This window comes from Adiantum capillus-veneris, chromosome 22 (genome assembly GCF_014529385.1).
Source record: "Adiantum capillus-veneris isolate H3 chromosome 22, ASM1452938v2, whole genome shotgun sequence".
Classification (NCBI taxonomy): Eukaryota; Viridiplantae; Streptophyta; class Polypodiopsida; order Polypodiales; family Pteridaceae; genus Adiantum; species Adiantum capillus-veneris.
The window spans coordinates 55,689,484-55,761,572 of record NC_140952.1 but is presented as its reverse complement, the minus strand read 5'-3'; positions in this window follow the sequence as shown (position 1 = coordinate 55,761,572).

Below are 72,089 nucleotides of genomic sequence, written 5' to 3'. Positions count from 1 at the left end.
GGCATTAGTGAGTCTTTCTTTTGTTTCTACTTGTTCCTCTAAAGTTGATTGGATAGGGGTTGGAGCTGGTGCCTCATGCCAATTTGCAGGTTTACCCAGAGGGTCTTCCATCAATGATTGAGTTGTTTCAATCATCTTTTTACACATTTCCAACCTATGTTTTTCTATTTCCGCATATGGATACGTCATCCACCTTTGCTCCTGGGTTTGGTTCTTTTTGAGTCTAACTTCATAAGCTTTTAGAAGCGCATCCAACTGCTCATTTATCTTGTCTGCCAGTACAGATCCTCCTGATCCTGCACTTTTGGGCTCTGCTATTTCCTTGGGTGCTATGGTTGCCGTGGTGTGTGAACTTAAGCTAGCTAGATCCTTTAACCGCTCTAATCTATCCGTTGTATGTTTCAACTCCTCGGATAGAGCTGTTTGCTCTCGTTCTTTCCTGGCTTTCATACGCGCCTTTCTAGCTTTCCAAGTGCTTCTCTGATTTTTTGTTTCTGAACTTTGGGCATCGGTTTTTGGTTCTTCAACTATGGGTTCGTTCGTCATTCTTTGAGCTTGGGCTCGTGTCACCGCCTGAATAGGTATGATTGTTTCATTTTCTGACCCTCCACTGGAAGGTACTGTTTCTAGCATGTTCAAGGTGGTTTTTGCTCCTTTGCTCGGGTTTTTAGGACAATCGGGAATCAAATGAGTAACTCCACACTTGGTGCAATATGCGTTGACTCTAATGATTTTATCATGAGGACAGTCTCTTAGCCAATGGTCTCCACCACACTTGTAGCAGGGTCCCTTGGGTTGTTGAGGTGCTCCTTGAGCTCCCCTTTGTTGGTATGCATGTCTTTGTCCGCCCATGGCTCCGTTGGCTATGAACAATAATGTTCGTTCATCTAAGCTATATCTTCCTTCTCCTGCAACTTGTGCAGCTGTTGGTGGTCCTGTACTTCCTATCATGCTCCATGGTTCTGCTGTCGAGGGTTCTTCCGGTGGATAATAGACAGAGTTTGCCGCATATCCATTGGGATCTTCATAATATGCATGCATAGGCACCAAAGCCTTATCCTCTGATTCGGTTACGGTTGGTGTGTATCTTATACCGACTGGTCGTAATCCTGGTAGGGGTGGTTGTTGCCCCAACACTGGTTGTGGTCTTTCTACACCTATAGGTTTTGGTACGTTGCCTGCTTGATACCTAGGCATCGATGGAACTTGAGGAGAAGCTACCGGAGCTTGGGGAGCGTAAGGTCTCTCTCTCGCATATCCCTTGTTATAATAACATTCCTCGGTCCCATGGTTTGTCCATTTTTGTTCAATAGCACACCACTTGGGCTGTTTAGCCTGGGGTTTGGCGTACAAGTTAATCTTTTTTAGCACTTCATCTACAAACTGCTCTTGGTTTACAGCTACTTCTCCTTTCGGTGTTGTCTTAGAAGACTTGCTTCCACTTTGTTGTGAAGATGAATCGTCGTCAAGGTCCTTGAACTCCCCCTCTTTGTAGATTGCACAATTATCCACAAGGTAAAGAGCCTCCTTGGTCAATTCATTCAACGTCGTGCTTCTCTTCATATGTAAGTCTTTTTGGAGATCCGCATTCCTTAGTCCTTGGATAAATATAAGCATAAGTCTGGACTGAGTGGGCAGTTCTTCCATAGGACAGAACTTAACATATCTTTTTAGTCTTAGGGCTGCCTTTCGTACAGATTCCCCATCTTTCTGTTTGAATTTATGGATTTGTGAGACGGTATTATGAGTTATCCCCCTTTGTGAGAATTCCTTAATAAATTCGTCAAACACTTCCTCCATAGACTCAAAGTCTCTACGCTCTACAGAGTCAAACCAAGTAGCAGCGTCATCCTCTAGGGTTAGTCCAAACCTTGCAAATTGGGTAGGGAAGTCTAACACCTCTTAGCTCTAATTACACGCACAAAGACTGCTACATGATCTCTTGGGTCTTTGTTTCTTGTGTATTTCTTGCTCACCCATTTTTGCACTTGAGAAGGTCTAATTCTACGATGGTCTACAAACCTCATCATTGGATCTCCACGTCCTAATCGATATACCTACTCAGGTCTTCTGTAGTAGGCTGGTTCCTCTCCCAGTGGTGCTCCTAAGCCATAATTTCTAACAGTTCTCACCAGAGATGGTTCATCTCTTCGAACTCGTTCTATGGGTGACCCTCCCGGCTCTGTTGACCCTTGAGTCTTTGGCTTACTCTCTCCTTGATACCTTGAATAGAGTGGTGGTTCTTGCAAATCCCTTAGCCCTCGTGCGGCTTGATAACCATCTCCGCTTCGGTCTTGTTCCAATGTTGCACTCTGTCAAAGACATGCCTGCAATGATGGCTGGTTTGCTGGTTGGTTTTGGTTGTTGAATGCCTGCAGTCGGGTAGAATGTGAGGTGGCATCATAATCTTCTGAAAAAGGATTCGTCGACTTGCTTGGGGTGTAGGTGGCTCTTGGCACTTCCTCAGGGGCATATGCTGATGCTCCTGGACCTGTTGCCCTTTCTACCTCCTCTAGGAGAATACGTTGGTATTCTCGCCCGTATCTATCAACAAAAACTATACCCTTCCCCATAGCAGTTTCATAAGAGAATAAGTAAAGAACCTTGTCTTTGCTTAATTCGTTTAAGTATGGTTCTTTGCTGCGAAAGTAAGCGACTATACCCTCACTCTCATGCTTGTAGATTCCCACGTCCTCATTATAAGTTGGAACCCTGGTTGTTTTCTTATCATACATGAAAATAGCTCCGGGCCGATCAATGTTTGGTGGCGATTATTGAGCTTCTGGAACCATTTTCCCTTTCGCCACATTATCTCCATACCTGTTGTAATCTTCAGGGTTACTGACTATTAGATAGTGGTTCCCCTTTTCGTCTCGGAATCTATCTCCATCATCATAGACTCGAATTATCTCCAATCTTTGAGCCGGCCTCTCTTCGATACAAATGCACTTGCGTCCTTGATAGTCAGAGTAGATTAGGGCTCCCCTCGAGTTTGTTCCCTCTAAGAAGATCACAGTGAGCTTGGAATCATTCAAAGGATTTAGGGAGGTGCTTCCTCCTGGCATTGGTCCGTCATAGGTGAAACCTCCTGGCTGTTGACTACCCATCATGAAGAAAGATTTTTCTGACGAAGTGTCAGTATCACTACCTTCCTCAATAATCGGTGCTAGTGGATCTAGCCTTGCCTAAGTTACACTCTCCTCGATGGACACGAAGCTACCTTGGTCACCTGCCACCTTCTGGTCTCTAAAAATGTATCTTCCTGATCTTAAATTCATCAAACTTATCAATGCAATTTACCACAAATCCAACCACTCACCTGGCAAGGGATCTGTCTCCGCACAACTTCTTGCTTTGCTGCTGAATATACTTGTACACAAGCGTTTAATTTTGGCAATCGAATCAAAGCATTTATCTGGTAGAGGTTATCTTAGTAATGATTGGTATAATTAGAGAGTTAATCTCAACCACTACTATATTTTATACACTGGTGATGTTCTGGATTAGGTCTGCTATTCTAGAACTGTACTTCCCTCGAATGTTGGTCAATTTACGTGCAAAAGTCTGAATTCAGTCTTTGCTCCGTCAAATGGACAAACAAGGTCCAAATTCACTTCCGAAAGAAGTTCTGGAACCCTTAAGCCAAATGGAATCTCACTGTCTAAGCCCAGTCAAATTTTCTCTTCAGTAGGCCCCAGTCGACATCCTACACGTAGGATGTCTCCTACTTTGTTTTGCCTGGATTTTTGCACTATGGATTCCCCTTGATGTGCTGAGTCCACAACTGTTTTTACTTTTTGATTTGGACACCTATAAGCTGGTCAATGGGTCAAAAATCCGCTCTGGCCGCCTGTTGCTGATCTTGATCAGTCTAATCAACTCCAATGTGGACCAAAATTGACCAGGAGGCTTGCCTCAGGCTATACAACACCTTGCTATGCCCACTGTTAGTATCTGGCTTCAATTTCTTGCTTTAGACATCCTATGCGTAGGATATCTTTTTCATCATAATGGCTTCAAATTCAAAACACAGGCTCCCCTTGAGTTGCTGATCACTTTGGTATGCTCAAAATTAGGTTTGGAGTGTAAAATCACACAGAAGACATCCTACGCGTAGGATGTCTTTTTGGTCTGTTTGACCCAGACTTGACCCACAGCTTCCCCTTGATGTCAGCAACCCAGTGGTATGCTTAGATTTTCGTTTGGATTTCAAAGTCCCCAATTTTAGCTGTTCTTGCCTTTTTTAGTCAAAAGTGCTAAAGTCCGCTTTGAACCCAAATTTTCTCACCCAAATGAGATGAAACCCCTCTCAGTCACTCAATATATCATGCAAGTCATGCTCATGCAGCCATCTTATGGTTTTGGTCTTAAAATAATGCTTTGGCACAATTTGAGTAGGATGTCTTGCAATTTCAGTCTACCTAGCCTTATCTTGTCAAGATATGGTCAAGTTTCCACTTTCCAGTTGAAAATAGGGTAAACTCTTGACAGGTCAACCTTTCAACAACACTTCCACAAAGATTCCATGAAGATTCCTCAAAGATTCCATATGAATATGTTGATGAAGTGATGAAGATGACGATGGATGTTGTAACGTGAAGATACAAGCTCATGGACATCATCGAATATCCCGTTATGATCATTTTGAGCCATTACGGTCACTTTTGTAATGTTTACAGGAAATTCATATTTTAAGTCGGCAATTGTATTTTGGCCACAGATGCTTGTTGGATGAGCAAAGCCAGCTCACGGTGTTGTAATTAAGCTCTATAGAAGCCTAGGGACAAATCAGGTCATTTTGGCCGGACATTAGGTTTTCTAAGGTTTAGTTTTGGTTTAGTATATAAACCAAAACCTAAAGCTTTGTAAGAAGACTTCTAATAATCTGATCTACTGTCTGTGAGTGAGCGTACTGTGTACGAGAGAGAGAGTGAGAGCTTCTTCTTGACACTACGCGCATATCAGTGGTCAGAATCGGGTGCGGAGAAGTGTAGCATGTTGCCCCCGACAAGAGCTACGCGCCAATACCTACATTGCGCGCATACGGTCTGGTTTTGCGAGCTCCATCTACGAGCTTCATCTGGTGATTCGGTGAGCATCCGCTGCCCGTTTCTACATTTGAGCATATCCACGCGTTTGCATTGAGTAGAAATACACATTAGGCACTTTAGTTTTCGAAAACGACGACCTGCAAATTTCGGCCAGACATCCTATGCGATTTTGCACCGGGTGTTTTGGGTTGAGATTTTGGTTCATGGACCTTAGGGAGAGCGGCCTATTGGTGTTAGTAGGGTCTCCTTCAAGTTCTGTGGCGTTTCGAGACTGTTTGATGGGTGTTTGGCTCTTGTAAGCGTTGTAGGAAATCTCTTCTTAAGCACTCTTGAAGGCTGTAGGAAATCTCTTCTTAAGCACTCTTAAGCACTCTTTAGTGTAGATTGACACCCTATGCTTGCTTCCACGCGCCTGGGGGTCGAGCTTTGTCCTTAGTTGACATTATATGTTAGGTGAGTTCTCGCTATGCTGACGTCCATCACGGCGTATCCGTCCAACATTGGCGCCGCTGCCGGGGACAAGGGCCCTAAGTAGGTGACTGAGACTAATCCTTGAGGATAGAGGTCCCTCTGGCTTGCCAGAGTACTGTTTTGCATTTAGATAGGATCAAAGGGTGGTGTACTCTCTAGGTCTTAGGAGGAGTCTAGGGAGCGTGTGTCTAGCCTAGATCTTCCATCTTAGGTAGTAGTAGGTTGTGGTGTAGAGAGTAGGAGTTGGAGTGGTAGATGTGGTGGTAGGTTGACTTGAGAGTCTGTGTGAGGCTAGGAAGCAACCAAGACATCAAAATCACCATCTCACATGATGAGTAGGAGTAGGGTAAGTAGGATATCTTGATTGCTGATCTAGAGTACTTTATGCATGTCTTATTTGCTGCTAGGCTCATTAGAGAAGTGGAAAACGCTAAGTAGGAAAGACGGTAATTTGTGTTTGGAAGCTGATTTGAAGTCCAAAAGTTTCTGTGATTATTGCTGAGAGCTCTATAGAGCATAGGGAGTACTACTACCAAAAAAAAATTGCATTTTAAGACAGTAGACATCCTATGCGTAGGATGTCTCCAGGACACTTTTGACAGGGAATTTGGAGAAACTGAGGTTACTAGTGGGTTCAGAGGGTAGGTTTTACCCTAGTAACATATTGACTTGTGTTTTTCCCTATTTTTGTTGACCAAAAGCCAAAAGGCGGAGTCAGAAAACGTAAAATTTCAGAAAAGGGTTAAATTGAGTGATTTTTGCATTTTTTTGCAAATGTGAAGCATACTTGCACTTGCTGAGAGCATAAGGAAGCATCAGAGACACTTCAGTCAAAAAAAAAAAAAGCAGTAGACATCCTACGCGTAGGATGTCTATAGGGTGATCTGGGCACTTTTTGGAAAAACTGAGGTTACCAGTGTGTTTAGAAGAGGTAGGTTCTACCCTATTTTCACCTGGAAAGTGGAAATTTGACCAAATTTTGACACATTAAAGCCAAAAGATGAGAATTGCCAGACATCCTACCCAAAGTGTGTCCAAGGCCTAATTTTGAGACCAAACCATAGGATGACTCCATAGGCATGTTCTAAATGTTGTATTGAGTGCATGTGATAAATTTCATCTCATTTGGGTTAGTGAAGGTGAAGATTGAATAGACTTTAGCGTTTTTGGACAGACAAAAGGCAAGAATAGCTAGTCTTGACCTATTGACATCCAAACTCAAATCTAAGCATACTAGTGGGTTGCTGAAGATCAGGGGAATCTTTGGTCCAAGTTTGGGTTCATTCTGGGCAAAAAGACATCCTACGCGTAGGATGTCTACTGCATGATTCTGAGACCAAAATTCTCTTGTGACCATACCATGCTGTCATATAGCCTTAGATAAGCCTCCTAGGCAAATTTGGTCCAATTTGGAGTTGATTTGACTTGGGAATTCATCAGAACAGACATCAAGCTTTTGGAAAATATTCTTGATCATTTGACCAACCTATAGGTGTCAGAATCAAAAAGTAAAAATAGCTGTGAGTTTAGCACATCAAGGAGAAGCTATAGTGCAAGTTTGAGCTGAAATAGTAGGATGTCTCCAGGGTCATAAAGTGGTCAAAATTCTATTGTAGCCATATAGGGAGGTTCTAAGTGTCTCAAGGATTCCATATCTTTTTTCAAAAGTGAATTTGGACTTTGTTTGGCCTATTTACCAAGCAAAGACAAGAATTGTCAGACATCCTACTCTTGGAGTGCACTAGAAGCTTATGCAGCCCAAATCTTGACCTATTGGCATCCAATTCAATTCTAAGCATACCATTGGGTTACTGAGCACTAGGAGAATCTTGGGATCAAGTTTGGACAAAATCTAAGCAGTTAGACATCCTACGCGTAGGATGTCTCCAGCTTGATTTAGGGCTCCAAACCAACCTATGAGCACACCACTGTGATCAGCACATCAAGGAGAAGCTGGGGTGAAAATTTCCAGTCATTTTGAGCAAAAAGACATCCTACGCGTAGGATGTCTTAAGGCTATTTTTAGGTCCAAATGAAATTATGATCATACCATTGTGTTGCTGGACTTAAGAGGAGTCTCTGGACCAAATTTTGTTAAATTTTGAGCATATAGACATCCTACGCGTAGGATGTCTCTAGGCCAGTTTTAGGGTCCATCTGTAATTTTGACCATACATGAGTGTTCACAGTGTCACAGAGATCCCAAATCTTCTTTTAAAATTGAATTTGGACTCATTTTGACCATTCTAAACTGCATTTCACTATTTTGTCCATAACTTTCACAAACGGTATCGGATCGGAAAAGTTTTTATATCAAAACGTAGCCTGAGAGCGACTCTACAGATCTTAGAGCAAAACATGACCTAAATGTATGCCCATGGCAACCATTTAGGTCAATTTTGAAAAAAAAAACATCGTTTAAGGCCTCAAAATGCATCCGGAAGTCAGGAGTGTCTAAAATCGATAATTCAAAAGAATTGTGAGAAAACGGTCACGGTATTGAAGACTGCTAAGTTAGCAGATTGAAATTATCCTTGGGAAAACCATTGGTCACCCGCGGAAAGGTGTAAAAGTAACTACGGCCTAGTGTACGTCCATACACAAATCTAGTAGCAGTAAGACCATACACAAGGACTCTTGGTTTTGCAACAACAGTCACAAGTTTTGGAGAACTTTAACACAAGATTTTTGCTAGCAAATCACTGCAACTTGTGCATAATTCTCTTGTGCTAGCTTAAGTTTAGTTCAACTAAAAGCGAACTTGAAAGTCACTTCCGAGCCCACGGAACAAGTGTGGCCGTCAAAGGCACATCAAGAATTTTTGCTCCATTGTGAAAAAGTTTGCTAGCTAAATAGAATTTTGCAGATTGTGTGCTAAAGTGAACACAGGTTAGCTCGAACCAAGAATCACTACGAAGGGAGCAGTCGTTGCAGTATAGTGGTAAGTTGCATAACTTATCACAGTGCTTCCAATAGATCGAGGCTTGCTAAAAAACTCTAGGCAAAGCAAGCAGCCAGACAAGACAGTATCAGCCTTGGCAAGCAAGGGAGCTAAAAAGTTCAAGCAAAGCCCAGTTCAGAAAACTCAGAGATTAAGGCATCCACAAAAGCTGAAGGACCTCAAGCGAAAAAGACCGACACAAGGGTGCTAATAATTTTTATTAGCTTTGAGGAAAGCTATAAGAGTTATCACTGAACAGGTATAACAAGGGAGTCAAGACGAAAGAAATGGCGTCTCAAAGGAATAAGACGAGCCGAGACGAAGCTTCAAGTACATCCACAGAAATTACAAGAGAGCAAAGTGGGCTCCATTTAATTGGCCATTACAAAGGATTGCCATGCTATGAGGATATAAATCGGAATTTGTACATCAAGACAAAGAAAGATACAGAGGAAACTCGGACATCTCAATATGTGGAAGTTGAAACAGCGAAGAATTTACTACACCCACATCCAGATTTCATGGAAGACTGTCTGGGATCAATTTACATGAGGCACGGAAAATACATCAACAATGAGATAGAAATGTTGTACAAGGATCAACTTACAGAACTCTATACATATCCTCCAAGTATTTTTCTGTACAAAGCTCAAGATGGGAAACGGAAAATCGGTACCCTTTATGTAGATGAAGACGGTCGCTACTACAAAGCTGCCACAAATCATGAAGTTCCTGCAGAGAGTAACCAATATTTTGCAGTTGAAATATTTGGATCAAGAGGGGAAGACTACAAATCTGAAGGTGGTAATGTTTATCATCTAGTCATGGCTTTACCTCTTGATACGCAGCTAGAAGAGTTAACAACTACAGTTGTCACTGCACAAATGGGTGGCACAACACAAGGCACAACATGGAAAGACACCGCACAAGTCTTGTGCACCGCACCAGCACAAGACAAAGCACAAACACACCAAATTGCACAAACAGGGAATACACCGGAAGTAGCAGCTATGAATATAGCACAACTTCAAAAAGAGCTAGCTCGGTCTCAAGAGCTACGTAATAGAGCACAACAAGTCATATCATTAGGCATTGAAAAGATGCCAACATCAGATATGGAACCCTCTCGGATGGGGGGAGTTCAAACTCAACAAAGAGACCCTATATCTTCAAGAGTGGGATTAAGAAGTTCAGCTTTACAAGAAGCAGTGTCCTTTTCAGGAACCCAAGTGGAATTTCAAGAAGCATTGGAAGATGTCGAGCCGGAGGAGAAACCACCGGAAATTCACAATGCCCAATGTAGAAGGTCATGTCAAGATGTCATTGTGGTCGACAAATATGATAGGCACTATGAAATAACCGATGAGAAAAATATGGATGAGTTTAGCATTTGTGGGCAACATGTAAGTCACATACTTGGACCCCGTCCAAAAGCACCATCCAGGGAAACGAAAAACAAAGATTCGGTTCGATCTTCACCCTCGGTGCAAACCTCGCCAAAATCAACTCGGAAACATAGCCCTAAGGCTATGCAGAAGCCCCACGACAAAGACCATATACTGATGGAAGAATTAGCATTACAACTACTAGAAAGCATGGATAGTGATTTGATCTTGTATGCAAGCAATAATGGAAGCTATTTTCAGCTTCTCAAGGACAAGACGATGAAGGATAAAGAGACGAAGCCAGTGGATACACCTAAGTCAGTCGTAATCTACAGGTTCATGCATGCAAAGAAGAGGTCATATTTGTATCTAGATACCACAGGAAACCATTATCAGCAGTATTATGGAGAGCTGCCTCGTCCAAAGGGTGCACATGTTGAGATAGCGACATATTGCAACCAATGTTCCATTGGTCATTTAGTGAAGGACTGCTCAACAAAGCTCTACATGGAAAAGAAGAAGCAACAAGCCAAAAGCAAAGTTCAGACAGTGACAACAAGGGAACGAAAGCAAGAATCCCCAATGAGATCCCTTGAAAAGAAGCAGATCTTGTCGCAGAGCACAAAAGATAGGCTCAAGACACAGTTGCTTGAAGTCAAGGGTGTCAACGACATTATCATAGAGAATCAGGCTTTCAAAAAAGGTCAATTAAATTAGCTAATTCAAGATCGCTTAAAGAACCTCAGTGAGGACAAGTCAAAGCATCCACGAGGTGATGAAGATGAAGCTCACAGTTCAAGGGTCGAGAGCAAAAGAAGCCAAGATTCTGACGATAGTGAGCCAACACAAGAAGAGGTGGCAGTGGTAACAAAAAATTTTAGTGCCACGTCACAAGTGGAAGACATGCAAATAGAATCAATGGATGAAGCTGAACGTCAACCAAATAAATTCTCTACTGTGGACTCTTCATTGGTGATTGAACAAATCAAAGAGTATGAGAAGCTAAAAGAAGATGTAACTAAAGACATAGAATGCACAAAAGAACAGGAAATGATTGAGTCCAAGATTGACTACCAAGGACAAGCAATACAGGATATGAATGAATATTTTCGAGAAGAGACTCTACAAAAACCCATGGAACAATGGAAACCAAAGGCCATGGCGACCATTGCATCAGAAGAAGAGAGTCAACCTCAACATCCTGCTACACAAGCTTCAAAAGATTTCCAAGAAGAAAAGTCACCATTGAATGGCCTTCAAGTGCTAGAAGAAGTAAATAGTGACAGAGAGCTTCTGAAATCAAGAATCAAGGCGTCACAGTCAGAAACTAGCACCATCGACCAACAAGCAGCTCAGGCTATAGACCTTATCCAAAGCTATAGATTAGAAGATAGTAAGCACTTGGGACATGCTACAACCAGTCAAATGACAAAGAAGTTCAACATACAAGAGGATGACAAAGCTTCCAAGGCACAAAAGTCCAAGACAAGTACCAAAAGCAAAGAGGACATCAGTTACTTGGTAGCCAACAAGAAGATTAAATTCTCATTGGACGTGCATGAGAAAATGCAGTCCAATTTCACAGCAGAGATAGATTCCACTGCCATGACGAATGTCATGTTTTATGGGCTATGGTTACTTCTAGATAAGCCGGAGTTGTATGAAATTCAGGTAAAGGTTTCCATATCACATGGAATCGAGGTCACAAGTTTGGGGATTGCAGAAGCCACCCTTAAACTACGATCAAAGGTCATTAAAGACAAATTCATAGTGGTGGATTCATCGAAAATGAGAACACATTTGATTTTGTCCAAGAAATGGGCAAAGACAGTTGAAGAAGAACTTGGATTTTCAACAATGGTCATCACAACTAGCTCTCCAGAAAGCCAGCCTACGACCGCTCCAAGATTATCGGCTGCTGACAAAGGAAAAGCTAAAGTTAGCACACAAATGTCCTACCAACACACGCATCCTCTTCAATCAAAGTCTTCAGTCCAACCCACTCAGGTTCAAGATAATGCTTCTACATCAACGGTCAATATGCTTCCACACCCAAGGCAGACTCCAAAGAAAATTTTTCAACCAAAATACCCTACACTGCGAGATCATTGTCGACAAAAATCTTCAAAGGTCTACATCAAAGCTGAAGAAATCAAAGTCAAGGACCCAACATGGGTAGATGATCGTAGCCAACACATGGAAGGTACACACATAGGTTGGATAGCCTCCCAATACAGACTGGAAGAGCAAGGCTATTATGAAGGTCACAAGGAAATTTGGTTACCAAAACCAAAAATCTCAGCTTATGCAGTAAATAAAGGCTTCAAAAAGCGATCGCAACATCAACAAGGCTCATATTCCTCTCACCAAAGGAGACCAACCAACAAGGCCTGTCACAAGTACATATGAAATTTCAAATCAAACTGGCCTTCACAACATCATCAGACTTCATCAGTACAAAATCCCACAAATGACACTCTTGTACATCTCAAGACGACATCACAAAAATCATGGGAAGTGCCATATACAGTTCTTCAAGCACAAGGTTACTATCAAGGAAATCGGAGAATCTGGCTACCAAAGATGCCAGGTAAACATTCTTTAATCAGACGACTTCAGCTTGAAAATAATCGCAATTTCACGGAAGGCAAAATCAAGGACAATGTCACAGTCAAGGCAAAGGATATCTGCAAAGACACGCTAATCACAGGATGCAGATACAAATGGGTGCCAAAAGAACAACACATACTGAAGAAGATTGAAGTCATCTCTAGCTCTCAAGAGATGTCAAGACATGATGGACAAAGTGTTACGGAGAATGGAGCGAGCCAATTTTCTCAACCAAGGGACCAACAACAACAAAAACAAATTTTGACAACCAAGGTCACCCAAGTATGGCAAAAGAAACCAATATTGCCAGTATGGTCCTTTACAAATCCTCTCTTCGAGGATGGGAGTTTTGAGTTTCAAAACCTATTCTTGGTCGAAAGCTTCCAAGAAGTAAGTCAAGTCGCCATAAAAATCATGGCATAAGAGTCAAGAGTCGGGCAACTGAGCCACTAAATGAGCAAGCGTCAGACCCTAGCTTCATGTCTTAATATTTTTTGTGGTCTATGAGTCTAGATATATAGATTATAGCTCAAGCTGGAAGAGTTGAGCATATGTAAGTCATGTCGCTCATGCTAGATAGGTGAGCATAAGAGTCGAAGTCTAATTATTTTAATCGGTGGAGTGGCGGAGTAGTCCAAAAAACACTCACGTACATGTACATAGTGAGGAGAGTGAAAAAAAACCTTGAGCATCAACAGCCCTTCTTGTGAGTAACGGCAGCTCTTGAAGTCAAATATATTTTTGCTTCTATAGCTACGTTCACTCCTGGAAGTACCCATTCAAACTCTTCTCACACAACATATTGTTTCCCATGCATCTATCTGTGCAAGCATATATAATGTCCCATCATTGGACATTTGCATTTGACACGATTTGTGTTCCACCCATGCACTTACACAACAAAATGACGATGACGAAGTGGTAACAGGTTTCATAAGCATTTGCTCAACAACAACGACTCTGACTTCAAGCTACTAACACTTATCCAATGTATATCCAGTCAATAATAGTAGCAATACGGCCATAAGTACTTTAACTCAACAAAACTCGGTTACATCAAAACATAAGTACATATAGCCTCACATTTAATTGTGACTAAAGGCATTTTTTCCCACTGGGTTTTTCCCTTTAATCCTATCCAAGTATCCAAGAACTTCATTTTGTAATATACGCCACATTTTATTTTTTATATAAACACACAAAAGCAGACCAACGACATCCCCAAACAACAACATGATCATCAACTAGAAAATCAAAGGGGAACGGCCCAGAAAAAATTCAAAAAGGCTTCAAGTTTACAGGTACACGTGCAAGATGACACCCAAAGAACAAACATACAGAGCTGCCAAGATAAAGACTTGCTGCAACAACAAACCTCACTTGACTTATTCACGATACAACACCCAATCGGAGGGGGAGAGCTATGGCTTCAACTACACTACATGTCCAAGAAAAAGGTAACTCTACAACATACAAAGCATCGAGTAGAAGCAACTGCAACAACAAAAGCTTCAACCAACACCAAAACATGAAGCACTCGTCAAGGCCACTGCAAACATAGGGTCTTGTCGGGGACGACAAGAATTCGGAGGGGGAGAGTGTTGACAGGTCAACCTTTCAACAACACTTCCACAAAGATTCCATGAAGATTCCTCAAAGATTCTCTAAAGATTCCATATGAAGATGCTGATGAAGTGATGAAGATGACGATGTATGCTGTAATGTGAAGATACAAGCTCATGGACATCATCGAATATCCCGTTATTATCATTTTGAGCCATTACGACCACTTTTGTAATGTTTACAGGAACTTCATATTTTAAGTCGACAATTGTATTTTGGACACAGATGCTTGTTGGATGAGCAAAGCCAGCTCACGTTGTTGTAATTAAGCTCTATAGAAGCCTAGGGACAAATCAGGTCATTTTGGCCGGACATTAGGTTTTCTAACGTTTAGTATATAAACCAAAACCTAAAGCTTTGTAAGAAGACTTCTAATAATCTGATCTACTGTCTGTGAGTGAGCGTACTATGTACGAGAGAAAGTGAGAGCTTCTTCTTGACGCTACACGCGTACCGGTGGTCGGAATCCAGTGCGGAGAAGTGTAGCGTGTTGCCCCCTACGAGAGCTACGCGCCAATACCTACATTGCGCGCGTACGGTCCGTTTTTGCGAGCTCCATCTACGAGCTTCATTTGCGTAGATCTCGTCAGAGGCAACATGCTACACTTCTCCGCACTCGATTCCGACCACCGGTGCACACATAGCATCAAGATGGAGCTCACACTCTCTCTCGTACACAATACGCTCACTCACAGACTTCAAAACTTGTTTTTAAAAATGACAAAAGGTTTTTTCATTAAGGTCAAAAAGTGGTATAAATGCCTTACAATTTCTCAAACCCTAAAGTTCCAAATCAACCATCTACTCCATCTAACTATCAAAACTGGGATACAATCTGGAAACTTTTGTAAGTCCCAATATTTACAAGGTGAAAAATCAGGTTTCCTCAATAAATGAATAATTACAAAAATGATAATCTTCCGAGTAGGTAGTTGCCGTGGGGTGTGTCCAACTTCTAACAGCTGGCTTGACAATTCTTGAGTGAGTATAGATTCAGTTTATGTCCAGTTTGTTATACATTTCCAATTCCCTATTATTGGCATCGAATAGAGTCAATGCTATAGAAGAGTGAACTAACTTCAAAATCGGGAAGATCAAAAGCCTTAAGCTTGTTGCTTATGTGTGAGCTTAAGAAGCATTTCACACACATAAAGACAATTTAGCTTTGCAAAGAATCTTGTAATCGAGCAACCTGGATAGCAGCAAGAGCATCATTTTTCAAATCTGAAGAGTAGCATTGTAAAAGCAAAGTTTTTTGAAGAGTTAGTGTGTGAGCATGCACGCACACACATACACACACACACACATCTCCATGGGCAAAAAAAATTATAATTAGTGCCCATTCTCTTAGACATATAGACTTGCTTCCCTCTCCCTTGCAACCTCATACCCTTCTCTCACTGAGACGTAGCTTTAGGCCGGTTTCCTTCTCCGCGTAGGCTCATGCCTACTGCCTGCCTCACATATTCTTTAGAATAGACTCTCTTAACATTGATGCATATAAACCTCAAGTCTTGCTGACACATATACCCCTCACATCTTGCATGCATGCCCACATGGCTTCTCCTTCACTTACTCTAGCTCATGGCATCTCTAGAGATGGCATTTGTTGTAAAGATGGCGTATGGTATACACCTCCCATCCTGTGCACTTGATCCTACACACAAACACAAACACACACACACACACACACACACACATTCTTACATGCATGTGTAGAGCATTAAGATTCTTTTAAAGAAAAAACTAACTTGCACATACTATTGATAAGATAACGTTTAATTTTCTTCGCATGCCGACCAAAACAATAAAGCTCTACTCTCTTGAGTCTAAAAGTGCAAAGAAAGGACATAAGCTTGCAAGTTTCTTCATCAAATTTTGTCTCTCCCTCTCTTTTATGCTCTCTCTCTCTCTCTCTCTCTCTCTCTCTCTCTCTCTCTCTCTCTCTCTCTCTCTCTCTCTCTCTCTCTAGCAACCTCATAACCGTCTCTCTCACTCTTCATGCTCTTGCAAGATTCTAGCTCCTTCTCACCTTCCCTATGTGATCGTGTGCATCCACACACACATGCGTGCACACGCGCACGCGCGCGCGCGCACACACACACACACACACACACACACACACACACACACACACACACACACACACACACACACACACACCCTATCACATGAACCCACCTATGGCAACATTTCTTTTCTCTTCAAAAGAAGGGTAACTCTACCTTCTGGGATCAACAACATTTGGATGGCAAGCATTAGTGCCATACATGAAAGTTCTTTTCACTTGGCCACCTTTCCCTCTATGATCTTCAACATTTAAAGGACAAGAATCAGAATCTACTCTCCAGGTTGCTCCTTTGCCATGTCCAAATCGGTATACACGTTGGTGCTTATGCACCTACTCCAGTACATATGTGATTTTATTTTTGTTATTTATACAAGCAATAAACTAGGCTTCAAAACTTTTCTTTTTTGATGCAATTTCTTGCTCATAAGTACTAGAGGAAGATGATGAGGTTTATGGTTTGGCATATGACTATAACACAGTCTGTTGAATTAACAATGAAAACTGAAGTTTTTTTTTTTTGTTGAGAAGTTCTGATTTGAATTGGTCAAAAAATATCTAGCTTTACATTTGCATGTCTTGAAACCTCAGGTGAAGGTCTCTCAAGAGATGTCATAAGTGGTTGATTTTTGAAAAAATGATGACATCACAAACAAAATGCTAGCAACTTTTTTGTAGTTTGACTCGTACACACACACATGGAAATGATTGGTAGATGATGCTTGATATTTTTTAGCCTAAAAGATGCAAAGGCTATTAGCATATCTTGATCATGAATTCACAAATTCATGAGTGTTTGTATGCACATAAACCACGTATAATGGAGTTTAGCATTTTACTTGAGAAATCTATTGTTTCTTGTTCTTGATCTTGGCTAATGGCTGGCTTGCAAGCCGAGAATTTACACTTGTTTGTATATGGATGAAATTTTGTTGTTTTATAGAGAACACCTACAAATTCCTTGAGGTTGAAATTCCTTGCCTTTGGACTTTTTTTGATTGAAAATAGTATGGACATGTTGGGGTAGAGGCGTCTATGCCTTACCCAACCGCCCGCCCCCGGTGATACCTTATTCTTGTGTACATATACAAAGAATAAGGGGCAGCTCATTAGTAGATTCTTGCTCCACCCACACACTGTGTACTCTCTCATTCCCACATGCACATTGCACCACGCATGCATGTATCCGTGCACATGCACTCTTCAACTGGTATTAGAGTGCACTTACAACTGATATCAAAGTGCATGGTGATTGTGGAGAGCACAATGGCTTTGAGAGCTTTGAGGTGATAGCTCGCTTGCTTTTGATAGTGGAGAGATTAAGAAAGCTCAAAAGCTATGTGAGAATGCAAGGGGAGCTTATGAGCTCAGCTGAGAGTGATGTATATTCTTGTGGAAGCTTAGAGCACAGTGTGAAAGATTGTGTGTAAGTGAAGGTGCTGCCCTAAAAACTGTGTACGCAACAACACTATTTTCAAATTCATTTTCTCCTTGTAGAAGACAAATTTGAATATTTTGCTCGCCAAGCCCATCCATTTCGACGTGGTCTACAACTTTGCATAAAAAACTTTTTGCAAGTTCCTCACGGTTTTGCTGATATTCAGCTCAGACTGACTGTATATAGAAATTACAAGTTTTCTATTTTTGAATAGTGTGCAAGTTTGATGCACTTTTGGAAGCAAGGCAGGTGCTCAAAGTTAGGTGCATAAATTTCGAGGTGAAGATGCAATTTCAACTTGTGTAGAGCTTGTGGTTTGAGGGTCTTTGATAGATTTGGGAAATGAAGTACGGAGACGTTTACACACGATCGAAGCGGTCTCTTGAGAGACACGATTTTTGGAGCACACAAGTGGAGCTTCTTTCATAGGTTTTCACAGGATACTTTGGCAGTGATTTTGTGCTTGGATTCATGGTCTTTGTAAATGGGTTTTCATATGGTTGTGGCGCATGGTTGATGCCCATTATACATGCATTTTGGTGAGCACTTTTGAGTGTCGGTGAGCTCTTTTGAGAGCATTTTTTTCACATTGATCAGGTTTCCAGATTGAACTCTTCTAGCGCTTGTTTATGCACAGTCACTCCATGGATGTATGCTGAGTGTGGATTTCCATTGTATGTAAGATTTGTGGAGCCATTTTGGCATTTCTACTCATTGACATTGAGTAGTGTTATGGTTTATGGTTTAGAGTCCTCTTTTGGAGACTTTAGTGGTTGAACTCCCACTTTGACAGTTTTGTCAGTTTGGACACAGTTTGGTGTTCTTGTACCCACTCTCATAGGAGTGAGGATTGTGTATGCTAATGTGGATACAAACTTTGCCAGTCACAGGTTTTTTACAAACTTTTGCAGGCAATTTCTCTTGTGGGATGCATTTTGAGCGAGTTTGCTCTCTACTTGCATGTATGGTTATGCGCTTTACACTCGGTTGAGCAGTTTGTCCCAGTTTATTGCTTGCAGATAGAAAATTGTGGACTTGTTTTATGCATATGTGAGCATTGGGTTTAATGCGTTTGATCATGTTTTCCATGATTGTGTAGTGGTTGAGTTATTTCCTACTTTGTTGCCATTTTCTCATGGTATATGGTAGAGATTGTACATGAGGTTTTACTCAGTTTACAGGGGAGACTCTGTCGGATTTGTCCCAAGTTTTCTCACCATAGTTACTTGACATTGACTTAATGTCGCAGATATGTGTGAGTTTAGAGTCTACAACGACGACTCTTGAGAGATGGAAGTCGTTCTTACCGATACCTGCGTTCTTGGAATTGTGGTCACACATGGCACATTAGGAGCCGTTGTTTCAGACGTATGAGACATCAACGGAGATGTATGCGTGATACAGATACAACTTTGACACATGTTAGAGAGGCACTTACAATGACAGTCTATGCCACTGCAGGTGATGTCATGCTTGCCTCGAGTGTACCTCTTGCAGATATGTCTATGGATAGCACACTTTCTCCACAGTGGTTACTAGACAATGATGCTACTTTCCATGTCACACCATGTCATAAGTGGTCATCACATTTTCTAGTGGGAGACTTGGTTGTGTGCGACTTTCCGATGGTTCAACATGTGACATAGAGGGTGCAAGAGATGTTCGTTTGTCTTTGCCCAGTGGTGCATCATATACGCTATGATATGTGCGTTATGTTCCTCAGCTGAGACAGAGCTTGATCTCAGTGAGACAATTAGCAGACTTTGGTTGTCATCTACTACTTAGAGAGTAGTCTTTTCAGATGCATTGCGGTTCATTAGTTATTGGCAGAGGAGCCCGTAGTGGCTTGGTATATCCTATGCATGTGTCTAAGGTTCAAGATGGTGTAGTCTTGGTTTTGTTGTTGGCATGCTTTGAGGGAGAGACAAAACATATCTCTTTTGTAGGTGAGGTCCACCATGCTCACAAGATAGAGCATTTAGTTGTGCAAGATGTGCCAATAGACTCTGTAAAACAGAGATAGAGTGTTAGTGCTCTAGTGAGACACAACAGGTGTTGTCAGATTTTGTGTAGGTAAAGGTAGAGCAGGTCTGCTCCCTAGAGACACAGACAAAGATGACATATATGGAGTTCTTTGATATGCTCATGTTAGAGGCTGATGAGTTGGTGCCAAGATTCACAATTTTGCATATGGGTGATAGGGACGTAGCTTTCCCAGTGTCGGTGTTGACACATCCATTCGTGATGGGTAGTCTTGATGATGTAGTGATTGCAGATAGCGCACAAGAGGTGAGTACAATCGGGTTTGTGCAGATTTCATTAGCATTCGGGCATCTCATGTACGACCTACTTCTGTCAAGGCCCGATCTAGCAGTTGCAATGGGAGCATTTGCAGGAGGGGTTGTCAGTTGAGCGATGGCTGACACTAGCATGATGCATAGTGGAGTTTTGTAGACCATACAGAGTAGTCTACAAGATTTACATGTAGGCTCTAGCATGGGTATGCATGCTCGCGTACCACGAGAGTCGATACAATTGCATGTAGATCCACTGAGCGAGCCAGTGGGTGTAGGTTGAGAGAGTCTCTCAGCTGTTTTCTTGTACATTGTAATGGAAATGGCCTATGAACTTTGAGAGTAGCGGAATTAGGAAATTAGATGAAGCACTTTTGTGAGATTATTTTGTGAGCATAGTGGGTGAACTTAATTGATGGTAGCAACATAAACATGGTACTTAGTTAACTTGGCATGAACAATACTTTTGCAAGAGAGAGATTTTAGAGAACATGACAACTGTTGAGGACCAGATTCATACGGAACCGGTCCCCCCTCCAATAGGCATTTGTATTATAGTTTCTCCCATCAAGAGAAACTTGGTACAATACAATCTTTGTGCTCCTTGTGACCTAGGTGATGCAATGAAGATGGAAAGCTTCATGCATCACAAGCATAACATAAACTTTGTACAAAGCATTAACTATCCCAAGCCTCAATCCCAAGGCCTCAAACACCTTCGAAGGTGGAGAGAGCTAGCGGGGAATGAGGATAGGGAAGAGGAAGAAGAAGCATTCCATAGGAGAAAGAAATACTTCCTCACTTATCATCACTCTTCTTGCTAGCATACATAATAGCATAGTAATGAAGATGGAGAAGATGGCAAGCTTAAGCATTGAAGCATGGCTCTTGGTTGGATTTGCATTCCATAGCCAAGAGTGGTGTTGTAGGCTCTCACTTATCACAAGCTTGGAGAAGTGTTGAGATGTCGAGCTCTACATCTTGAGCTGGCATCCACTACGGGTCTTGGCCGCTTACGACCTTTACTCACTGGCGCGTTAGGTGACCGACACGGAGGATCTCTGCCAGTGATTCTACAGCTGGACTACACTTATAGTGCCAGCCTAGTACGATTATAGCGAGTTCACACTTAGTGACCGCATGTACATATGTGCTACTTTTCAATTTTAGCACTAAGTCATTTTGTACTCTCTTTTCTGTACGAAGGAGAAGAAGCTTTCCATCTCTGTGTGCTTTGTGCTTGTCTTGTGTAGCTCTCTTGCATCCTCTTTCTTTACATGGTATCAGAGCCTGGTGCAGGCAAGAGAGGCTAAGAGAGCAAGAGCATCACAATCCCTTCGTTCGCAATCCACAACCAGATGCCAGTTTCTGAACAGGTCTCCAAAGTGCAGTACACAGAGATTTACTGTACAAGTACAGTGGTTGTATGTACGCTTGATTGTGGACACTCGTTGAGTGTAGAAAGCGTTATAGGTACCACGATAGCAGGTTCAACAGATTTGCAGGTTTTTGCAGATTGCAGCTATTTTGTCTTAGTGCTTCAAGATGTCTGACGGTTTCTGTCAGATTGTCACTGAGAAGCTTGAGAAAAATAACTACCCTGCATGGAAGTTCAGAATAACAAATTTCCTAAAAGGAAAAGGTTATTGGGACTATGTAGAAGGAGACAATGAAAAGGAACCAAAGATTCCCGAGGCAAATGCTACAGCATAACAAAGGAAAGCTTTGAGGGACTGGCAACAAGGCCAGAGCAAAGTGATGTATTGGCTTTCTATGAGCATCACAGATGGCATGATGGGCTATCTACAGGATGCTGAAACCCCCGCCATTGCATGGAAAAACTTAGGCAGAGTGTTCGAGGTGAACACCAAGGCCAGGAAGCTTCAACTAAAATCGGAGCTAAATCAGGTTAAGAGGAACAACCTCTCCATCAATGATTATGCTTTGAAGATCAAGAGTATCATCGAGGCTCTTGGATCTATTAAAGTCTCAGTGGAAGACGATGACATTGTCCATGCATGCTTGGATGGTCTAGGAGATGAGTATGTACATTTCAGGTCTTCCATGAATACAAGAGACGACATCCCCGTGTTCCAAGATTTGATTTCTATGCTTATTCTTGAGGAGAAGAACCTTGACACATCTTCTTCTCATGGCAGAAATAATTCTGAACAGGCCTTCTATTCTAACTCCAACAGAGGTAGAGGTAGAGGTAGAGGTCGTGGTCGAGGCCCAAGGGGTTGCAGGGGCCAATTTCAAGAAGGTCAATCAAATCAAAACAATACAGGTGGCAGGGAAAACCAGTCTCAAGGCAGGGGGAGTCAAAGAGGTCGTGGTGCAGGATCAAGTAGGCAGCAACATACTGCAGATAGCAGATAATGTTGGACTTGTGGTGAAAGAGGTCACATGTCACGTGACTGTCCAAAGGGAAAAGCAAGTGGAAAGAGAGAACAGGGCAACTATGCATCTACTAGAAGAGATGCAGATGACAGCAAAAACGAGCGCATGTTTGTTATGCAGCATGTAATGAATACAATGACTGCAGAGAATTCCACCCAAGATGATGTTTGGTATGTGGATTCAGGTGCCTCTAATCACATGACGTCTCGTGGAGAGTGGTTTAGAGATATGCGCAAACCAGATGTGTCAGGCTATGTGCAGACAAGAGATGATACAGCTCACCCCATTGCTCATGTCGGGGACATACCTCTAAATACAAAGAGTGGAAAATCAAAGTACTTAGCAGATGTACTTGATGTCCCAAACATTACAAAGAATCTTGTTTCTGTTGGACAAATGGTTAAGTAGGGTTTGCAGGTTCGCTTCAATCCAAATGGCTGCTATGTAGAAGATTTCCAGAATGGCTGTAAGCTGATCACAGAGGGCAAATGTGTGGGCAGAATGTTTACGCTGAATGTAGACATGCCTGAGGTAAAAGATGCATTATTTGCACAGGGCACAGGTGTTGTGGCTGATGTTGACATTTGGCACAAACGCATTGGCCATGTCAATGAGCAGAGATTGCGCAGCATGCAATCAAAACAGATTGTAAAACGTTCGCCAAATTTAAGGTGGATGGTATGCATAAAGTGTGTGCAGCATGCCAGTTTGGAAAACGGTCAAAGGGCTCATTTCCACATGAGCGCAATGTATGTAAAAAGCCACTTGAGGTGGTGCACACAGATGTTTGGGGTCCAACCGATACTACAACTATACATGGTTGCAGGTATTATGTCTCTTTCATTGATGACCATACAAGGAAAGTATGGGTCTACTTCATGCGTAACAAAAGTGAAGTGTTTGCTCACTTTCAGGACTTCAAAGTCATGATTGAGAAGGAGACAGATATGCAAATCAAGACATTGAGGTCAGATGGAGGGGGAGAGTACTTCTCCAACAATTTTTCAGATTTTCTGCGAATGCATGGTATACGTAGGCAGTTTACATGCAGATATACTCCACAGCATAATGGGGTCGTAGAAAGGAAAAACAGGCACATTGCAGAGGTTGCACGTGCATTGATGAATGAGAAGAACATGCCTCATCATTTCTGGACTGAAGCTGTAAATACAGCTATGTAAATTATGAACAGGACACCTACAGCCGCGGTGCATGATGTAACACGTGAGGAAAGTGTTTGGCTGCATAGCTTACGTGCATGTACCAGATGAGTTGAGTAGGAAATTGGATCCTAAAGCAGAGAAATGTATTCTTGTGGGATATTCCCTTGAACAAAAGGGGTAGAGGTGCTACAATCCTACTACACGAGAATTACGAGTGAGCAGAGATGTAGTCTTTGATGAGATGAGCAGCTGGTACAGTAATGCACATGGCACTATTGGGGCTGATGTAAAAGATGATGTGGTTGTACAAAATGTGAGGCCACAGTCACAGGTTTTGAGTGGACCACAAGAGTCCTCTTCTCGTGGCTCTGTTGAGAAGCCATGGAATGGTAGACTACGTACGCAGGTTACTCCACTAGCAGGTACAGGGAATGTATCACGAAAAGGTAAGGAAAAGGTAGATGAACCTCCCTTTATGACTGATGCATCATTAGGGTTTTCACATGTAGACATGGATTCAGATGGTTTTGAACAAAGTCTTGATGAGGAATTTGGAATTCCGGCTGTCAGGACACTTGGTGTAAGGAAAGTACAAGAAGATGCTAGAGGGAAAAGGAATGACCCAGGACCGCGCAGATCTAACAGAGTCAGAAATCCAGTTTAGAAATTGACTTATGATGGGTATCTAGCGCATCACCAAGCCTACATGGCTAAGGTGATACAGGATGTGGAGCCCACATGTTTTGAGGATGCAGTTGGAAATGTGCATTGGGATGATGCAATGAATAAAGAGATGGCTGCATTGGAAGCAAACGACACATGGGAGTTGGTGCCATTGCCAAGTGGCAAGAAAGCTATTGGCTGTAAATGGGTGTATAAAACCAAGCATAAGGCTGATGGTAACATTGAGCGTCACAAGGCAAGGCTGGTCGCAAAGGGTTATGCACAGACGTATGGCATAGACTATGAGGAGACCTTTGCTCCAGTGGCAAAGATGACAACTGTGAGAGCTGTCATAGCAGTGGCTGCATCTAGAGGATGGATTATGCATCAAATGGATGTAAAGAATGCCTTCTTGAATGGTGAGTTGCAAGAGGAAGTGTATATGGATCAACCACCTGGTTATGTCGATCCAGGTTACCCAGATTATGTATGCATGTAATGACTATTTCCCGCACTGGAGCAATAGGCATTACGGGAATGATTACCCGCAACTACATTATATGAACATCAACATATAGAATGACAAGAGAAGGAAGTACATAGTACATAGGCACAGAACACCTCTTGCTTTATTCATGTATATCCCAGACTCAGAGTTACAACAGTAGTTGCCATGAATATCATAGAGATTGGTTAAGTTACATCAAAAGACAGGTATGCCCCTCTATATACAACCACTGCTCCAGCGCAGATCGGGAACGGTGCACCCACTCCTGTCCCATGATACCCCGTGAAGAACTGCCGCTACGGCCATCGCATACCGCATGACTCCTTATCTGCAGTGTCCAGACTTCGCAGGACCGCATGTGCGGCTAATGCCGTAAAATTTGGCACGCACGGTGGATTGCGCGAACCCACACTCAGCGCCTCCGGTTGGAAGGTTCCGGTGGTTGCTCTGTACCCTGCTCCGGTGAAGAGGAAATATCAATATAGAAAAAGCCTCTAAAATCTGCAGTATGTGCCCGATAGACCTCATCCAGAAGATGTGGATCTACCTCAATTTGTTCCGGCCAGGCAGCCCGAGGAATAAACTGCGTTGGCAAAGAGATAGATTGAGGCGGCTATGGTAGAGGAGCAAGAGGTGTATGTAACGGATAATAGCGAGAAAGGTATCTATTAAGAGAAGACCAAAATGGAGGGCAAGGTGGTAGACTGAGAGAAAAAGAATGAGCTAAGGTCTCCACCCAAAAACAGACCCTGCGCCGCTCCTTACGAAATCGACGAATCATTTTCTGCAAACGAGATACATGAGCCTGGGCTTCAGCACAATCCTCTGTAGCTTGTGTCCAATCAGCAACATCAAAACCCTCGGGAACAACACTCTTACCTCTGTCAGTGTTGGATGACTCGGGTTGGTGCAACACAACCTGCTGAGTGGGTGGCTGCGCTCTCACCTCAGCAGCCAAACGTGTGCTCCAGCTTTGTAATTGATTATCTAAAAAAATTCGGAGATCTTCTTGCATCTCCACTGCCAATGCATCCAAATCAGCCATGTTGATCATTACATCGCCAGGGTGCGAGGTTAAGTAAGAGGCTAGGCTATGCTGTGTTCTCAACTGAAGAAGTTCCTGTTGGATAGAGGCCACAAACTCAGCATTAGCCTCTCTTAACATTTGTATTTCTGCCCCTTGCTGGCGAGTTGTGACAGTCAGCTCTTCATTCTGAGTGGTTAACTCCGCAATGCGAGTCTGCGAAGCCGCTACTTGCGCTTCCAACTCATTGACTCGTCCCTCTGTCGCTAGGGCTGGCCAGGCCGCACGAATAGACTCTGCAACTCTGCTAAAAAATGTGCCGCATGCCTGTAATTGGTCAGCAGGGGTCGCTGCTGCCGTAGCCTCCCAGGGTAGCGCTGCGGGGAGAGTACCTCCCGTCGAGGCAGCCGCATTAGTAGTGCCCGAAGTTTTTGGTTGAGCGGAGACATCCGCAACCGGAGAAGAGCTCGTCCGCAAAGGAGTAGCATTGCTCACTCTCTCCTGCATTCGGAGACGCCAGCGAGCCACCGCAGAATCTTCCAAAACAAGAGATGTAGTTGCCGGAGGTGGTGTCGAAAATTGGTGTTCCTCCCTGCCGCGCTTGCGGCTTGCTGATCCTGCACCTGCAGTGGCCATCTCTTGGGCTCCAGAAGATACCACTGCTGTTGATGGACCAGGAAAATCTCCAACGCCCACCTGCTGCTGCTGTGTTTCCCTCTCAGCCGGCACTGCCAAGCTTTGTGTTTGCGAGAGCGGAACAGTAGTGCCTTGGACCATCAAGCGATCATCTTCAAATTGGCAGAGAGGACGCAGGGCGAGAGGAAAGACTTCTCTCAACGGAAAAATTAATGTGAGCAGTTGGCCCACCTTTGTATTGGTTGGGGTATTCCTCCCCAACTGTGCCATGACTCGTTGGCATTCCGCCAACAGTCGTTCTCTGACCACCGTTGCCCAAGCTACTGGCCCAAAGTTGGCCGAATGCAACACATTTCTTGCTCGGGTCGAAATGGTATAAGTTTTGGCCTGTAGCCAAATGGCCTCGAGAAACCACCTATATGCATCCCTGGTTGCTACATCTGACAATCCTGACAGTTTATACTCCCCTTTGACCTTCAAACCAAATTCTTGTTCTACATATGCCGCAGGGATCACATGAGAGGCGCGCACCACGCCATCGTTGGGCAAACAGCAACACCTTGAAATCCTTTCTGCTGTCAATTGAATCTGCTAATTATTCAGCACCACCATATCGCCAACAGCGAGTTGCTCAATCAAACCTGCTGCCTGCGGGTGAACTGGGATCCCTTGCCAATCCAGGTTGGCGAACACACGCAGCCGCAAGTCTTGCAGCCATGCGTCCACTCGTCGAAGCGCGAGCTGCTGCACGGGAGTGAAAGGGACACATTGCAGAAGCGAAGCTGTCATGGTGGTGATGAGATGAAGGAGCAGAGAGTAGAGCACTAAGAGCGCACGACACACGAAACAAGAGAACCACAATAAAAGTCGTCTGCATACAGTAGTAACCTTTCCACAATGAGTTCCCAAAATAGGGCGATCCACGTTGTCACAACCATCATAGATCCTTCCCCGCTGTCCAAGATTGCATGCAAAAGAATCCCCAATCATGATTAGGGCGGCTTCCGGCTCTTGTACCACAGCAAAGGGGCACTGAATCGTGGTAGGTGAAACATAATGGCGCAGTCTGAAACCATTGACCGGCACAGAAATAACCTCCCCCCTTAAATCCGCCAAATAAAAAGAGATGGGTCCGCACGCTTGAAAAATCCAAAATGGTCCTGACCACCGTAATTTAAGCTTCCACGGCATCTTCCCGAGACGGGAATTGAAGACAAGGACCAGCTGTCCCCGAACAAATTTCCGTGCTTTTGGGCGATCCAGCCATTTTTTCCGCCTAGACTACAGATCCTGCAGCACCGCAAAACTATTCAGCCGCTCTTCATCCAATTCCTGCAAAACATCCAATCGATAAATCACAGAATCCTCCAAAAGAAGCTGATCCACAATCAACATCCGCATACTCGGAATCACATGCTCCACCGGAGTGATTGCCTCCATGCCAAATGCCAACTTAAAAGGAGTCAATCCTGTTGCTACTTTATAAGCTGTCCGATAGGCCCATAAGGCTGAAGGAAGTTTCACATCCCAGTCCGTCCAATGCATATTCACCAACTTTGTTAAAATCCGAATCAATTGCTTATTAGTTGATTCTGCTTGCCCATTCGCTTGAGGATAATATGGAGAAGATTTCCTGTGTAATACAAAATAAAACCGCAGCATTCTCTCCATTACCTTATTCAGAAAATGACTTCCCCTGTCACTAACCAACTCAATAGGGCAGCCATATCTAGAAAAGATATCCTTATATAAGCATCCCAACAAAGAAACTACAGTGTTGTCTTTCAAAGGCCATGCCTCCACCCATTTGGTAGCGTAATCCGTGGCTGTCAAGATATACTATTTCCTGTGTAAGCTGCCACTGGTTTAAAAGGACCAACAAAATCCAAACCCCACTTTTGAAAAGGCTCCAAAGACAGAACTGGCTGAAAAGGCATTCTGGACCGTTTGGTAGGTTGTCCCAACCGCTGACACACATTACACTGTTGCACATAATTTCTTGCATCCTGAAACAATGTGGGCCACCATAATCCAGATTGAAGAACCTTTCGAGCTGTGATTAATGTTGCAAAGTGACCTCCCGCAATACCAGTATGGACTTCCTCTAATACTGCTACCTGCTCCTGTGGTAGCACACATCGGAGTAACACTTCTGCCACTGTACGATAATAGAACTTTCCCATAATAATCTCAAAATTCCGGCTTCTGATAGCCATACGTTTCCTCTGATGGTGATGGGGGCTTTTCACAAGCCAAGCTCCCATACCCCTCTTCTCTCGTCCCCACCCCATGAAAACCCCCTCTTATGGAGGAAGTGATAAAAGGCATTGGAAAAAAGTAAGAAAAAAATAAAGTATGATTATGTAAATATATAAGAAAGGTAAAATAGGCCACCTCATGCCTGCGGGGTAGCCCATCCCCACCTTGCCTCCTTTTTCTTCACTATTGCCCCGCCGGGTGTCCCTTTTCCTCTCCTCCACTCAAAAGGTCAACCCCCTCTCTCTTCCCCTTGTCCTTTCTCCTTTCTCTCTCCCCTCAAGCTACCCCACCTCTCACCAATAATGCATTATAACTCACCAATAATGCACCCTAACTCACATGCAACTTACCCTATCTTCCAAAATAGTATACCCCACCCCCTCTTTCTCTCTCCTGTCATATCCCATGACCCAAATACCCCCCCCCTCTCTCTAAAGGGCGCCACGTCTCTTGTCTTGTAGCTAAATAACCTCCCCCACACTCACACACACTCAGTTTCACTGAAAAAGGTGCCCACAGACCCATCCCCACCCGGTGGTTACCTGATTTTTCTTGTGTTCACACACATCTGCACACAGATTCACCTCTAAACACACTCCCCTCTTGTAATTACTTTATTCTCCATGTCACCTCTCACTTTTTTTCATCAACCCACCTCTCTCTCTTAGTCTCTCTCTCATGAGATTGCTGTTCTAGCACATATACACACAGCCAGACAAGTGGGGCCCACAGTCACATGGCCTATGTAGATAATGATTTCTTCATTTCTAAATTCTAGAATTTCTCCCCCCTCCTCCCCTATATAAAGAGGGGTCACCATCACACTAAGGACACACCATCACCAAAGAGTACACTATGCACTGTGTGTGCCTAGTGCACACACACACACCCACACCATCACCATCACTGCAATCACCATGCTCGTCTTGAGCATGACCTCTACACCCTTGGGCTATGGAAGATGAAGGGAAACTAAATGAAGGATGATGGCCATAACCCTCGTGCGAGTCTTCGCCATCAACTCCCACCTATCCGCCATGTGCTCTACCACGCTCTCCCTTCTCATTCCCTATGCTCCCCATTTCATTGCCTTATTCTCTAAATAAAGCTTGAGGTTTTGTGAGTATGTTTTCTTGCAATGTTTTGCCCATGTGAGGTGTGCAGAATCGCCACCTAGTCTTGTGTTTGGAGTGAGATTGTGTATGTGTGAAGGGTGTGCGGATTCGCCATCCTTTTGTGGTGCCTAAGTACTAAGCCACTATACCCCCTCCCTCACTCTCTCTCTCTCTCTCTCTCACTTGATCTCATTCCCTTTCCTCTTCATCATTACTCCCAAGCATCCATCTCTCTTGGATGAAAACTTTGTTATGGTGGTGTGTTGTTTGCGTCCTAGCCGCTGAAGCTAGGTGGTGCCCCCTGTTTGCTTTACCATGACAGGCTCGAGGCGCGCCATTCGGTCCCCGGTGTTTTAGAGGCCGTCGGGGTTCGGGGTTCGTTTTGCTCCCGTCATTTGGTGCCCCCACTGAGGATCTTTTCATGAAACCCTTCAGTTTACAAGACTGAAACCCCTAAACTATTGTGAATGGATGAATGGCTAGCAGGATTTGCTAATTGGACGACAGAAGAAGAAGAGCTCCAAGCACAACTAGACGAACTCCGCATCTCCATCGAAGCTCGAGTGCTAGGCGTAACGGTAATCGATTTGCAGTGGGAGAGTCAACCAACACACCAAACCCAGTGGATATACATAGGCCAAGTGCCAAGAAGAAGAAGGAGAAGGTCGAAACCATGTCCGCAACCTACAACCAACCCACAACAACAAAATGGAAGGAGCTCTACACAATAGAGAATCAACACTATTCTACTTTGAGAATCGGGTAACTCAAGTCACCGAGGTAATTATCACAGTCAGTTTTCAAGTCGCACCTGATGCTGCAGCACAGATAACGGAATCATTGGCTCACACTCTCACTAGAGAAACTAGGGATCTACTGAGTTTGTTTCAGGAAAGAACACCACCCTCTCCCACAAGCTTGGACAGTGACTAAGCACCTCTAAGCTTCACATGAATCTGTACAACCTACCTCAAGACAGATCACACATACCAACACGTGTATGCTCAATCAAGGTAATACTGGATTTGAAGGCTCACTACCAGCACGTCATTGACACCATGCTGGGTGGGGAGCGATTTTTTGAGGTTCTGGCATCAGATCAACCATTTGTCCTACCTTTGGTACAAGGCAATGTATCGTTTGAAGTTTTAATCTATGTCCTAGTATAAGAGGGTATATACGCCTCCTTGTAAAGAAGAAAAAAACTTTTGCAAGTTAAGCAGTGTGTCTTTCTAGCTCTCTCTCAGTAATCATGGAAAGTGTAGCATTTCCAACATTTAAAGGAAAGAAGGGGGAGGATTTGGTAACAGAATTCCTAGATGACTTTGAAGTAGCATGTGTAGTGAGCAACAAAGATACGGATGAATCCCGGGTTAGAATCTTTAAGCATCTCATGAAGCTAGAAGCTAGATCATGGTACAATGCACTTCCACAAGCAACCAAGGATGACTGGGAACCCTTAAAAACCGCTTTTAAGAGGCGCTTTGGGGGAGGTACCACTTCAGAAAAGTTGTGGGACAAGTTGAGAGACTTGAAGCAGGAGGGTCTTTTAGAATATGCCACCTATGAGTCCAAATTTGTGGATTTGTGGGAACGGTGGGTTGAGTCACTGGCAAGGGGGGAAGCCGCACCCGATTTCCTAAAAAAAGATCAGTTCACGCATGGCTTATGGCCGCTTCTCAAGGAGAAGGTGAAAGGTAGATTCCCAGCTACGTACAAGTTAGCCGTTGAGATTGCTTGCCTTAAGGACAAGAAGCTGTGAATGAATGCCAAAGAAACCGAGTCAACAGAAACAACAACATCACATCGACCAGCAACTACGACAACCACCATTCCACCACCACCACCAGCTCTTGGGGTAAGAGATGACCAACAAGATATGTTGGCCCATATTACTGACCAACTGCAGAATTTGTCTGTCCACTTAATACAGCAAGGGAGGAGTCAAGAAAGAGATCAAGACCCTGGAAGAGCACGACGACAAAACAGGGAGTATCATTGCTACAACTGCGGAGAAGATGGTCACGGTATGTACTATTGTCCCAAACCACGACAAAACTATAATAGAGGAGGTAGGAGGAACCAATTGTCACCCCCTAGAGAAAGAACACCCCCACCCTGAGCACCAACCCCACCAACACAAATTCTACGTCCACCCCAGACACCACTACAAGCATCCATTCCACCTCTTCCACCAGCCCCACCACCTGATCGCCCTGTAAACATCATAAGGCTAGAAGAGAAAGGAACAGCCATAGTAGTGGATCCACCCAGAGTAAAGGAGAGGGACAAGGGTAAGGAGAAGGTAACCTTTTTAGAACCACTTGAGGCCATGACTGTGAAAAGAGCTAGGAGGGAGAAGGCTACACAATCAGATGATGAGAGAAGCATGAGAGGAGAAACTAGCAAGAGGCCATCCAGGCCACGACGGAAATTGGGCATCACCGACTTCCAGCTAGGGGAAAGTTCAAAGCCCTATGATCTAACATTGGATGTGGCAGAGCAAGGACCGAAGATTACATGGCCACAGCTGCTACATCTTGTACCTAAAGTAAGGTGACAATGGTCTAAAATGGTAAGTACAAGACGCTCCAAAACAAAGGTAGCCGGAGAAATTTCGGGATGCAACATGGATGACATCCTTCCAATTGTCGACGTAAACATAAAAGAAAAGAGGGTTGGAAACACCTACATTGATGGAGGTGCACAAATTTGTGTAATGAGCGAAGCTATGATGCTTCGATTAGGGCTCGAGGTTGACAGGCCTTCTCCATGCAAGGCAAAGATGGCAAACAACGCAAAAGTAAAGTGTGTGGGTGTGGTAAGTGCCGTGAAAATCAAAGCTTTCAACACTGAGGTAGAGGTAGATGTTTTTGTAATGCCTACTAAGGGGGAGGGCTATCCACTAATTTTGGGAAGGCCATGGTTGATGGCCATGAAGGCAAAACAGGACTGGGGTACTGGCCTTCTACGCATGACCGGTAAGAAAGGGGAGACAATCTACTACGACATGAGGATTGGCAAGCAGAAGCAAATGAATCTGGAAACATCGGCAGATGAAACCACTAGCGAATCTTCCAGTTCTGAGGAGGAGACCACATCCACCGACGAAAGTGACAGTTCCAATGATGTGATGGGTATCATTATGAAGGATGCACAAAGGGTAAGCACAACTGGTGATCCATCACCAAAAGGGCAACCCAATGAAGAGGAGAGCAAATCACCTGGCCTAGGAGGAAGTAGGTTGAAGGGTATGTTGTCTACAGAATTAACACTTGAGGAGAAAGATAGTTTTTTGCAAATGTTGATGGGATTTCCTAACCTGTTCATTGACAACTATGAAAGAATCACAGGCATTACAGTGGTGGAACATCATATTAAGCTGAAGGAAGGGGTAAAACCAGTTGTGCAAAAGCTACGACGACTGGGGGTCATACAAGAAAAGGCACTCTTGGCCGAGGTAATGAAACTGCTGGAGGCAGGATTCATCTATCCTGTAGAAAACTCAGAATGGGTGTCACCCGTAGTGGTGACGCCTAAAAAGAATGGTAAGTGGAGGGTCTGTGTTGACTACAAACCACTAAATGCAGCTACAAAGAGAGACCACTTTTCTCTCCCTTTCTTAAATGAAATTCTGAATGAAGTAGCGGGTTTTGAATGCTATACCGTCTGTGATGGTTATTCTGGATACTTTCAAATACGCATAGCCTTGGAAGATCAGCTAAAAACCACTTTTATCACGCCATGGGGTTGTTTTACATACAGGGTTATGCCATTTGGTCTCACAAATGCACCTGCCACATTCCAAAGATATGTCACATATGTTTTTCAACCGTTCTTTGGAAGATCCATAAGAGTGTTCATTGATGATTTTTGTATATATAGCTCCCATATTTCACATTTAGAAAAGGTAACTGAAGGTTTGGCCAGGTTGCAGAGCCTAGGTGGGCAATTAAATTTGGATAAATGCCACATTGGGGAGAGTAAAGTCATTCTACTAGGCCATGAAATTTTAGCAAAAGGTATCAATGCCGACCCAAGTAAGGTGTCCGCACTCATAGCCCTACCTTCACCAACGACCGCACGTCAACTGGTCTCTTTTCTACAGAAGGTGAGGTACTTAAGTAGATTCATACATCTACTATCACAACTTGTCCTACCACTGCAACAACTCACTCAAAGATCAACTTTCACTTGGGACGAGGAAAGTGAACATCACTACAACAAGGTAAAGGAGGTCTTAGCCACTCTGCCAACTATCTCACCACCTAAGTGGGATGAAAAATTCTATGTCACCTCAAGTGTTGGTGATGACTCATTGGGGGCTGTGCTACTCCAAAAGGATACGACGACATCTTTCATGAGGCCAATCTATTTCTCTAGTCGAATGATGACAGCAGGAGAGAAAGGTTTCACCCATGTGGAACACTTAGTCCTAGCTCTTAGATTTGCAACTACAAAGTTTAGGTCATATTTGCTGCCTAAGCAATTTGTGATTCTAACCATGGATGAAATATTTCCCTATGTTGTACAACACATGGATGTGTCTGCTAGAATTACTAAATGGCTAGTTCGTCTGCAAGAGTTTGACTACATGGTACAGGTAGAAAGCACGACAAGGGCAAGTTTGGGGGGACTCATGACCTACCAAGTTTTTGAAGGGAAGGAGAAGCAATCTAAGGAAGGAGAAGTCCGATTACCTCCAGTACCACCGATGGTAGAAGGAGCATACTCTCTCTACTTTGATGGAGCCTACAAGCGAGCGTCCGACAAAGCAGCTGCAGGCATAGTGGTCTTTGATGACAAAGGGACAAAGGTATTTTCGTTGGGCCAATTGTTAGATTCACATTCTAACAATGAAGCTGAGTATGCAGCACTAACCAAGGGTCTACAATGGTGCGTCTTGCAAGGTGTACAACGCCTTAATGTATTTAGGGATGCTCTACTTCTGGTAAGGCAAGTAAATGGAGCATGGACATGCAAGAATCCTAGTTTAAGGACTCACTTAAGTGGTGTAAAAACCTTGTTGGGTAAGTTTGAAGAAGTTCAAATACACCTTATCCCAAGGGCTCAAAACCAAGGAGCAGATGCCCTAGCAAGTGAAAGACTACAGGAAGTGGTGGTTGGAGCAATAAAACTAAAGCTCCCTCTATTTCAAGGCAGTGATGCCTTGCCTGACATCATGCATTTTTTGGAAACAGGGGAATGCCCATCAGATTTAACAAAGGGACAGAAGCAATGGCTGACGCGGAAGGCCACAAGGTATCGACTCATCAATGATGGTTTGTACTGTAAGGGTAAGGACCAAATACTCAGGAAGGTCCCTCTCTCTCACGAAATCACGGGAGTAATTGCTAGCTGTCACGACGGGGTTTGTGGTGGTCACTTTGCCCTAGACATAACAAGTAGGAAAATCTTGCAGGCAGGCTTCATATGGCCTAGCCTCAACCGTGATGTACACCATTGGTGCAAAACGTGTAAGTTGTGTCAAAAGGCCGGCACTAGGTCACTTATGCCTGAACCACAGACACCTATTCTCTCATATGGTCCATTTGAAAAATGGGGTATCGATGCCATTGGGCCATTACCTAGGGCCAACTCAGGAAAATTCTACATTATCATGGGGATCGACTACATGACTAGATGGGCAGAGGCTACAGCCACCACTAGAATCACAGCGGTAGAGGTAGCTAAATTTATCTACGAGCACATATGCTGTAGGTTTGGAACACCTTTAGAGATCATCTCTGATAGAGGGCTAGGTTTCAGAGCAGACTTGGTAGGAGAATCAATGCAGAAACTGGGCATTACAAGGAGGCACTCTTCACCATATTACCCTCAATGTAATGGCCTAGTTGAAAAGGTAAATGGAATGGTTTCTAAAATTATTACCAAGCAGGTAAACAATCATCCCGGAGACTGGGATAAGTATCTACTACCAGCTTTATGGGCCTACACAACTTCATTTCTTACATCCTTGGGATTCACACCGTATCATCTAGTATTTGGTAAGGAAGCAATCTTGCCCATTGAAGTGCAACTACAAAGTCTCAGAGTAATGGCAAGCCAACTTCAACAACCCAACATGCATTTGAGAGATCACATCATCAACTTGGAAAGACTGCAGCTGGACAAAGAAGAAGCAATAAATTATTATGCAGCACAAGCAGAGCATAGACGGCTTAGCTTTAACGAGCATCTCCGGAAAAAAGAATTGAAGAAAGGAATGTTGGTGCTCCGCTACGACAATCGCTTCGACACGCGCAAGGATAAGAAACTCCTGCTCCGATGGGAAGGCCCTTTCATCATCAGGAAAAAGTATGCCAATGGAAGCTACCAGCTTATGGAGGCTGATGGAAAACTTCATAAAACCAGGGTAAATGGTTGGCGACTTAAACCTTATTTTCTTCGATTTGACCAGGCTCCACCAATTGACATTCCAGATGAGGACACACCATCAGCCACCACCTCCGACGATAATGATCAAACAGATGAGCTAGAGACATGAATGCCTCTAGCCAAAAGGGGAGGGCTAATGATGGGGGCTTTTCACAAGTCAAGCTCCCATACCCCTCTTCTCTCGTCCCCACCCCATGAAAACCCCCTCTTATGGAGGAAGTGATAAAAGGCATTGGAAAAAAGTAAGAAAAAAATAAAGTATGATTATGTAAATATATAAGAAAGGTAAAATAGGCCACCTCATGCCTACGGCGTAGCCCATCCCCACCTTGCCTCCTTTTTCTTCACTGTTGCCCCGCCGGGTGTCCCTTTTCCTCTCCTCCACTCAAAAGGTCAACCCCCTCTCTCTTCCCCTTGTCCTTTCTCCATTCTCTCTCCCCTCAAGCTAACCCACCTCTCACCAATAATGCATTATAACTCACCAATAATGCACCCTAACTCACATGCAACTTACCCTATCTTCCAAAATAGTATACCCCACCCCCTCTTTCTCTCTCCTATCATATCCCATGACCCAAATACCCCCCCCTCTCTCTAAAGGGCGCCATGTCTCTTGTCTTGTAGCTAAATAACCTCCCCCACACTCACACACACTCAGTTTCACTGAAAAAGGTGCCCACATACCCATCCCTACCCGGTGGTTACCTGATTTTTCTTGTGTTCACACACATCTGCACACAGATTCACCTCTGAACACACTCCCCTCTCTCCCCTCTTGTAATTACTTTATTCTCCATGTCACCTCTCACTTTTTTTCATCAACCCACCTCTCTCTCTTAGTCTCTCTCTCATGAGACTGCTGTTCTGGCACATATACACACAGCCAGACAAGTGGGGCCCACAGTCACATGGCCTATGTAGATAATGATTTCTTCATTTCTAAATTCTAGAATTTCTCCCCCCTCCTCCCCTATATAAAGAGGGGTCACCATCACACTAAGGACACACCATCACCAAAGAGTACACTATGCACTGTGTGTGCCTAGTGCACACACACACACACCCACACCATCACCATCACCGCAATCACCATGCTCGTCTTGAGCATGACCTCTACACCCTTGGGCTATGGAAGATGAAGGGAAACTAAATGAAGGATGATGGCCATAACCCTCGTGCGAGTCTTCGCCATCAACTCCCACCTATCCGCCATGTGCTCTACCACGCTCTCCCTTCTCATTCCCTATGCTCCCCATTTCATTGCCTTATTCTCTAAATAAAGCTTGAGGTTTTGTGAGTATGTTTTCTTGCAATGTTTTGCCCATGTGAGGTGTGCGGAATCGCCACCTAGTCATGTGTTTGGAGTGAGCTTGTGTATGTGTGAAGGGTGTGCGGATTCGCCATCCTTTTGTGGTGCCTAAGTACTAAGCCGCTATACCCCCTCCCTCACTCTCTCTCTCTCTCTCTCTCTCTCTCTCTCTCTCTTTCTCTCACTTGATCTCATTCCCTTTCCTCTTCATCATTACTCCCAAGAATCCATCTCTCTTGGATGAAAACTTTGTTATGGTGGTGTGTTGTTTGCGTCCTAGCCGCTGAAGCTAGGTGGTGCCCCCTCTTTGCTTTACCATGACAGGCTCGAGGCGCGCCATTCGGTCCCCGGTGTTTTAGAGGCCGTCGGGGTTCGGGGTTCGCTTTGCTCCCGTCAATGGCTGGACAAGAAAGAAGGCATTTCACCGCTGTCGAGAAAGTGAAACATCTCCTCATACCATGTCCATGGAATGCTAGGAATAACCCTCGCCTGTTGTGGGACTCTGCTATCCTCTGCAGCTACTCCTGTTAGAAATAGAGACGCATCCGAAAATTCATCAGCTACACCCGTCGGAGGCTCTCCGGAATCTAACCTAGATAGGTAGTCAGCCACCGCATGTTGGACCCCTGGCCGATATATGACCTCAAAGTCAAATTCCTGCAGCAAAAGCACCCATCTGGCCAATCTTCCCGTCAAATTCTGTTGCCTTACCAGGTATAAAAGAGCCGAATGGTCCACATGGAAGAAAAAACGTCGGCCCAACAGATAGTGCCGGAATTTCTTCACTGAATAAATCATCCCTAAACATTCCCTTTCAGTTATGGAATAATTCTTTCTGCGGATGATAATCGTCTATTGGCATAATAGACAGGTTTGAACCATCCTTGACTTTGTTCCTGCATCAGCACACTGCCAATAGCTCGATCCGAAGCATCCACGAACACATGAAAATCCTCACCCCAATTTGGTGCCAGCATAATCGGAGCTTTGGATAACTGCAGTTTTAATCTGTGAAAAGCCAAATCACATCCTTGTGTCCATTCAAAATCTATAGCATGAGCTGCCTGAGTAATTGGGATTGCCAAATGCGCAACAAACCGCAAATGCCTCCCATGCCATCGGCTTTGACCCAGGAAAATCTGACATTGCTTCTGGTTCCGCGATGTAGGCGCTTCCGTAATTTCGGCAATTTTATCCGGATCCACAGAAATACCATCTTCAGAAATGATATGCCCCAGTAACCTGCCACTGCGGACAGCAAATGCACACTTTAAAGGATTCAAACTGAATTTCACCTCTCTGCATTTCATAAAGCATAACCGTAATTGTTTCAAATGCTCCAATTGTGCTCCAAAAACACTGACATCATCCAGAAAAATCCTCATAAAATCCGTCAAATAAGGCCCAAATATTTGAAACATATCCCTTTGAAAAGTGGAAGGTGCATTCCACAATCCAAACCACATTACTGTACAAGCAAATACTCCCCATGCGGTAATAAAAGCTGTTTTTGGCTCATCCCGCAATGCCATTCGGATTTGATTATATCCACTAAATCCATCGAAAAAAGTATACATCTCATGTCCTGCTACATCATCCAAAATGGAATCCAAAAATGGAAGAGGAAAAGGATCTGGAATAGTAGCTGCATTCAATTTTCGGTAATCCACACAAATTCAAATTTGCTTATTTTTCTTTGGTACGACCACAATTGGAGAAATCCACTCCGGATTATCAATAGGGGTAATAAAACCCACTTTCAACAGGCGATCAATTTCCATCTTAACTTGCTTTGCCACATTCGGATTCATCCTGTATGAGTGCTGCTTCACTGGCACCGCATCCGGTTTCAGATTGATCGTGTGCTGATAAAACTTAGGATCCAATTCCGGCATATCCGCATATTCCCATGCGAAAACATCCTTAAACTCTGTCAATAACTTGATCAAATCATCTCTAAAACTTGCCTCCAACTGCTTATTAATGTATATGGGCTGCGACTCCGCTTGCTCCCCAAGAAAAACCTTCTCTAATTCATCTTCCTTAACCCTTGTAATTTTTCTCATTTGCGCCTCAAACGCTCGTTCTTGCTGAATCACGTCCTCCAATGATTCAGGACTCGGAAGCACTTGTTGTTGCTCCCCTATTTCTCCTGGAGTTCCTGAAACCCCCACCGAATTCCCTTTCAGAATCAGAGAAATATCTGCAAGGTATAGAGAAACCAAATCCGGGTTAGCTTTGAGAAATTGTTCCTCTTCATCATCTTCTAATCCTTCCACCATATTAATTGTCTCAGCTATCACCGGCCATGCTGCCTGAACTGGTTGTCGGCATGTTCCCAGCATCACCCGCACTTTTCTTTTACCCTTCTTTACTGTAAGCATATTTGCTTCCCAATTATGCTTTACCCTCACTTGTCGTAACCAGGATCTTCCCAAGATAATGTGATAATTCTGTTTATGATCTTCAATATTCAAGACTACTAAGGAAACAACAAAGGATAAGCCCGCCACATCCAAAACAATGCCCCGAAGTAAACCCACTGGTTGCACTCTTCTTTGATCTGCCATGCGGACTACAAAGGGTGCAGGCTTCCAATCACTGAGACCAAAACGCTCACACGCTGCTTGGGTGATAATGTTTACCCCCGCTCCTCCATCCAAGAGTACCTTGTCAATGTATGTGCCATGGTATCAAACTGAAAGCTCTGGAACTCGGGTATCTGTGATCCTATTCGCCAGCAACAGGACTGAATCATCGTCCTCGCTTTCAACCTTCCCAATGGCAATTTCCTGCAGCTCAGTGGTCGATTGTCGCAGCAATGCATTATGGAAATTCGGGACTAATTTCAGCAATGAACCCAGAGGTACTTGAATTGGTGACATAAGAACCTCTTTCCAAACTGAATTCCACTCCTCCTGTTCTTTAATATCATCCTTATTTCCAGCTTTCCCTTCCTTTATTTCCAGACCCACAGTCGATGGCATAGTCGATGTCGATGGTCCTGCTGTCTTCACTGATGGTGCGGATTGTGGCAACCAAGACACAGTCTTTTTCCGCACTTCTTCCTGAACCGCCCAATCCGGAATTTTTACATCGGGAGTTGGAACCACACTTTTACCCGATCGCGTGATTAATGAAACCACTGGGTCAGACTCCTCCAGTCCTTCAATCTGAACCATAGCCACACTAGGCTGTTTCCCTACAACGCGTTCCTGGTTTTTCCGATCGTATTCCATAGCTTCAGTACACTCAGATCGCCAATGTCCATCCCCCAAACAGAAAAGGCATGTCTTGGGGCGATTAGGATCTCGGCCACCTCTTCCGCGACCTCGTCCTCCCCCTTGACCCCGTCCTCCTGCTTGACCTTGCACAAGTTTCTCTGATGTATGAGCATGAGCCATCGCCACAACAGGCTCTTGTCCCTGCCCTATCTGTGGTTGTTTCCAGGTAGAAGAGTCCCCTCGACTCCGACGACACCGGCCATTGAAATAACATTCCACTGTATTATGAGTATTGGTCGTGAAAATCGCACACCACTTCTGATTCATTGCACATTCCTGAGCATCATGGCCCGGATTCCGACATTGGGTACACCATATTTCCTTCAGACTTTTAGCCACTGCAGCCGATTCCGTCGATCCGGATGATACACCTTTCCCGTGACGCTGGGATTTTTTCCGCGGTGTCTCCTCTGATTCTTTCCCCGAATCGTTGTTGCCTGAGTCCGAGGAATCAGATACTGCGGATTGCGACTCCCTCCGAACTATCACTGCCACTGTCCTGTGACTTCCGATGAGATTTCTTCCCATCTTTCTTCTTTGACTTCTTTGGATATTCCGTATCCTCTAAAGCCTCTCCTGCTACTACAGCCCTAGCCATTATAGTATCCAGTGGAGTAGTTACCTTATCTACTGTTGCCATAGCCGTTCTAAGATCCTTGTTGAGCCCCCGCAAAAAATAATCATTCAGCACTTTGGCTGCCGGCTTTTGTGCCTGAGGTACCCTCTGCAAAAGCATCCGAAATTTTGCTGCGTAATCCTCCATTGGAAATGACTTCTGTCGGAGCGTTCGAAGCTTCTCCAAATGTTGAGGGACTGTATTTTCCGTTCGAAACCTTTGTAGAAACGCTATGGATCCGTCGGTATACGTCTGGAAATGGTTATCAGGGTATTCGGACAACCATTTCGCAGCTTTTCCTGAGAGTGTAGATTCAAACACTGATTGTTGATGGAGAGGAATCACCACCCCAGGATGATTCAATCCATAAGCTTTATTGAATTGGCGCAAATGTGCATCACGGTCTTCACTCGAAAGACCTCAAAACCGACTATACTTAATCTGAGGATGAGCCATCACCCCTTGCCCAACTGTTCCTCCTCCTCCCGGGAAAAGATGACGAGCACTAGGAGATGGAGACAGTGGCGGAGATACCCCCGGACTGCTTACCGGAGACGGTGGTGGAGCAACCTGTGAGGGTGAGGGTGAACGTACGACAGGAGGACATGACTGACTGCGCGAAGTGCGTCTCGCTCACCGCAGCTGCCGACCACGCACCGGGCTTGGTGATGGAGATACAGATTCCTCAATCTGCGGTGAAGAAAAAACAAATTCATCTGAACCGCCTCTCCTCCGTTGTCTTCCTACAATTGGAACCACAGGGTCAGGCGGACCTTGCGACCTAGTGCACATGCATATTCATCGCAAGCTGTCCATCACGCATAGTGGTCGCCAGATGTAATGACTATTGCCCGCACTGGAGCAATAGGCATTACGGGAATGATTACCCGCAACTACATTATATGAACATCAACATATAGAATGACAAGAGAAGGAAGTACACAGTACACAGGCACAAAACACCTCTTGCTTTATTCATGTATATCCCAGACTCAGAGTTACAACAGTAGATGCCATGAATATCATAGAGATTGGTTAAGTTACATCAAAAGACATGTATGCCCCTCCATATACAACCGCTGCTCCAGCGCAGATCGGGAACGGTGCACCCACTCCTGTCCCATGATATCCCGTGAAGAAGTGCTGCTACGGCCACCGCATACCGCATGACTCCTGATCCACAGTGTCCAGACCTCCGCAGGACCGCAGGTGCGGCTAATGCCGTAACAATGCAGACTTCTCAAAGCTTTGTATGGTTTGAAGCAGCGCTCTAGAGCATGGTATGACAGGATTGCCAAGTATCTTGTCAGTATTGGGTTTAGGAGAGCTCATGCTGATCATTCACTCTATGTACGTGAGAGTGATGTGGGGATTGTGGTCATTACCATATATGTAGATGACCTTATTATTGTGGGTGACAATGCTATGGAGATTGACCATGTGAAGGGTCTTCTCAAACAGGAGTTTGAAATGAAAGATTTGGGCGAGTTGCGCTACTTTCTTGGCATTGAGGTGATCAGGACTCCAGAGGGTGTATGGCTGTCACAGAGACAGTATGCTTTGGACATGTTGTCAAAGTATGGTATGGCTGATTGTAAGCCAATCTATTCCCTTGGATGTGAATGGAAAGCTGAGTGCAGAGAAGGGTGATGTTGTTGAGGATGTCAAGATGTACAGGAAGATTGTGGGTAGTCTAATCTACTTGACTATCACGAGGCCAGACTTGAGCTACACTGTAGGCTTGGAGAGTCAGTTCATACAGCTTCCAAGGAAGCCACATTTGGATGGAGTACGACGCACACTTCGGTATGTGCAAGGGACTCTTGAGTACGCATTGTTCTATGCAAAAGATGCCCCATTAGCATTGTATGGGTATACAGATGCAGATTGGGCAGGTAGCATTGTTGATAGGAGATCTACGAGTGGCTTCATGTTCTCTTTTGGGAGTGATGCTGTTACTTGGAGCAGCAAAAAGCACCCTACGATTGCTTTATCGAGCATAGAGGCCGAGTACAGAGGTGCAGCAGTTGCGGCATGCGAGGTAGCTTGGCTACGCACATTACTTGAGGACTTGGGAGTGCAGGTGGACCAGCAGATTGTCATCCATTGTGACAACCTCAGCAGCATGCAGTTAGCTAGGAACCCAGTGTTCCATGCCAGGAGCAAGCACATAGAGGTCCATTACCACTACGTTCGAGAGCGAGTGTTGGCGGGCGACATCGACTCGGTCTACGTCAGCACAGAGGAGCAGATAGCGGATATATTTACCAAGGCCCTCGAAGCTGAGAAGCTTCAACGTTTTTGAACTATGCTTGGACTCTGCGACATGCAGAGCTCAAGGGGGAGTGTTGAGATGTCTAGCTCTACATCTTGAGCTGGCATCCACTACGGGTCTTGGCCGGTTACGACATTTACTCACTGGCGCGTTAGGTGACCGATACGGAGGATCTCTGCCAGTGATTCTACAGCTGGACTACACTTATAGTGCCAGCCTAGTACGCTTCTAGCGAGTTCACACTTAGTGACCGCATGTACATATGTGCTACTTTTCAGTTTTAGCACTAAGTCATTTTGTACTCTCTTTTCTGTACGAAGGAGAAGAAGCTTTCCATCTCTGTGTGCTTTGTGCTTGTCTTGTGTAGCTCTCTTGCATCCTCTTTCTTTATAAGAAGGAGGTGGAGTTCCTCAACTTTCACCAAGTGAGAATGATCACAAAATGAGAGTGTGTGTGTGGTGTATACCCCCCCCAACACCCCCCTTGCTTGCTTGGGGCAAGTTCTAGCCTTTCCTCATGCTTCAAGCTCATTGGACCCCTCTCCCCCTAGCCAATCACATGCAACATGCATTCAAGTACATGGGTAGTCTTTGGACAAGTGTCCTCCTTACCCCTTAGAGAGAGAGAGCTTGAAAATATCTAGATATTTGTTTAATGGAGTTAGAAGCTCATTGGACCCGTCTTTAGCCCATCAATAGCATTCAAGCACACCATGTGGCTAAGCACAGGGAGAGTCTGACATGTGTCCCATGTGCCCCTTGAGAAAAGGGTTGCCCTTTGGGTGAGTGGGAGGTTAAGTCAAAGACTCCCCTAACTTTGGAACTTTCCCCCTCCTTTGTAGGGTCTCTTTTTGACTCAAGCACCTTACCCCCTATACATGGGAAGCTTCTCAAGCACCTTCCTCAGTTTGTAGGGTCTCTTTTTGACTCAAGCACCTTATCCCCCATGCATGGGAAGCTTCTCAAGCACCTTCCTCATTAAGTATGACAAGCACCACAAGTACCTTAGTCATCAAGCAGGACAAGCACCTCAAGCACCTTAGTCATCACGCACGACAAGCACCTCAAGCTTAGGTCGGGTTCCCACCTCAAGCTTAGGTCGGGTTCCCACCTCAAGCTTAGCCCTACCTTGCCTAAGGTCAAAGGACTTTTAACACTAACCATTGGAGGTCTTTAATGAAGCTAACCCTAAGGCATTTTAAGCTCCATTAGTTAACCTTGCTCTTTGACAGACCATCTTTCATTTAGACCCCTTTACCATTGGCCCCGTGTTGAGATAGATCCGTAAGCACATGTCTATATTCTAACCCTTGTTCCCGTTTATTATCCCACATTAAATGATCACGTTAATATGAGAAAATCATTTGGGTTGGTTAGATATTAGATTTTATGACATTATCTCTCTCTTGAAATCATAGTCAATTAGTCAATTTGTCAATTTGTCTTAGCGGGTAGAGGATCCCTTTTTACCCTATGACATCATTCCAAGATGGATTGTGCATGGAGTTGAGCTGGCAGCTTGGGAGAGGTTTTGTATGACTTTGAGGGTCTCGAATGTGTGGCAGCACTCTAGTTTTGTGAGATCCCCAGACAGCCTAGCTTCTACACTAGTGACCATTTCAGTGACTTGGGTGGGACAGTTGGCATTCTGGCAGGAACTTCCTTCTCGGACCATGCACCAGTGATCCTCACAGTGGCAGATAGGCAGAGGAGGGGTGTAAGGTCTCTGACCCCAACCAAAAAGAGCACCCTTGTACCATGAAATGATCATAATGGAAAAAAGTTACTATTTTTAGCAGTTTTCCGAATTCTATCAGTGCCATGATGTTTAAAATGTCATAAAGCTTCGAAATGTGAATTAAAAATTTTTTGGTGAAAATTTTCCAAATATAGTAAGTTTTTGGTCACCCGACCCGTTTAGTTTTGACCGTCTCGAAAATCTGCACCAGTACCCTGAATTTGAAAAAAATGCATTTTCGGACCCCAGGGGTTGCTTAATATGGCACGTACTCGGGCCAGTACGTCTTAGTTAGAGCTTCGTATAGCAATTTTTGGCATCAAAATCCGACTCGTATGACCCGTTTTAGCGTAGAACCAATTTTCCTAAAAATTGTCCGGGGAGGTGCCGGGGGCCTTGGACTGTGTGGGAACAGGTTCCAGCCCACTCCAGATCAGCTATAGCAGCTAGGGGGCGCCCTCTTGCTTTGTGGGAGTCCTGTGAGAGTTTCCAAGCCAGCAACTCAGTCTCAGAACCAATTAACCAAGCCAATCTGACACTTGGTGGGCAGGGAACTGGACTTGCCATGCTTAACTGTAGAAGCTCCCAGATGCATTTAGCAACCCAGATCGATTTTCAGCTTGAGGAGGCCTATTTAAAGACCTACACACACACACACACACACACACATATGCTCACACACACACATTGCATACTCACACACCTACACACTGGGAAGGTGCTGCCCACACACACACAGCTTTTGAAGGAGAAGCAAGGAGGGAGGTGCTGCCGAAATTCCCATCTTGAGGATTCATTGCATCAGAAATTTAAGAGGATTCTCAGTCCCTAATCACGGTAATTATGGTTAATTACTGCTCTTCTTAATCTCATCATTACCCACTCATAATTCTTGTCTACTATGCCTACTTTTAGCTATAATTCTCTATAGCTACTCTCTAAGTTTTCATAGCTATACTTCATTACATAATTATCATTCATTTAGTTAATTTATTCAGCCATTCATCATCCTTAATCAAGGATTAATGCATGATTAGGAAAAATTCTCTCTCTAGGCGGTATAGTCAATAAATTGTCAGCTAGTAATAGTGTAGATTTGTCAGAATTCAATCTTTCACTACTCAATAGAGTTGTAATTAAATTATACTTAATCTTCTCCCACATTTAGATGCGATTAAGGCTGAAAATTAATCCGTCATTAGTCCAAATAGAAGAAGGTTTTTTTTTCATCACACATGCCTGCGGTCACTCTACACCTTCACATTGCTCTAGGAAAATGAATGAGCTTGCTTACTTCATATCTTTCGTGAATCAATTAGAAAAACTCTGAATTTCTTAATCATCCAAGCCAAGTAATTAACCTTAGAGTCGTTTCCCATAGGGTGGATACAGAATTACCCTTAAAAATTGCTAAGGCAAAAAGGGAAAAATCTAACCTCGTGCATAAGGAGGAGTCTTTAATAAATCTAATCTGCCGATTGGTTTGTCATGTTACTCTCGGACCTTAGCTTTTTTTTTTTCAAGTCTATCATTTAAGTAGTAAAATGGCCCCGGTTAAGAGAACTCGCTTCGGTGGAGCCCACGACCGCCAGGCGGGAACAAGCAATGTCAACGGAAAAGGAAAGGCTCCCATGGACGAGCAAATACCGGCCATCTCACGGGCTATTGACGAAGAAATGGAAGAGGTAGGTCCCAATTTCTATTCAAGTTGTTTAATTAACATTGCATACAATTAGTTAAGAATGAACATATCCCCGAACATGTTGGAGAAATCCGACAGAAATCTCGGCATTGCATGCATAGTACATTTAAGTATAAAGTAGGAAAGAAATGATTGATGGGTATGCTGTTTGCAAGAGGAAAGAATGTTTGCTAGGGAAAATTTAGCTCGACATGTTCATTTTATTTCCAATGTTGAATCAGTCCTGACCCCCCTACTGATCACAGGGGGCAGAGTTCCTCGTTAGGGCTCTTGAATCCACGACTGCTGGTTAAGCGGTGGATACCCATGACTTGCTTTCTATGCGGTGGGAACCCACGTCTGCTGGTTAAGCGGTGGGAATGTCCATGTCGTGCTTTCTATGCGGTGGACATACCTAGTTGTATGGGCAGCTAGGCGACAATGGGAGGAGTAAACTCTCGCTGGAGGGGGGATGTTGTACCTCCAGAACATTGGAATTTTTATGAATAAGTTTGAGTAGAATTTTTACTAGAATTCTGTCTGGGTGTTGTTTGCAATACTGGTTGAAGGGCTGTATTAACGAACAATGTGATTCGGAATTATACAAGGAATATCTATGTTGAACAACCTTGTGGTAGTAATTAGGTCACACGAGGAAGTGTGAGTGTGGGGGTGGAAAGTGGGGGCTTGTTGGCTCAGGTTGCCAATGCCTACGAGATGGGTGGTCCCGATTGGTCGGGAACTCTCTGTCTCCATAGTGCTTACTTCGATATTAGTAATACTCATTGCCCCTAGAGCGGTGAAATCTCGAGTGTACATGCCTCTGCAACATGGGGAAAAAGGCGCTCGGGGTTTCTCTTCTCTTGGAAGGTGGGTCTTAGGATCGCTAGATAGTTAAGTACGCTTCCCCTACGAGGTGGAGCTAGATCTCGTTGCTAGTAGGTTCGAACTCGATTCACTTTGTGATGAGAGATCGTCCGCTAGTTGAACCCTGAACCATTTTGTTTGCTTCCGCTATAGATCTAGTGGCCACCAGGTTTACCATCAGAACCGTTGTTTGATATGACGGGGTGGGGACCTCAGGTATCAGAGCTATAGGTTTACGAACTGGAAAATGATGTTGTTTGAAATTTTAAAAACCAAGGGATTGTAGGATAGCTCGTACTCAAAGCTTGAGCATGATGTTTCCCAGAATAATGACATTGGATTTGTCTAGTGGATTGTCTCCTGAGTAATGTTAAAGAGTTTTACTCGTTGAGCTTGTCGGGATTCAGTGGGTTCCACATGATGTTTTTTTTTGAGAAGTCGTTGGTGCGACTAGTGCTGCGGATAGGTAGCCTGTTGATGCACATAAAGTTATAAGTATGGATCAAAGCTCTCGAGTAAAGTTTTACCATTATTTATCGGACAATTTTGGATGTATTCAATGGAATTTAAATGGTGGAATGGTTAAAATCCTTTGTGATAGATGTACAGATTAAGTAGGCTGGTTAAGCCCAAAAGTTAAATTTCTTCTTGAGTATGGAAAAGCTTAGGTTCATTTGAGAAGAGTGCTATAGTAATGAGTTTTATACCATTGGATAGGCACCGCCTGCTACTCTCTACTCGGCAGTGCAAGAGAAGAAGCTCCTCCTTAAACAAGCTCAGTCTCCAACCTTTAAAGGCGAAGGGGAAAATGTGGAAAGAGATGCAGAAGTATGGATGGAGGCTATGGATGACTATTTTGAAGCTGCGAGAACTCAACCCGAGAACCAAACCATGCTTGCAATGTTCCGCTTGTCTGGTGATGCCAAGATCTGGTGGAAACAACATTGCAGGGACTTGGATATCAAGGGATGTTCCCAGTCATGGGAAGACATCAAGACTGCTGTGATGGAGCGTTACTTACCACCCGCCTATAAAACCTTGAAGATGAACGATTTCTTTTCCCTCGGCAGCTGACTTCATTTGTCGAAGAATATTATTCAAAGTTTGCTACTCTTCGGAGATATGCTCCTAAGATGACATTGGAACAACAGGTAGCACGGTTCTGCCAAGGACTCGTCAACCCCCTGAACAACCGACTAGAAGCTCTCAGGCCAGTAACTTTGCAAGATGCCTTGCTAAGGGCCAAACCGTTAGCTAAAGACATTCAGAGGACTACCCAAGATAGTGAATACTATTTGTCAAAGAGGGCCAGGACAGACAACTGGAGTAACAGACCAATCAACCCTGCATACGACCATCGCCCGGTAGTAGCTACCATGACAGCTACCGAGTTTCCCAATATAAGATGCTTTGAGTGCCAGGAGTATGGGCATTACAAAAGTTGATGTCCAAAAAGGATTTCCCAAACATCCGGTGCTAATAATGTACCTCTGAACGCCAACGGGCGAGGTCAACCAAACGGAAGAGGAGGCCGAGGAAGAGGAAACATAGGACAAGGAAGTAGAACTTTCGCTAATGCCGCAGTGAGACAACCAAATGTGGGCGATGAAGCTGATGAGAGAGCAGCAATGTATGATGCAACTGCTAATCCTAGTGAGCAATAAATCAAGCACCAGAATCTCATCAAAGTTCAGCAGAATAAGGCGCATAAAGCTAAAGACTACTCTATTATCAAAGGATATCTTTACTTTAGACAAAGGATATATGTACCTAAGTAGTTAGCATAGAGTTTATCCAGATGTATTCTTGAGATGAGGACATCTCAAATTTTTCACGTTGGGGAGGTTGTAAGGTCTCTGACCCCAACCAAAAAAAGCACCCTTGTACCATGAAATGATCATAATGGAAAAAAGTTACTATTTTTAGCAGTTTTCCGAATTCTGTCAGTGCCATGATGTTTAAAATGTCATAAAGCTTCGAAATGTGAATTAAAATAATTTTTGTGAAAATTTTCCAAATATAGTAAGTTTTTGGTCAACCGACCCGTCTAGTTTGGACCGTCTCGAAAATCTGCACCAGTACCCCGAATTTGAAAAAAATGCATTTTCGGACCCCGGGGGTTGCTAAATATGGCAGGTAATTGGGCCAGTACGTCTTAGTTAGAGCTTCGTATAGCAATTTTTGGCATCAAAATCCGACTCGTATGACCCGTTTTAGCGTAGAACCAATTTTCCTAAAAATTGTCCGGGGAGGTACCGAGGGCCCGGGACTGTGTGGGAACAGGTTCCAGCCCACTCCAGATCAGCTATAGCAGCTAGGGGGCGCCCTCTTGCTTTGTGGGAGTCCTATGAGAGTTTCCAAGCCAGCAACTCAGTCTCAGAACCAGTTAACCAAGCCAATCTGACACTTGGTGGGCAGGAAACTGGACTTGCCATGCTTAACTGTAGAAGCTCCCAGATGCATTTAGCAACCCAGATCGATTTTCAGCTTGAGGAGGCCTATTTAAAGACCTACACACACACACACACACACACACACACACACACACACACACACACACACACACATATGCTCACACACACACATTGCATACTCACACACCTACACACTGGGAAGGTGCTGCCCACACACACACAGCTTTTGAAGGAGAAGCAAGGAGGGAGGTGCTGCCGAAATTCCCATCTTGAGGATTCATTGCATCAGAAATTTAAGAGGATTCTCAGCCCCTAATCACGGTAATTATGGTTAATTACTGCTCTTCTTAATCTCATCATTACCCACTCATAATTCTTGTCTACTATGCCTACTTTTAGCTATAATTCTCTATAGCTGCTCTCTAAGTTTTCATAGCTATACTTCATTACATAATTATCATTCATTTAGTTAATTTATTCAGCCATTCATCATCCTTAATCAAGGATTAATGCATGATTAGGAAAAATTCTCTCTCTAGGCGGTATAGTCAATAAATTGTCAGCTAGTAATAGTGTAGATTTGTCAGAATTCAATCTTTCACTACTCAATAGAGTTGTAATTAAATTATACTTAATCTTCTCCCACATTTAGATGCGATTAAGGCTGAAAATTAATCCGTCATTAGTCCAAATAGAAGAAGGTTTTTTTTTCATCACACATGCCTGCGGTCACTCTACACCTTCACATTGATCTAGGAAAATGAATGAGCTTGCTTACTTCATATCTTTCGTGAATCAATTAGAAAAACACTGAATTTCTTAATTATCTAAGCCAAGTAATTAACCTTAGAGTCGTTTCCCATAGGGTGGATACAGAATTACCCTTAAAAATTGCTAGGGCAAAAAGGAAAAAATCTAACCTCGTACATAAGGAGGAGTCTTTAATAAATCTAATCTGCCGATTGGTTTGTCATGTTACTCTCGGACCTTAGCTTTTTTTTTTTCAAGTCTATCATTTAAGTAGTAAAATGGCCCCGGTTAAGAGAACTCGCTTCGGTGGAGCCCACGACCGCCAGGCGGGAACAAGCAATGTCAACAGAAAAGGAAAGGCTCCCATGGACGAGCAAATACCGGCCATCTCACGGGCTATTGACGAAGAAATGGAAGAGGTAGGTCCCAATTTCTATTCAAGTTGTTTAATTAACATTGCATACAATTAGTTAAGAATGAACATATCCCCGAACATGTTGGAGAAATCCGACAGAAACCTCGGCATTGAATGCATAGTACATTTAAGTATAAAGTAGGAAAGAAATGATTGATGGGTATGCTGTTTGCAAGAGGAAAGAATGTTTGCTAGGGAAAATTTAGCTCGACATGTTCATTTTATTTCCAATGTTGAATCAGTCCTGACCCCCCTACTGATCACAGGGGGCAGAGTTCCTCGTTAGGGCTCTTGAATCCACGACTGCTGGTTAAGCGGTGGATACCCATGACTTGCTTTCTATGCGGTGGGAACCCACGTCTGCTGGTTAAGCGGTGGGAATGTCCATGTCGTGCTTTCTATGCGGTGGACATACCTAGTTGTATGGGTAGCTAGGCGACAACGGGAGGAGTAAACTCTCGCTGGAGGGGGGATGTTGTACCTCCAGAACATTGGAATTTTTATGAATAAGTTTGAGTAGAATTTTTACTAGAATTCTGTCTCGGTGTTGTTTGCAATACTAGTTGAAGGGCTGTATTAACGAACAATGTGATTCGGAATTATACAAGGAATATCTATGTTGAACAACCTTGTGGTAGTAATTAGGTCACACGAGGAAGTGTGAGTGTGGGGGTGGAAAGTGGGGGCTTGGCTCAGATTGCCAATGCCTACGAGATGGGTGGTCCCGATTGGTCGGGAACTCTCTGTCCCCATAGTGCTTACTTCGATATTAGTAATACTCATTGCCCCTAGAGCGGTGAAATCTCGAGTGTACGTGCCTCTGCAACATGGGGAAAAAGGCGCTCGGGGTTTCTCTCCTCTTGGAAGGTGGATCTTAGGATCGCTAGATAGTTATGTATGCTTCCCCTGCGAGGTGGAGCTAGATCTCGTTGCTAGTAGGTTCGAACTCGATTCACTTTGTGATGAGAGATCGTCCGCTAGTTGAACCCTGAACCATTTTGTTTGCTTCCGCTATAGATCTAGTGGCCACCAGGTTTACCATCAGAACCGTTGTTTGATATGACGGGGTGGGGACCTCACAAGGGGGAGCACGATGCTTCGCATCCCAGAGAGGTTCTTCTGGACTCTGCATTCAGAGAGAGAGTTGAGGCTCTCTGGATAGAGAGCTTGGACATGTAGGATTCTCCTGCTGACAGAGTGGCCTCAGGACTATTCAGATTAGTCGTTTATTTCTCCAGGAGTCTTTGGCTCGCCTGGCTACAGCGAGAGAGGAGGAGGAGCGTCTCAGACGGGGTATTGCTTCGTTGCAGAGGAAAGGATAGCTTCGGGTTGTAGCACCTCTTCTTGGTATTCGATTTCGGGAGGGTCTTCAATAATTTGTTCATTCAGAGGCTCTCCTTTGTAGGGCTTACGTAGGCTCACATGAAAAGCATTGTGTATGAGCCAATGGTTAGGCAACTTGAGTTGGTAAGCCACCTCATCGATTGGATTCAAAATTTGAAAAGGATCATAGTATCTTTTGCTAGTTTAGCATAATACTTTGATGGCCCGTAGGATTTTTGCCCGTCGTTGCCTCAATCGAGCCTTAGGAAACTTAAGTAAAACCCATCATTTTCTTTGAACGTTAAGGCCCTTCTGTGCTTGTCAGCAACAGCTTTTTGCCTTAGTTGGGAGATGGATATAGCCTCCTTAATCTTTTGAGAATATGCTTAAAGGTCACGGCTATACTCATCGGCAGCGAAGGTCTTCCCATGTACTTTAAGTAGCAAGGGACTTTTAGGTCTTCCCTCTATGATTTCAAAAGGTGCTTTTCCCGTAGAAGTATGGATAGTATTATTATACATATACTCTACAAGAGGTAAGTACTTTTCCCATTGTGAGCGTTGATCTACTTCTGTAACATAGGTCTTTAGTAGATCAAGAATCGTAAGATTGGCTATCTCACTTTGGCCATCCGTTTGTGGGTGATAGGCCGAAGAGAAATTCAACCTTGTACCTAGATTTTTGAAGAGACCTTTCCAGAAATTACTGGTCATTCTAGGATCTCTATCTGGCACGATGGATGTTGGAAATCCATGGTGTTTGAAAATCTGGGATATGAAGAGAGTTGCGATTTGGTGTGCCTTAATAGTCTTCTTGATAGGGATAAAGTGTGCTTGCTTGCTAAACGTGTCAACTATTGTCCATATTCTTGTATTTCCATGGATAGACTTGGGTAATCCAAAGATAAAATCCATGGATATACTCTCCCAGTGTAAATTAAGGATTGGCAATGGTTGGAGTAATCCAGGTTTCTTCCCTCTATCATACTTGGTCTTTTGGCATACCACACATTTTGAAACATACTCTTGTATGTCCACTTTCATGGTAGGCCAATAAAAGTATGTCTCTACTCCTTGAAGAGTAGGTTGAATGCCTCTATGCCCTGCATAGAGAGGAGCATGGGATTCATACATGAATTTCTCACAAAGGGAGTGGGTAACACATAGCCTATTTCCATGGAGAAGATAACCATTATACAAGGTGAATGGTTCCTCTTTCTTCCCCAAAGCAAGGGCTGACATTATGTCTTTAAAGTCAGGGTCAGTACCATACTCATTTATCATGGAAGATAGATCATTGTGAGTCGCTATTGACACAGCATTAACTTTTGGTCATTGTGAAAGTACATCCGCCACTTGATTGTGCTTACCAGCAATGTGAGCAATGTGGAAATTAAATTGCGAAAGAAAATTTGCCCACCTCATTTGTTTTTTGGAAAGCTTTGTTTACGTCATGAAGTACTTGAGACTTTGATGGTCTGTTCGTAAAATGAATGGAGTCCCCAATAGATAGTGCTTCCATGTGTCTAGGACATGTAGAACAACTAACATCTCTTTCTCATAAATACCTAAGACCCGTTTATCCATATTGAGTCTTCAGCTCTCATATGCTATGGCATGCCCTTCTTAAAGCAAGACTGCTCCAAGGCAATCACAAGCATCACATTGGACCTCAATTGGTTTTGAGAGATCCGGGAGCATAAGGACTGGTTGGGAGGTAAGCTTCTCTTTGAGCTTGTCAAAAGCACTTTGCTCCTTAGCAATCCATGAATACTTAACATTTTTCTTTGTTAAGTCATGTAATGGTCCTGCTATTTGAGAGAATTTTGCTATGAAGCGTCTATAGTATGCACACATACCAATAAAGCTTCTTAGCTCATGTAGATTCCTTGGATTAGGCCACACATTTATTACCTCCAACCATACGGATACCATCTTGAGAGATAATATGACCTAAGTATTGAATTTCTTGAAGGAAAAAATCGCTTTTCTTTTGATTGAGAAAAAGCTTATTCTCCCTTAATGCTTGAAAAATCACTTGGAGATGTTGCTTGTGTTCCTCCAAGGAATTGGAGTAGATGATGATATCATCAAAGAACACTCCAGTGAATTTGCGGTAGGGTCTAAAAATTTTCTCCATTAATCGATTGAATGTAGCTAGTGCATTAGTCAAGCCAAAAGGCATGACTAGATATTCATAAAGGCCAAACATTGTACGAAACACGGTCTTTAGGATATCTTCATTCACTATCCTTATTTGATGGTAGCCACTTTTAAGGTCAATCCTAGTGAAGTAGGTAGATCCTTGTAGCTTATCAAACAGATCTTCTACTAGAGGTATGGGAATTTCTTTTTTGATAGTGATATGGTTTAGTGCACGATAGTGCACACACTTGCGGTATGTACCATCTTTCTTTTGCACTAAAAGGACTGGAGAACAAAAGGGAGAGGATCTAGGCCTCACCATCCCTTTGTCTACCAATTCTTGTACTTGCCTCATGATCTCCTCTTGTTGAGCTTGGGAAACTCGATAAGGAGGTTTGTTAGGTGGGAGCTTCCTGATAGGAGCTCAATTCGATGGTCATCATCCCCTCGTTTTGGAGGTAAGTCCATAGGGATATCATCGATGAACACATCTTGGAATCCTTTTAGAAAGTTAGACAAGTCTAACTCTTCTTGATTCCTACTATTCACCTTTGATGAAACATTAGGACCTTTTAGGGACTCTTTGACAAAAACTGAGCTCTTCATTGATTTATCAAGGGCAAGAGGATTTACAAGTGGTATAGTACGACCAGACTCATTAGAATCTATATAAATATTATTTTCCCTATACGTGAAGTAGATCCTCCTTTCAGGGAACTTCATGTTGGTAGCCATGCGGTTGAACCATGGTGCCCCTAGGATAGCATCCTCATGTTGGAGAGGAGAGATAAAGAAGTCTTCTTTGTCAACATAACTTTGGACATGAAGCCTCAACTTCCCAATCAAGGGAGTAATGGAGGTTTGTTGTCCCTTGAAAGCGGCATTAGCAATTACAACATCTCCCATCTCAAAATATTGAATGCCCAATTTGGTGGGCAACTCCATTGATATGAAGTTGTGAGTCGAACCAGGGTCAAACAAGATGAAGGCATCATCCTCCCTTACCTTTCCCCAAGCATAGGAGAGAGGTGATCCTTTGCAATGAGCATCCTCTTTTGGAGCTTTGATAGTGGAAGCTCTAGGAGTCTCATTGCGAGCATTTCTTTTGGAGCAAGAACAATAACCATGTCCTTGCTCCCCACACTTAAAACATTTGTGATCCTTGCGAAAAGTTTCAAGCTCTTCAGGAGAGAGTTTATTTTTACCTTTGTAAACTCCTTTCTCCTTGGACCGATTGTTGTTGTTGTTGTTGGAATGGCCTTTGGAAGAATTTTGGGCATTAATTTCTCCCTTTGCATCACTTTTGTCTTTATTTTCCATGGGCTTGACATTGTGTCTAGCCCCTTGTTGGAAATTGATGCGTGAAGCAACCATGGTATGGTGGATTACTTCGCTGATAGAACCAGGCTGTTGAGAGTTGACATACTTGGCCATCTCTTCAGGTAATCCCGCATGGAATTTTTGTTTTTGCTCAACAAAGTCTATCTTTTGAAAGACAATAGCTTTGAGATATAAATCCCAAAACTTGTCCACATATTTTGTGGATAGATTCATGAGAGAGAAGCCTCAAACTCCGCCATTCGGTGAACACTTTGTCCTTTGCATCACTTGCAAGGAATTGCTTCATGATGGAAACTCATAGAGTTTTCCATGTCTTTAGGGCTTCGCCGTTGCCACGAAGGCTAGCCCACCATTGACGAGACGAGTTTTGGGAGTGCATAGCTACATGGCGTAGCTTGGAGGACTCCGTGAAGCCCTTGTCTCCAAGGGCCACATCAAGTTGTTGGATGAAGGCCAATACTTTGTCGGTAGCACCAAAGGTGCCATCATAGGTGAGAAAAGAGATACTCTTTCCTCCCTCTTTGAACTTCTTTAGCTTTTGTGACCTTCGCCATGCAGGGTAAGATTTGCGATGTCCTCCCCTCTTGTATTCTCTAGGAGAATAGCTATAGCTTTCATCGGTAGAGGAGGAAGGTGAAGAAGAAGGAGACGATGGTGACCTCTTTCTTGCCCTTTTCTTCCTTTATTTCCTCTCTTCCCTTTTGGAGTGACAAGGAGAAGGACTATGGGTTAACCGTTTTCTCTTGGAGTTGGCGATCATTTAGTTCGTCTTCTTTGTGGAACCACATCTTCGGAGGAATTTAGGGATTCATTACTTTCTTGATCTTTGGATTCCTCCTCTCGTATGGGAGTTTTACCAAACACCGAGCAAGTTTTTTCGAGCAAACAAAAAGCCAAGCATATTCCATTAAAATAATAGCCATTGTCCAAATTTTTACCTTTGTTTGTGGGCACCAATTGCCCTAATAGAAATTGCTTATTCATTTTTCTTCCAAAAACAATTAGAATTTTGGAACAATACATCAGGACGTTGAAGTTGATCACAATTATAATATGATGTGCCCCTCCAATAATGTGGAGCTATCTATTATTTTTGTGGCCTTATCGACTCTCTCTCTCTCTCTCTCTCTCTCTCTCTCTCTCTCTCTCTCTCTTGCATGTGCCTCCTATGGTGGCAAAGTACAACTCTGGCTAGTAGCATTCTCTCTCTGAACAAGTATGTGAAGCTGAGGCATAGTTGGATCCTAGTATCGTACCGATTTCCTTAGAAAGCACTCATCATTAATAGAGATTTTTAGTAGGGCAAAATAAGAGATTTGCATGCATGATTTTACATAAACTTCAAGACATAGAATCTAATGGGGATGATGATATTTTTTAAGAAAAATTACGAAAATACGTGTCTAATTTGTTGGAAATTCCCAAAGTACCCCTCAAATCTAAAAAATTCCAAATATACCCTTGTATCATTTGGGATGGTTTAGCCTTGATTTGTGCAGATACTTATATTTATGCAAAAAGAGTTATTTTTAAGTTTTCTAGACAAAACTATTTACTAATGCGGTCACAAGTAGAGACATCTGTGTCTAAAAAAGATGAGCAATTTCATCTTAAGAGACCACAATACCATATCAAATCCTAGTTACATCATCTTCTATTGAGGAAGAACCAATTTTCCTATGAAAAATTGCAAAACAACTTCAAAAATTTGTTTTTAGGTATGTTTACTAGGTTATAAAATGTCATGGGCAGTCATGACGGGAAAACATTGTTGGACAAAAATGTTGTTTCCAGCACAGATAAATTTCCAAGCAAGGTGTACATTAGGAAATTTGAAGAAATTGAAGGGTATTTTGGGAATTTTTGGTGGCGTATATCGGGAAGATTCGAAATTAGAGGGGTATTTTGGGAATAACCACAATTTAGAGGGGCATTTTGGTAATTGGAAATTGGAGGCGTGAACCCTCTCTCTCTCTCTCTCTCTCTCTCTCTCTCTCTCTCTCTTTGCGCAGGGTGTTGGGATTGCACGATGAAGATGCCGTGCTGTAGGCAGGGTAGTACGTATTGGGCCAATATGGCATTGTAATGCAGAGAAGGATGTAGCAAGGTAGTGGTGAGGTGGGACAGGGCAAGGCAGTGACGGGACAGAGCAGGGAGGCGTCACAATGCTGATGGAGAGAAGCTTATGTTGAAGTAGTAGGTGTTGGAAGGTAATGTGTATACAATGATGATCGAGTTGAACATTCTGGTGTAGGGAAAGGACTGCTAGTGTCCTTTCCCATGAATAATGGCGACCAGCTGGCGATTGGCGGGGAGCCGGGAGCTAGTGCTGGGAGCCATTATTCATGGGAAAGGACACTAGCAGTCCTTTCCCGACCGTCAAATGTCCAGGGTGAGGGGGGCCAAGTAGCGAGCATGAAAGCGACTGGGAGCAGATTCTGCAAAGCGATGGGTGCAAATTCCGCGCGGCGAAAGCGACGTGCAGGCAAATTCTGCACAATGAAAGTGATGCGCCATTGCCAATCACTGGCTTAGAATAAAGTTTATTCCCTCTGCTGATGTGTCAATCATCGAACATCTGTATGCAAATATTACGTGATTTAATTGCCACTAAATGGAGGGCCAGGATGCGCAGCCCCCCTCCCCTGGACTTTGACGGTAGGGATGACGGGTGTTTTGCTTGAGGCACGCAATGCAGAATTAGAAAACCAGGTGCAGGGATTCAATACAGGCAGTTCAATTCTCTCTCTCTCTCTCTCTCTCTCTCTCTCTCTCTCTCTCTCTCTCTCTCTCTCTCTCTCTCTCTCTCTCTCTCTCTGTGCGCAAGCTGGCACCATAAGGTGGAGATGCCATTGGCCGTCAAGCAAAGATTAATTGCATGAGGAAAAAGTTGCCGAATTCATTTCGTGGAAACAGACAAGCCTGGTGCAAATAGCCTGTAGAATGAGGGTAGTGCTCTCTCTCTCTCGCACGCGCAACAAGCCCCAAGATGACGACAACGCCGTTTTCTTTATAAAATGATCTCTACCTGGTTTGCTGTTGTAACCAGTCCACGCCGGTGCGGAATGGTTGCAGCAGCAAACTAAAGAGGGGTAGGGTCATGCGAGTACGGTTGTTTCTTTTTTATAAACGTCAAGTAGACCAAGGAGTTGTTGTAGCAAGCTGTATCATAGGGAGATAAAGCGGCATAGGCGATGGTTTGCGGCAGGAGATCAATCAACTATGTGCCCTTAGGCAAACGATTGTGAGGCGGCATGATGTTGAGGTGTTGAGGACGTATGACGATACAGCCATTGCAATGTGCTGGCGAGCAATGCGAGGCCTTTTTATCTCCATGAACGAAGGGATTGGGGCATTAAATTGTAGCCACAGATGTTGGAGTGTAAAAGTAACAACTCTGCTCTTGCGATGGTTTCTCTTGTTTACGTGTTGCTGCAAAGGATCTAGCAGGCTCTGGAAGCTTTAAATTTCCACTATGTGAGTTATGACTAAAAGATTCTTTAATCTTGACCTGGATATCTTAGGACCTTGGGTGTTTGCAGCAGTGAGAGCACTCACAACATAGTAGCTTCAAGGAAATTGTTGCTTCATGGATACCTCTCCATCCAGCATGCAAATGCACTTGAGACTTGGACCTTTCGTGTGCAGAAGAACTTGCATTTGGCTATGGTCAGATCGCTTCTGTTTAATGATCTCAAAATACTAGTTAGGCAAGAAATTGTCCTCACAGAAAGTGGTTCCAGAAGCAAAATGATTTAGATCAAGCATCCTTTTGGAGGTTCCTACAAGGAACCTCTTAAGGCTTTATTTTATCCCATAATTTTCAATTAGGAGGTCTTAGAGAATTAAGAGGCATCTTAGAAGCCAATGCTGCACAAGATTCCATGGAACTTAAGCAAACCAAGAACTTTTGGTAACCAGTAAACTAGATCTTGCCACAACCCTTTTACTAACTCTTCTTGAAATACCTTGCAACTTCGATTTTGTCTTGGACTCCTCCTTTAAAATATGTTCTAAGACCTCATGCATGTCAGCAGCTATGTTCAGAAATCCAAAAGACGACAATTAGTTACCACAAGGTTAGGCAGATCTATGACAGATAGATATGTTAATAGCCTCTCAATCAATTTAACTGGCTTGTATAAGCGCCTGCTAAATTCTTGGAAATGAACTCTATTTTACTTAGATTTTTCACTTTTGTGGCTTTAAGAGGCTTTTATAAAACAATACTTCAATAGCTATTTAGATGTCTAAACAAAAGACCCTCTTAGGGAAATCCGCACAACACATAGTATGAGTTGATAAAAAATGTAAAGAAAATAGATCAAGGGTTGAAGTTGTATTTCCTGCATGGCCATCTCTAAAGACTAATTTAATAAAATGCATATATTCTTAGAATACTAGAATCTAGGCATGAGCCACTTTAAGGGCACCGACCACTTTTGTGGCCCATTATAATACTAGTGTTAATTTCATGGATTAATTGTTAGTCAAGTCTGGTAAAAAGTAGTCGAAAACTCATACATCAATACTCTGGTTGAGATGGTCATGAGGCAGTTGGGTTGCTTGAGCTCATCATGCATTGGGCGCATCACTTCATCATTGCCATTGCATACCTTATGGATGTAGTTGCAGTGGGTGCATCCATAGCTTGATGGCAAGGGGAAAGGGAGGGAAACTCAAGGATGTTGCACTGCGAAGTTGAGAGGAGAGAGAGCGAGAGTGGGCTTGTTTTCACTTGCTTTAGGAACTTGGTTTTTCTTGCTTACTTAGTGGAGTGGAGTATTTTCAAGCTTTAGGAGGATCTCATATAGCATTGTAGGCTTACGAGGTTGTGTGTTGACTTTTTGGTAAAATCTAGGTGCCAAATTTTTTGTGGGCTATTTTTGAGAGGAGGTATGCCACAAGAAATTGAATTATATACGTTTCAAGTATGAAGTGATTGCAAGTCTCGAGTATTCAATTTTCAATGTCTTTAAAATCTCTTTTTTATCGATTAAGTGTTAGGTTTGTGGTAGTGGAAGTAATGTGCATGGCATAATTTTTTTCTTTCACCATTGTTGCTCTTGTATCAATTTGCTCGGATTTATCTTCGCTCGATTTTTTTTGCTCGATGATTAGTTCAACCCCCTCGTATGGGAGAGAGTCTTCTTTTGGGGGTCTCATCAAGAGGCCTCCTAAGCTCTCTCTCCTCTTGGAGAGGAAAGGAAATCCCATAAGCACGAAGTTGTTGAGTAACTTTGGCTTGCAAAGCAGGGTTGCCCATAGCTTGTTGCAACCTAGTGACAAGATAATTAACAAACATGGGGGCATCATCATTAGCACCTTCATGTGCAAAATCAAAGTTATCAATGTTCGTTCTACTCTCTTGGTTATTGTCAGCCATGTTAATTAAACTTATGTGTTTACTTAGTGTATGCTTTGGGAATTCAAAACCTTAGTTGCTACTCCTCTAGACTTTGAAAATAGGCACTTAAGTATCTACACCCACGGTTCGAATTGGCTAATTATAGAGAGTAGTGGAGTGAGTCTAACATAGCAAAGTTGCAGGGATAGCTCCTTTCGGACTTCTTATGGGTCAATAATGGTAAAGCCATAGGCAAGTCTAAAAAGACTCCATTTTAAGACCAAAGCTCCCGCCGTGTGCACTGAGAGTTTAATTGGTTGAGCCCTGAAGTGCCGAAGGGTAATCCAAATGCAAGCCGCAGACATTGATAGTTTCTCATACATGCCTTGTTTCTAAATTACCATGTTATCACCATGACGGGTTTCGTAACCTCGTCCTGTACTCGAAGCGACAGTGAATTGAACTCTAATCACAATCACCCAGTCCTCTTAATGGTGTCGCTAGGGCAAACAAAACAAGCCAACCACGGGAAGGAAGGAAGAAAATTGAGTAAATAGAAGCAGAGGATCAATAATGTCTGGGTTATTGCACTGGCCCACTTTCCCTTCTTGCTTGCTTTCGATACTTTCTACCTACAACCTCTAGCCTTTCTTGCTATCGAGACGCGTCTAACTAGTGATTAGTCACATCAAAAGGAGAGAAAAAAAAATTATGTATGCGCAAAAACGAGATGTTGACCTCTAAGCAGGCCATTCAGTAGAAATGCCTTGAATCCAAAATAGAAAGTAAGCGGCTTCATATAGTGGGCTCAACAAAACCAATAATAGATCCTAGTCCCACTTACCCTAATATAATTAGCAAAATCAACCATTAATAGGATACTTAAGGACCTCTCTTCTTAAGCAAGAAAAGAGAAACCAAATGCTCTGATACCAATGTAATGGAAATGGTCTATGAACTTTGAGAGTAACGGAATTAGGAAATTAGATGAAGCACTTCTGTGAGATTACTTTGTGAGCATAGTGGGTGAACTTAATTGATGGTAGCAACATAAACATGGTACTTAGTTAACTTGGCATGAACAATAATTTTGCAAGAGAGAGAGTTTAGAGAACATGACAACAGTTGAGGACCAGATTCATACGGAGCCAGTCCCCCCTCATCGGCATTTGTATTATAGTTTCTCCCATCAAGAGAGACTTGGTACAACACAATCTTTGTGTTCCTTGTGACCTAGGTGATGCAATGAAGATGGAAAGCTTCATGCATCACAAGCATAACATAAACTTTGTAGAAAGCATTAACTATCCCAAGCCTTAGTCCCAGCCTGAAACACCTTCGAAGAGGGAGAGAGCTAGCGGGGAATGAGGATAGGGAAGAGGAAGAAGAAACATTCATAGGAAAAAGAAATAGTTCCTCACTTATCATCACTCTTCTTGCTAGCATAGTAATGAAGATGGAGAAGATTGCAAGCTTAAGCATTGAAGCATGGCTCTTGGTTGGAGTTGAATTCCATAGCCAAAAGTGGTGGTGTAGGCTCTCACTTCTCACAAGCTTGGAGAAGGAGGTGGAGTTCCTCAACTTTCACCAAGTGAGAATGAACCACAAAATGAGTGAGTGTGTGGTGTATAACCCCCCAACCCCCCTTGCTTGCTTGGGGCAAGTTTTAGCCTTTCCTCATGCTTCAAGATCATTGGACCCCTCTCCCCCTAGCCAATCACATGCAGCATGCATTCAAGTACATGGGTAGTCTTTGGACAAGTGTCCTCCTTACCCCTTAGAGAGAGAGAGAGAGCTTGAAAATATCTAGATATTTGTTGGATGGAACTAGAAGCTCATTGGACCCCTCTTTAGCCCAACCAATAGCATTCAAACACACCATGTGGCTAAGCACAGTGAGAGTCTGACATGTGTCCCATGTGCCCCTTGAGAAAAGGGATGCCTGGGTGAGTTGGAGGTTAAGTCAAAGATTCCCCTAACTTTGGGACTTTCCCCCTCCTTTGTGGGGTCTCTTTTTGACTCAAGCACCTTACCCCCCATGCATGGGAAGCTTCTCAAGCACCTTTCTCATTAAGTTTGTAGGGTCTTTTTTTGACTCAAGCACCTTAGCCCCCATGCATGGGAAGCTTCTCAAGCACCTTCCTCATTAAGTATGACAAGCACCACAAGTACCTTAGTCATCAAGCATGAAAAGCACCTCAAGCACCTTAGTCATCAAGCACGACAAGCACCTCAAGCCCCTCAGTCATCAAGCACGACAAGCACCTCAAGCTTAGGTCGGGTTCCCACCTCGAGCTTAGCCTTAGCTTGCCTAAGGTCAAAGGACTTTTAACACTAACCATTGGAGGTCTTTAATGAAGCTAACCCTAAGGTCTTTTAAGCTCCATTAGTTTACCTTGCTCTTTGACAGACCATCTCTCATTTGGACCCCTTTACCATTGGCCCGTGTTGAGATAGATTTGTAATCACATGTTCCCGTTTATTATCCCACATTAAATGATCAATTTAATATGAGAAACTCATTTGGATTGGTTAGATATTAGATTTTATGACATACATACTAGTAGTTTAGTTAGTAGGACCCACTTATCGGCACATTCGCCTTTAAGTGGGAGTTTGTTGGGGTATAGGCGTCTATGCCTTGCGCGACCATGTAGGCTATGGGTGCCCGTCCACTGATACCTTATTCTTGTGTACATATACAAAGAATAAGGGGCAGCTCATTAGTAGAGTCTTGCTCCACCCACATACTGTGTACTCTCTCCTTTCCACATGCACACTACATCGTGCACGCACGCATCCGTGCACATGCACTCTTCAACATAGTGCACTTACAAGATAATGGTACAAATAGCGATTATCACAGTCTAGTTCTACCTTAGAAATAATGTACAACTACATTGCCACTTAGTGGATATAAGATGATGAGCAGGATGTTGATGCCTTTCTTAGTTTTCTTAAATAATTGCATACTTTGTATGATGGCTATACAAAGGAATTTAGACATCTGCAAAGTGGTAAAAAAAAGTTGTGGGAAACTCAAAAACCTTTGCTGGAAAAAACATGGATTGTCTCTAAATCTTTATAGATTTTCCAAAAATATTCTTAGGGGACGAACTTCACATATAGCTTTTTGGTAATGGTAGAGTGGAAGATGCTTGGATATTCCTATTTGTAGTACTATGATACGAAGACATGGGCTAGGCCATACTGTTAGAATGAATTGGAACAATGCCTCAACATGGGTTGATGCACAATATTTAAGTGTTGTTCCTTTTTTTACTTGTATCTTTAGGTATACACAATTAAGCTAGGATTTGAACTCGTAATGCAAAGACACATCTTTACGATTGAAATTCTTGCATGGCTGTTCAAGCAAGACACTTCTAATGGATTAGCTTTGACATTATTCAGGTATGATAATTTTTTAATATTTGATTTGAGTCATAAAACCTCATGTGAGTATCTCATGGGAGATGGCTATGATTAATTCCTTGAAAATATTGCCCTCAAACAAACAAGATGCTGCCAATTTTTTTGTAAGTGTTGATTTTTAAAGCATGTAAACATAAATGAGAGTGCTAATAGCGTTATGTTGACTTTTAATGAAGTGAAGGTTCACTTTGATCACTCCTCGTTTCCATTCAAGGCAGTTTGTATCTTTAACACTTTTTCTCTCGCTATAAGTTTAGTACTTGATCTTTGCTTTAGTCGCTATTTTTCTTTCTAATTTTTGATGCCAATAAAAAGGGGAAGGGGTCATTGACACCTGTTGAGAGGCGGAAGTGAAAAAAATAGACCCGGTGGCCTCTACACCAAGACTATGCACAATGGCCTCATCATGGGGAATACACAATAGGGGCACCGCCTAGCAAGATATGCGGCTAGGACGCATACATATACACAATGAAGCATGCCATGGAAAACAATTTCAAGATCCACACCCAAATGTGGAATGGGGTGGTCAGAGAATAAGATGAGAGGAGTGGTGAGTGAGTGAGAATGGGCTCGCTACTCGTGCATGTAGTAAGGAAGATAACGAGGTCAGGGATACATGCAAATATGCTCACTTCTCATACAAAAGGTGGCGAATCCGCACACCTCAAGATGGAAGTAGCAAGATGATAGGAATATGAGAGGGAGAGAGAGTGTGTGTGTATGGTGGCAGATCCGCACACCTTAAAATAAGCAGAAAAAAAATGGCAAGAAACAAGCATATACCATACTCACAATGAGATGTATCCAAAGCGACACAAAGTATGGCACCAAGATGGAGTGTGTTGATTGCTTGCAAAAGATGAATAAAATAGGTAGCGTATGGCAGGAAAATGAGAAGGGAACAAGATCGTAGGAGGCATAATGGAGAGATGGGAGTTGATGGCGAGGAATATCATGAGTGTGTCCACCCTTCTTCTTCTTGAAATTGTGCCTTCAACCCTTAATTACAAGTGGTGTGGAGGTGTGGTGCTCATCTTTTGTGCATGGTGATGGTGATGATGATGGTGTTGTGATTATGTGATTAGGGTTCATGCTACAGGCATGTAGCACAAGAGTGTGTATGGATAGGTGTATGTGTGTGTGTGTGTTCTCTCCTCCCAAGTGAGCTCTCATGGCCTCCTTATATAGGGAAGGAGGGAAGGATTTAGCAATATTTCTATTTGAGGTGAGTGTCCAAGTTTGGTGACTAGGAAAATGGGGTGCATGTGACTGTGACTCCCATCTTGTCTCCTCATTATTTAAAATACCAGAGTCAATAGAGAGAGAAGAAGAGAGAATGTGGGTAGGATGTAGAGGATAGGAAATATTTACAATAGTTTAGCTTTGGATAGACATAAGCTTATTAGGGAGAGAAGAGAAAGGTAAGAAAATTATAAGAGAGGTTGTCGAAGGTGGATATTTGTTGATGAGGATGGATCCTCCAAAAATGGTGATAGAATTACTCTAGACTAGCCAAGACCTCATTAAAAGAGCCTTGTCTCTTGTAATCATGCTTGAAGACTTGTAGAACCATAGCCATTCTAGAAGGAAGAAAAGTGGGGATGGCCTGTGTCACCATTTCATGAGAAAACTGGGGTCCACTACAAAAATCATATCTCCGTGTTCATAACTGCAAAAATTCTGAAAAAATTTGAGCTAAAAGTTGAGATCACGAGCTACATCTTTCATGTTGAACGCTCCTTCAGATTCGGGGTTCTTCTTTACTTAAAAAATTCAGCCAAATAATGTATTATTTGTAGCTGCAAAAGTCTTCTGGTGGTCCCCTTTGAGTGGACTTCTCTCTTGCCTTCAAGTGTAAGCTCCTTCATGTGTATGAAAACATGACCTAGAGTGTTGAAAAGATTGGCAATCATCTAGATGGAGGTATTATTGAAATTTGAAAGTGGGGTTGAGGTTTGAAAATGAAAACTAGTGAATAAAATATTTGGTAGAGTGGAATAATATATATACATGAAAAAAATATATTAGAAAATACTAGAATATATATATATTTAATATTTAAGGTCAAAAGAGAGATCAACAAAGAAAGCTTACTTATTATGCTACATCGTGATTGATTAGCATAAGTATTATTTATTTAATAAAGGCTAAAACGTTAGTGAAAAAGGGAAGAAAAATCAAAAGTAACTTATATAATAGGAAATATTTTTGGTAAAAGAGAAAAAAATATGGGGGGGTTCCCATGCATGGAAAAGCTTGCCTCACTGTCTTCCCAAGTGATGCAAGTACTGACGTGCTTGTGTTCTTGAATGGTGACTAGTAACATGTCCTTTCCATGGAATTACAAAAGTAACTACAATTGTAGCAGTGGATCTATGTACTGGAATACGAATTGGGTAACTTTTATGGATTATAGTAAGAGAATTTTTCATGTTCAGTACTCTGCTTAATACAACCAGATAAGAATCTAGATAGAGAGTTTTTTTATAAGCCCTATGGGCACCACTTTACCGATTGGTACCCTTTTGAAAAGTTATTATTTTCTTGATAGTTTTAATCTCTCATTTGATTGAATCTGGTTCGGGTTAGGGTTCAACATGGTGGGCCCTACCTCGCACCATGTGGACCTTCTTCTAGGGTTGGGGGAGGGCCACACACACACACACGTCTACATGGGCAAAAATAGTTATAATTAGTGCCCCATTTTCTTAGGCATACTAACTTGCTTCACTCTCCCTCGCAACCTCATACCCTTCTGTCATCGAGACGTGGCTTTAGGGCGGTTTCCTTCTTGCGTGTGGGATCATGCCTCCAACTTGCCTCAACACATCCTTTAGAATGACCTTTGTTAATGTTGATGCATACAACCCTCAAGTCTTGCTGATACATATACCCCTCAGGTCTTGCATGCATGCCCACATGGATTATCCTTCACTTACTCTAGCTCATGGCATTCCTGTAAAGATGGCATATGGTATACACCTCTCATCCCACAGCATGCACTTGATCCTACACACACACACACACACACACACACACTTATAGAGTGTCAACTATCTATCCCATTTGGAAACACATGGACATGCATGAGTAGGGAATTTCTTTAAAAAATAACTAACTTGCACATACTAACGATAAGACAACATTTAATTTTCTTCACATGCCAACCAAAACAATAAAGCTCTACTTTTCTCGAGTCTAAAAGTGCAAGGGAAGGGAATAAGCTTGCGAGTTTCTTCATCAAACTTTGTCTCTCCCTCTCTCTCTCTCTCTCTCTCTCTCTCTCTCTCTCACACACACACACACACACACACACACACACACAACCTCATAGCCGTCTCTCTCAATCTTCATGCTCTTGCAAGATGCTCGCTTCTTCTCACCTTCCTTTTGTATGATTGCGTGCATCCACACACAACACACACACACACCCTGTCATATGAACCCATCTATGGCAACATTTCTTTTCTCTTCAAAACAAGGGTAGCTCTACCCTCTGAGATTAGCAACGTCATTTGGATGACAAGCATCAAAGTAGTATATGAAATTTATTTTCACTTATCCACCGTGCCTTCTATGATCTTAGACATTTGGACGACAAGAATCCACATCTGCTCTCCAGATTGCTCCTTTGTCGTGCCCGGATCGGCATACAAGTAGGTGCTTATGCATCTACTCAATACATATGTGTTTTTGTGTTTGTTATTTATACAAGCAATAAACTAGGCTTCAAAAAATTGCTTTTTTAATGCAATTTCTTGCTCATATGTACTGGAGAAAGATGACGAGCTTTATGGTTTGGCATGTAATCTATAACACACTCTGCTAAATTGACTATAAAAATTGAAGTTTTTTTGAAAAGTTTTGATTTGGATCAATCAAAAAACTATCGGAAAAATATTTGGCTTTACATTTGCATGCCTTGAAACCTCAGGTGAAGGTCGAGTCAAGAGATGTCATAAAGTGGTTGATTTTGAAAAAAATGATGATATTACAAACAAAATACTAGCAGATTTTTTTTGTAGTGTGATGTGTACGCACACACATGGAAATGATTGATAGATGATGCTTGATCTTTTTGAGCATAACATATGCAAAGGCTACTGGCGTATCTTGATCATGGATTCACAAATGCATGAGTGCTTGTATGAACACAAACCACTTATATTGGAGTTTAGGATTTTACTTGAGAAATATGTTGCTGCTTGTTCTTGATCTTGGCTAATGATTGGTTTGCAAGCTACGAATGTGCACTTGTTTGTATATGGGTGGAATTTTGTGGTTTTATGATTCCTTGAGGTTGAAATTCCTTGACTCTTGCCTTTTCTTAAATTGAAAAAAGTCTAGTTAATGGTATAAAATTGATTATCAATGTCTAATTTCAACTTAAAAGTTATGTACAAATACATTACCACTTAGTGGATATAAGATGATGAGTAGGGTGTTAATGCCTTTCTTGGTTTTCTTAAATAATTGCATACTTTGTATGCTAGCTGTACAGAGGGATTTAAAAATCTGCAAAGTGGTAATCAATGTTTTTTGTGGGAAACTTGAAACTTCGCTGGAGAAAACATGGATTTTCTCTAACTCTTTATAGATTCTTCTAAAAGATACTTTGGGGACAGACTTTCCAGATAGCTTTTTGGCAATGTAAGAGTGGAAGGTTATCATCCTTTGGCCTTGGATGCTTGTATATCCCTATTTGCGGTAGTACAATAGGAAGCCATGGGCTAGGACATATTGTTAGAATGAACTAGAACACACACCTGAGCATTAGTTGATACCCAAAATCTAAGGTTGTTCCTTCTTGTATCATTAGGCATACGTAATTAAGGTTGGCTTTAAACTCATAATGCCAAGCGCACATCTTTACAATTGAAATTCTTGCAAGGTTGTCCAAGCAAGATAGTTCTAATGGATTAACTTTGAGGTTATTCCGATATGATATTTTTTATTTATTTGAATTGAGCCATAAAACCTTGTGTAAGGATCTCATGGGAGATGTCTATGACTGATTCTTTTGAAAATATTTCCCTCGGACAAACAAGAAGCTTCCATTTTTTTTGTAAACATGAATTTTAAAGCATGTAAACATAAATAAGTTGGTAATAGGGTTATGTTTGACTTTTTATGAAGTGAAGGTTCAATTTGACTCACTCCTTGCTTCCATTTATGGTAGTTTGGATCTTCATATCTCTCTCTCTCTCTCTCTCTCTCTCTCTCTCTCTCTCTCTCTCTCCTTTAGTTGTTAGTTTTCTTTGTAATTTATGACACCAATAACAAGGGGAAGGGGTCATTGACAACTATCTTCCCAAGTGATGCGATAATGACGTGCTTGTGTTCTTTGACAATGAAAGGTAGCAGGTCCTGTCCTTGGAATGACAAAAGTGATTGCAATTGTAGTTGTGGATCTACATAGTAGACCCATTCTCCATACAAAGACGTGTTCTGTTCTTATAATTTATTGTATATAGAAAAGTTTTTGTATTGTTAGCATATCAAATAGATTCAATAGACGTATAAAATAGTTTTTTTTCTTTTCCATGTGTAAGGTAACTTTATCTTCATTAAGAATACATTGTTTTACATCTATAAAGTCTAATATGGTCCATTATATAGTTCAATAGTTTGTATTAGTTCAACCTGTTGTTAGACAATCAATTCAAACACACACACACACACACACACACACACACACACACACACACACACACACACACACAAGTATTGTGTGTGAGCATTGGCGAAAAGCAATTCTGCTTGGGCTTTGAAACCTTCCATTTTCTTTGGCATCCGACCGAAGCAAAATTGAGAGAGACATTCTCTTAGCGAGGGAGCTCAAGCATCAGCAGTGAATTTTGAATCACTCTTTGACATCGGCTTTTAGCATTTTCCATTGGCATAGGATTGCGGTGTTGCATCATCAGTTTCTTCGATTTTGACTTCATATTTTGGCTTCGAGCAATAGCAAGCTCGTCTTTGACATCCTCAACCTCCCTCCATATCTTTGACATCGACGCCCTTTCCTAACCTACCATTCACACGCTGTCACAATTTTTCCCCACATCCCACACATTGAATTGTGGCATTAATGGTATATTTTTGGCATCCCACCCTTGACCTTGATGTTTTTGGCATTTCCGTCCGATGGTAGAATACTCCTATGGATCTCTATATCTTTAGCTCACAGGTCTATAGAGGGGCTTTTGAGCCCGCATGCATTTACTTTCTTAGTGGCATGACACATTGATAGGCTTTAGTGTGCATGCACGTATTGTTAAGTTTCAAATAGATATAGGTACATGGCCTTTCACATGCAATTTTGGCAGTGCTTTTATAGTAGTTTCACGGCAGAATGTTATGCATTGACAAATGTGTTTTTTTAAAGAACTTAGAGTGCCATTGAGCTCTTTTGAGAGTAGATATCCCCACAAAAATCTTGTCTACTACTTGCATCAATTTTTTGTGCCTATTTGTGTGTGCTCTTACTCATGTACATTGAGTTGCAGACGCTACACTGCCTACCATACACACCATGTGGAGCCATTTCTTGGCATTTTTTGGCTGCTTTACTTATTTTTGAGACTTGAATCAAAAGGTCCCTTTCTGAGATCGTGGGTCATTTTTTTTCTGTGTTAGCTTAATATCCTTTGGAGGTCTTCTGAGAGGTTTTTTTGAGCTGGGGTATTTTTTAATGTTGAAATACCTTCGATGATAGAGGTTGCTTGAGTTCCCCATTTTGGTATCCTTGCCATAGGTCATGTATCTTATGGGACATTTTGCTTGACACGATATATGAAAGTTGTTTCTCAGTGATAGTTGACATTTTATGCCCAAATTTACTCTCTTCAGTTGATTTTATGCTTTTTATATGCATTAGGGTCAATTTTTCTCTCCTTGTACAAAGGAGACTCTGCTGGATTTTCCTCTCAGTTCTGCCTATGCGTTTTGTGACATTTTGAGCATCATTTTGGCTCGAGATTTCCCTCTTGTTTTAAAGGGGATTCTGTCAAAGGAGATTTTCTCATCATAGGGCTCAAGCAAAAATGGCCTCTTTTGTTGAGAAGGACATTTTCCATACTAGAAATTTTGATGGCACA